At 34.3% G+C, this 58769-nt stretch overlaps 5 protein-coding genes and 1 long non-coding RNA gene across 11 annotated transcripts; all 6 read right to left on the bottom strand.

The window, feature by feature from the left end:
- Window positions 1–1632: 1632 nt before the first annotated feature.
- On the bottom strand, window positions 1633–2130 carry LOC112499534 (uncharacterized). The gene is made up of 2 exons (XR_003067090.2): window positions 2030–2130; window positions 1633–1901 (listed from the first exon to the last, which is right to left on the bottom strand). It is a non-coding gene; the product is annotated as an uncharacterized LOC112499534 (long non-coding RNA).
- Window positions 2131–15343: 13213 nt separating this feature from the next.
- Window positions 15344–19988, bottom strand: LOC102617340 (cyclic nucleotide-gated ion channel 1-like). The gene is made up of 8 exons (XM_006490616.4): window positions 19609–19988; window positions 18964–19513; window positions 18639–18851; window positions 17933–18213; window positions 17614–17725; window positions 17255–17491; window positions 16353–17033; window positions 15344–16125 (listed from the first exon to the last, which is right to left on the bottom strand). Coding segments are annotated over exons 1-8 (2781 nt in total). The 5' UTR covers window positions 19611–19988; the 3' UTR covers window positions 15344–15420.
- A 12354-nt stretch (window positions 19989–32342) lies between these two features.
- Window positions 32343–37782, bottom strand: LOC102607015 (cyclic nucleotide-gated ion channel 1). 2 transcript variants are annotated; one of them, XM_006490492.3, is made up of 9 exons: window positions 37644–37782; window positions 36722–36934; window positions 36145–36643; window positions 35717–35911; window positions 35128–35411; window positions 34264–34375; window positions 33920–34156; window positions 32877–33415; window positions 32343–32781 (listed from the first exon to the last, which is right to left on the bottom strand). In XM_006490492.3, coding segments are annotated over exons 2-8 (1845 nt in total). In that variant the 5' UTR covers window positions 36724–36934; window positions 37644–37782; the 3' UTR covers window positions 32343–32781; window positions 32877–32899. The 2 variants fall into 2 exon arrangements, with proteins under 2 accessions (XP_006490555.1, XP_024958667.1); XM_025102899.2 differs by having other exon boundaries at window positions 36605–36643; window positions 37644–37780.
- Window positions 37783–39401: 1619 nt separating this feature from the next.
- Window positions 39402–44835, bottom strand: LOC102606712 (cyclic nucleotide-gated ion channel 1). 3 transcript variants are annotated; one of them, XM_025102587.2, is made up of 8 exons: window positions 44689–44835; window positions 44038–44509; window positions 43732–43941; window positions 43374–43654; window positions 42353–42469; window positions 41509–41617; window positions 40884–41117; window positions 39402–40047 (listed from the first exon to the last, which is right to left on the bottom strand). In XM_025102587.2, coding segments are annotated over exons 1-8 (1824 nt in total). In that variant the 5' UTR covers window positions 44691–44835; the 3' UTR covers window positions 39402–39648. The 3 variants fall into 3 exon arrangements, with proteins under 3 accessions (XP_024958355.1, XP_024958354.1, XP_052289236.1); XM_025102586.2 differs by having other exon boundaries at window positions 44636–44818; XM_052433276.1 differs by lacking the exon at window positions 39402–40047 and adding an exon at window positions 40251–40451 and having other exon boundaries at window positions 44636–44821.
- Window positions 44836–48176: 3341 nt separating this feature from the next.
- LOC102631311 (cyclic nucleotide-gated ion channel 1-like) lies at window positions 48177–52873 on the bottom strand. Of its 3 annotated transcripts, none has more exons than XR_003067241.2 (8): window positions 52706–52873; window positions 52163–52613; window positions 51859–52053; window positions 51481–51761; window positions 50749–50860; window positions 50405–50641; window positions 49070–49883; window positions 48177–48819 (listed from the first exon to the last, which is right to left on the bottom strand). XR_003067241.2 is itself a non-coding variant. In XM_006490490.4 (8 exons), coding segments are annotated over exons 1-7 (1782 nt in total). In that variant the 5' UTR covers window positions 52708–52873; the 3' UTR covers window positions 48862–49249; window positions 49365–49379. The 3 variants fall into 3 exon arrangements, 2 of the variants coding, with proteins under 2 accessions (XP_006490553.1, XP_015389578.1); XM_006490490.4 differs by lacking the exon at window positions 48177–48819 and having other exon boundaries at window positions 48862–49249; window positions 49365–49883; XM_015534092.3 differs by lacking the exon at window positions 48177–48819 and having other exon boundaries at window positions 48862–49883.
- A 1092-nt stretch (window positions 52874–53965) lies between these two features.
- On the bottom strand, window positions 53966–57984 carry LOC102631007 (cyclic nucleotide-gated ion channel 1-like). Its single transcript, XM_006490489.4, has 7 exons — window positions 57815–57984; window positions 57129–57534; window positions 56827–57033; window positions 56412–56695; window positions 55350–55458; window positions 54975–55220; window positions 53966–54797 (listed from the first exon to the last, which is right to left on the bottom strand). Coding segments are annotated over exons 1-7 (1794 nt in total). The 5' UTR covers window positions 57817–57984; the 3' UTR covers window positions 53966–54257.
- Between the last annotated feature and the right edge of the window lie 785 nt (window positions 57985–58769).

Here is a 58769-nt window from a genome sequence, read left to right as displayed (position 1 = left end):
GATCAGATTTTGCAGATTAGGCATCAATCCATATATGATCTATGATTTTACGAATTATAAATTTTTAATCCAATCTAATCCATGGATTAGTGAAATTCAATCCAAATCCAATATATATGTCTGCGAATCGAATATGGATTTGACTCGATTCATATCTAATCGACTATTTTGCAGATTGGTTTGCAAACTAATTTTTTTTAATTATGTCCTATCCATGAACTAACTAAATAAAATAAATTAATATAAAAATAATTTTACTACCGATCAAATTCAAAATTAATTAAGTTTTACATAAATTAATTATTTAAATAAAGATAGAAAATACATTCAAAATTTCAAAATATAACGCACCAAAAAGAAAAAATCTCATTTTTTAGATTAGTACATGAAAATTAACTGCTTAGGAAGCTATATTTGTTTATTTAATTATTTTTTATTTTATATTATTATCGGATAAGATATAATATGGTGTTAATGTAACTATATTTTAACATATTTATTTACTAGTAAGTACCAATGCCATATTTACAAGTTTAATTTTTTAATTAAATAAATATTTTTTATTTTTCTACAGATTTGCGGATTTTACGATTTACATAAATAAATTCATATCCAATCCACTGACTGTGGATTTTTAAATTTTCAATCCAATCAAATCCACGGATCGGATTTTTACAGATCGAATTTCTACGGATCAGACAGATTGAGCAGATCAAATTGGATTATGAACACCCCTAATCAAATGGGCTATATATAAAAAAAAAAAATATTATTATAATAGGATTTTTTTTGACATCTAATCAATAAACTCGTGTGTAGTCACTATTTGTTTTATTATGTTTAGAGGGCTTGGTTTAGAATTTTTAGATATTCAACTAAAAAAACTAGCCTATAGGGTGAATTAATATATCATACTTATAAACTCAAGTATCTCCCCTTTACTAGTCAGTGTGAGATACAACTAACAATCTTCTTCTCGGACGAAATCATCACCCAACTCCAAACCTTTCACAGCTCAGTTATTGCACCACCACACTCTTGACTACTAGTGTCTAACTCTAATATCAATTATTGGGGAGCTTGACCTAGAATTTCTAAATATCCAACTCAAAAGTCTAGCATATTGGGTGGAGTACCCTATCTTATTTAAACTCAAGTATCTTCTCTTTATTTAAACTCAACAATTATATAAATTAATTAGATTTAATTAATTTTGAGGATTTGTGTTTTTTTTTTCAAGTAATTGTTAGGTTTAGACAAAATCTCGATTCTTGATCCTTCATCGACTTGGCATATATTGGGATCTAAAAGTTCTTATTCAAATTCTATCATAAATTAGATACCTTGCATTTGTGAACCCTTTGAAAACAAAATTAATTAAGATATCAGCAAATTATAAATGTTGTATATATAATGGTCTGAGTATAAAAATTTATTATCCAAAAATCTATCAAAAGTCATTTCATTAGGCCATATTCTTTCGTTACAGTTTTAATGTTAGGAATGTAATCGTTAATTAAAAAGTTAAGGAGTTTAATAAAAGTGAGAAATCATAAAGACCAAAGTGAACGTTTTTTAAGTAAATAAAGATTAAGATTGTGAAAACGTTAACTTGCATTGTACAAATGAAAATTAATAATAAACCATGGTAATACATGGATAATTTATTATTTAATAATTAACTATACGTCTTAACTCTTGATTATTGAAGAATCAACATTTTTCATAGCAAAAGCATCTGTAATTGTAGCAGTGGCTTCCACCGTGGAAACCTTGTGCGTTGCAAAAATTACTACAATTGAAATTGTTCCAAGAATAAAAATTCCCGCACGCGACATTATTAAACTCACGAGGCTCAAACCAGCAATTCCACCAGTTCATTGCTGCCACCGGGCTCATTTCTGCTTCAATTTCAACATGTCCACAAATTTAATTTGTTAATTCATTATTGCGTTGGATGTACAAGATGTAAAATTAATTAATATTAACCAAAGAAATACAAAAAAAAAAAAAGAGTAAGAGAAAGAACCATAGGCAAAGAAGAGCAGCAGCACGAGTAAAATAGTTGAGATTTGCCAGCCAACAGATCGCTCCATCATCATCGTCATATTGGTTGAAGCAAAATAACGATCAAAAGGGCCATATATATATATATATATAAACACACGCATATTACTAGGGTTTGCTTTTCGTCTTTATTTTCTTAATATTTTCTTAATTTTCTTTGACATGTAAATTATTAATGACTCGTGTGTTATGTCTTTCTACTTTTTGCCAATATTTATGACCAATCCACGCTCACCAGTCTTTTCTTGCCGTCGATTTTGTGGTTCCCAAAAGAACCGTAACGTGGCATTTGTTCTATTTTATTTAGCTTTATTAATTTGTTTGGTAGACTTATATCATCTTAAATTAGGAATAAGATCCTCTCTTAATTTGAATTATACTGAGTTTTTAAAGATATTAGACCATGTATCTTTTAGTGGTAATATATTTATTAACTACCAATCAACAATTAAATTATTTACCTAAGACATGATCGACCAGGAGAGAATACTGATCCCTTAAATTAATGGTAAATTCTTAATCCTTCATCAACTTTAATTTTACTTTTATTCAATTCCCTTGTTGAGTTTTTGATACACCGATTTGAACTTTTTCGAACAAATGATTTTTGTAGTGAATATCTAATTACTGTTGAAGCAGTTGCTAGGTGCAAGTAATCATATCTTAAAAATAACTTAAAAATTAAGAAAGAAAAAAAATACTAAATATTTTGTTAATTGAACTCGGAGATTAGAAGAAAAAAATACTCTTTCGTATTTTGATTTCTCGGAAATTAAAGAAAAAACAGATACTATCTTATTGAGAAATGCAAACAGCCTAATGTAGGAAGTTAATTTACGTCATTTTAGGTAATTCAGGATTCTAGAATATTTATTGTCTTAGGATTTTATATTTTAATTTGAGTCAATTATAGTATGCATCTTAGTCTTTTATTTCCATTAAAATTATGATTTAGTTTCTCTTTTTAAGTTAACTTAGGGAAGTGAGTTTACTTTATTATAAATAGAGAGGCCTTGTTATTGTTTCATAGCTCATATTCAATTATTCCCTCTGGGATTATCTATTAAAATTTCTTTTGTACAGTCATTTGGATTAGAGCATCATTTAATCTCACATTACGCAGTATTAAAAATCTTATTGAGTCGTTTGAATTAGAATGAGATCTAATTATACTTCGATTAGAGCGTAATTTAATCGCATTGATTTGGTTCAGTATTAGAACGATATCTAATATTTTCTATCCAATCAATTGCGCTTCTGCTACGCCTCACTCCATCACAGCCGTAATTATTCAAGCTGGATATGGATGGAGAAGAAACAAAAACTCTACGGGCTCTCTTCTCTAAGTTGTACTTCCAAAGTCTCTAAGAGAAAGAACGCCGTGTATATACAAACAAAGTTGTAATGTTCAACTTGTCCCGCAAAAGAAATTTTATAATACCTCTATTGTATTACACCCCCTTAATACATGTCCCTAAAATCTCTCATCTTGGGACATTCCATGTTCAACAAAAGATTTGGCTATGATAAATTAACAAATGTAGATCCACAGCCCAAATTTGAAAAATACAACCCATGACTGCAGCAAACAACTCCATCTACCCAAAAACGTACGTCAGGTCTTGTAACAATATTATTATTATTATTCTTGGGATCTCTTTCATAAACTTGAGTACGAATTATGTATTCTCTGACGCACTCATTTTTTTTTTTTTCCATAATCTTTGAGCACCCATCTCTCCATTTTTTCACCAGATCGGAAGCAGACAATAGCGACAAATCCCTTCAAATCAATCATGTAATTACCCCATAGCCCATCTTGAGACAGGCTACCTGGAAGAGGAGTCTTCTTCAACTCCAAATTCTTTGAAATAAAAAGTCATTATACGTTGTTTCAAGTTTTCAGGATTCCTGGTCTCAAAGTGCATAGCCTGGCATGCATGTAAAGAAAAAGAAACTGATAGATTACTCGCTAGAAGGTGTCCCAGAGGGTAAACTCAACTTCAAATTTCTGTGGCTCTGATAAATTAACTTCTTCACACACCCGAATGATCCTGCAAGAATTGGCTGTACCATCAAATCCAATTCCATGCATTATCCCAGCTTTATTGCTTATGTCCAATAGCCTTGGTTGCGATAGCTCTAAAACTTCTCCTCTGAGAGAGGATATAATTAATAATATTGAGAAAATCTAAATAATATTGAAATAATGAAAAATAAATTATCTAATAACAGCAATTTTATTGTGAAAAGTATGTCTACAATTTGTGATTATGAAATTTAATTAAAATTCTCTTATAATTATATGTCATTTTTTTTTTGTAATTTTCGTAAAAGATCTTAAGAGTTTTAAAAAGGGATTTAGAAACTTTACTCTTTATTTGAAAATAAGAAATGTCACAACTATGTGAGTGATTGACGTAGATTAGTAGATTGTCCCTAAGTTAGTCATTGTGATAACATCGTTGTAGGCTTAGGTCCTATTTGGGATTGAGATACTGCTGTGGAAAAAAAAAATTGTAATTATGAAACAAAAATTAATAATATGTAGTAAATATAAATTTTAAATAATAATTTTGACAAAATTATTAAAGATATAATAAATTTTCTATTATAAAAGTGAAAAATTATATCAACATAACTTTTAAGCGATAGGAGATAGTGTTTATCAAACACTTTAGTACTGTAACTTTTAAGCTACAGCTGCCCAACTTCAATCCCAAACACACCCTTAAACAGATGTCACAACATGTTTTGTGGTCACAACTCTCAAAAGTGATGGAATTGAAACTTGTGTGGGACAGTCTCACCAGCTCAAGTATTGCAGTCTAGAAAGGCATCACATAAATCCTAATTTTTTGCGGCTATATCAGCAGGTTGAGGTAGAACCGATCTGAGTATTATAGAAGTCGTAGGCTTCTTCAGCAAAACGAGCAATATATCGTTAAAACTTAAGCCCTTTGATCTAACTAAAACTGCTTGAATCTTGATCGAAACAAATGGCAAATCAATTAAGTAACAAACAGAGAACAAAATCAAATCAAGAACTCAATCTCGGCTCCGCACGCACAATCAAAGAAAAGATGAAAAACGGAGACACTTAACATGGTTAGGTGACAAACCGGCAATTTCAGAAATGCAAAAGTGATTTTGCCGGCAATTTCAGGAATATTTCACAGATGATATCACCAGAAACTTCCACCTTAACGTCTGGATCCATTCTTTTCTTTTCAATTAATTGAACACTTGGCCGCCTCTTGCATTAATTACTTGGACTAATAATTGTTGTGATTAATCCACCAGAGAGCTTCACAAGAATCTATAATTCTCTCTCTAACTCTCACTCAATTGTTTTCGTCACGCAAAGATTGTAGAGAACCACACTTTATATAGGCTTATTAATCCAAAACTCAACCGGACAGATTCTGGTTGTCATACAAGGCTTTTAGTTCTAAGCCGACATATCGTACGATTACGCAATTATAAAACGACTAGAATAAACTCTTTCTGGTAATCATAAACGATATGCCATGCGATGTGTTTTGAGATCATATTTCAACTAAAATGCATAGCTACATAAGATATATGAGAAAGATACTCACCGCGCCTAAAATTTATGAATTAACCGATCACCTGTCAGGAGTAGGATTTTTTCCTTGTTTAATAATGATTGCTTTTATAACAATAATGTTTTTACTAAATAAACCTCAAAATTCCTATATATACATAAACACCATTATTAAATGTTTAGAAAGTACTAAAATTTCCCCTAAAATGCAAGCAAGCTTTGGCACTCAAGCATTCTTTACATGGTAGAAATATTCGAACAGATTATAATTCCTCAGATCAAGCAACAAATCAAGTGAAATTAAGCTAATCAAAGATCACGTAATTGCTGGCTGATTGTAGTTGTCAATGGTCATCAAATACCATAGTTTAGGCTATTATTCTGTGCTTTCTGTAAATAGCTTTCTCACATTGTATATTAGTGGTGGCAGTGTTAATAAAATTGTTAAGCAGCAAGTATCAGAGATCTTAGAGTTCTCAAATGAAATAAGTGAGCAATATTTCTAGAATTTTGGTTTTGGTTCTTTATGCCTCCAATATAAATATTCTGGGCAACTCGTTTTATACAATGCCCCTATTAGAGAAGAAGCTTTAGAGCAGCCGCCACTACCATATGCTTCAATATTATGCCGCTGTGAGGAGTATGCATATTATCGAATGGGATTTGATAGTACAGCCATGCATATAAGATTGTTCAAATTTGTGGCAGACCATATTGCCAATTACCAATGTGGATTGAAAACCAAAGTTTACTCTTTGGGCACACAATCATGGCGACTGATCTCCTCTCATCGTCAGTTTCCTTTTACTATTTACATCGACCTTTGTGTATCTGCATATGGAGACATGCATTGGATATTACTACATCGGCCTCCATTATTTATTCTTATTAATTGCAAGGATTTTTGTAATTCATCAATCCAACTAATGTCTAGTATTACTTAAAATTAAATGACAGATCAGTTATTACAGAAGTTCACCTGTTATTCTAAATTTACTAGAGAATTCAGCATGCCAGATAATTCTCTAGTTGAACCCGAAATTGAAAGTATTTAAATAAAAAACACAAAAAATAATCTGTTTCTTCGATAGAGAAAAGAGGTTACAAATTACAAAATACAATTAGTAATTTATGGAGACGCATAAACCGTACGTGCTGTCTTTAGAAACCTGTACTTATGAGGGATCTCCGCAATTGGATTGCCAAAGTTTCTAAGAGAAAGAATGCTTCCTGTATAACTGAATGTTCTTCTGTCAGACTCATTATATCCTTCTGGCAGTTTCATGTCCCAAATGCATTTGTTTTGCAGATCAACAACCTTACAATGACCAAAACTCTCTGCAAAGACCAATCCTTGGCTGCAAGCCCCCATATCGGAACTCCCCCAAAAACGAAAATTAGCCACTCTAGGGGGAATATTATACGGTCCTCTTGCCCACTTATACGGTCCTCTTTCCCACACTTGAGTACTAATTTTGTATTCTCTTATCCACTCTTTCTTTTGATAATCTTTCAACATCCATATCTCTAGGTGTGCAGATGAAGGAAAAGAAACAACAGCCAAGAATCCCCTCAGATTAGTTAAGTTAAACTGTCTTATATGTTTACGAGGGCACCCAAAATCTGGAAGAGGAGTCTCTTTAAATTCCTCATCCTTAACGTCAAAGGATATTATGCATGCTTTCTTCCTTCTACCGTCCCACTTCCTCCAGTGTATAACTCCAAACGCAGATAGACCGTCAAATGGATATACAGGTTTTAAAGAAAATGATTCTGGTGGACAGATTACTCGCCATGAGGGTGAGCCTAAAGTGTAAACTTCAATTTGAACTTTCCGCAGCGCAGATAACTCTCGACCGACCCGAACAATCTTGTAAGACCTGATTGTACTATCAAATCCAATTCCATACCGGACAGTAACTTCCGAGGGTACTGGTAATGGCTGTGGTAGCTCTAAAACTTCTCCTCTGAGAGGATTGCATAAAAAGAGATTATCCTGATTTTGAAACAACAATAAGCCACAATCAACAAGTTGAACAGTATACTCGACGTGAACTTCCTCTGAGAACCCCAAGATCGGATGTTGGCTCTGCTTGATCTCATTACCGTCGTATATAAATGAATGTTGGGTCTTTTTGTAACCTCGTGAATAGGATAGAGGTAGTATTTGAGGTTCAGCAGCAGCAGCGGCAGAGACTTGTGTTGACAGATGCATGATAGTTGTGGACTGGAGTGCAATGAATCGAAAACTTAGAGCTCCAAAACGGCTTCGTTTGGATTAAAGTTTTTCAGCCACTTGTCACGTGCAGTCACGAGTCACTTAAAGTTTAAAGCTAAACGGCTCAGCCCCCTATCGTTTTGGAGAAACTTAAGTGGAGCACGTGATTTAGCTTGTGAGGAACAAATCTAATCTGTTATTTGCCGTTACACACGTGTCCTGATTGTGTGCAATCTGGGTTTCAGCATCAGGGGTATAAAGATGGTTGTTGAAGGAGAAAGAAAGAGGTTCTGTGAGAGCTTTAGAGAAAGATTGAGAAGTGAGAGAGGTTATTCTTGTTGCTTGTAATCTCTTGTTTAGAAGCTCTGTAATTGTCTTCTTGAGTCATCAATAAATCTTTTTCTGCGGCTTCTCCCGTGGAAATGCACAATCGAACCACATTAGATTATGTTTCTTGTGTGTATGTGAAGTGCTTCTCAGTTAGGTTTACTATGTGATAATCATCTTAGACCTAGGGCTAATTGGAATCTGTGTTGGTGTCTTGATATCTAAACTTGGTTTGTTCTGCAACTTGTTTTTATCTTGGCTAGAGTTCTTGGGCAGTGGTTTATTGCTTGAGTCTGAGGGCAATTGAATCACTACACGTGGTATCAGAGCTGAGGTCTTGAAGTCCAAGATCCAAGTATGGCTTCCACCAAGATTAATCTAGAGAAGTTCAATGGGAAAAACGATTTCAACATGTAGAAGGTTAAGATGGAGGCAGTGTTAAAACTCAAGGTCTTGGAGATGCCCTACCACCAGTATCCAAGAAGGAGGGGAAAGATATCTCTACATAAAAAACTCAAAAACAGATGGCAGAGATAGATAAGAAGACCAATGGAACTATCATCTTGAGTCTTGCAGATTCTGTGATAAGAGAACTGGCCAAAGAACCCAATGTTGCTGACCTATGGGCAAAACTAGAGAGCATTTACATGAAAAAGTCTCTTGCCAACAGATTGTATATCAAGAAGAGAATGTTCACGTTGAAAATGCCTGAAGGCTCATCCCTTGATGAACATCTTGATGAGTTCAACAAAGTGTGTGACACTCTTGAAACCATAGATGCAGCATTTAGTGATGAGGACAAAGCTTTGCTTCTGATAAGTTCTTTGCCTAAGTCTTACGAGCATTTTGCTGATGCCTTGATGTATAGAAGGCAAACATTGTCTCTGGATGAAGTGAAGTCAACTCTTAGCACTAAAGAATTGCAAGGGAAGCAAGAAAGCCTTGGAAATGACTCTAGTGAGGGGTTAACTGTAAAAGCAAGACCAGAAGGGAAGAAAAAGAAGCAAGGAAAGAATAAAGAAAAACAAAAGAATCTGAGATGTTTCCTATGTCATAAAGAGGGGCATTTCAAGAAGGATTGCCCAGAAAAGAAGTTTAAAAAAAATGGTAAGGATGGTGATGCAACTGTTGTAGAAGAAGAAGGATATAAATATGTTGGTGTTTGTGTAGCAACAGAAAGCAGAGACAGAGGTAAATTGGTACTTGACTTTGGCTGTGCTTTCCATATGTGTCCTTTTAAACATTACTTTATTGAGTATCATGACTTTAATCGGGGTAGAGTAACAATGGGTAACAATGTCATATGTAAGGTCATAGACATTGGTAATATAAGTCTTAAACTCCATGATGGATCCATAAGGGAGCTAAAACATGTGAGGTTTGTACCTAACCTTAAAAGGAATCTGATTTCTTTAGAAATGCTTGACCAAATGGGATATAGTGTTAAAATTGAGTCTGGTGAAATGATGATAATTAAGGGCACTAAAACCATCATGAAAGGTTTAAGGAAAAATGAGTATTTGTCTTAAATGGGGAAGTAGTTACTAGTGAAGCAGGGGTGTCAGTCAATGCCAATACTGACAAGGCCAGGCTATGGCATATGAGGTTGGGGCACATTGGGGTGAGATGACTTAAAGAGTTAGATAAGCAAGGTTTACTAGAAGGTGATAAAATTGGTGATCTGAAATTCTGTGAGAGTTGTGTCTTAGGGAAGGCAACTCGAGCTAGTTTTAACAGGTCAGTTCACAAGTCTAAGGACAAACTGGAATATGTTCATTCTAATTTGTGGGGACCTGCTCAACAAGTATCTCTAAGAGGTAACAGCTACTTCTTGTCCATTTAGATGACTACTCTAAGAGGGTGTAGGTTTATATCCTCAAGAGCAAATACCAAGTTTTTGAGAAGTTCTTGGAATGGAAAAACTTGGTTGAAAATCAATATGGAAAATATGTTAAAAAGCTAAGATCATACAATGGTTTAGAATTTTGTAATCAAAGGTTTGATAGCTTCTGTGCAAAGAAATGAATAGCTAGACATAAAACAGTGAGGTTAACACCTCAGTAGAATGGGTTAGTTGAAAGGATGAACATGACACTCATGGAGAGAGCGAGGAGTATGCTGATTCAATCCAAACTTCCAAAGACTTTGTGGGCAGAAATGCTTTTAACTGCTTGTCATCTGGTTAACCTAAGTCCCTCTACAGCAATTGACTTCAAAACACCTTATGAAAAGTGGATTGGTCAATCAGCAAACTATGGAAACCTGAGAGCATTTGGCTGTCCAGCTTATGCACATACAAGCCAAGGAAAACTAGCTTTTAGGGCTCTGAAATGTTTTTTCATAGGATATCCAGAGGGAGTAAAGGGCTATAAGATCTGGTGCACAGACTTAAGTCCACCAAGATGCATCATAAGTAGGGATGTGACCTTTAATGAAAGAGAATTACTAAATCAGAAGTCACCTCAACAACCAACTGAGGAAGGTATTGGTACTGGTATAAAGCAACAGTTTGAGGTGGAGATCCCTAAGTCTGATGACTCACTAGAAGCTGCAGATTCAGATGGAGTCACTGACAGTTCAGGTGATTCAGAAATTCCTCAACAAAAACAAGAGCCTCAAGAACATGAGGAAGACTACCAACTAACTAGAGATAAAGTCAAGAGACAAATCAAACAGACCAGAAGGTATTGATATGCCGATCTTATCTCATATGCTCTAGCAGCTGCACATCAGATTGATGAAGATGAACCAAAGGCCTACAAAGAAGCAGTTCAAAGCAAGTTCAGTAAAGAGTGGCAGCAAGCCATAGATAAAGAAATTATGTCTCTCTATAAAACTAACACCTGGGAATTGGTTAAGAAACCTAATAAGAGGAGGGTTGTAGACTACAAATGGATTTTTAAGATAAAAGAGGGTTTGACAGGAGATTAACCAAAGAGATTCAAAGCCAGGTTGATGGCTAAAGGGTATATACAAAAGGAAGGGGTTGATTTCAAGGAGGTATTTTCACATGTTGTCAGGCGTGCCTCCATAAGAGTGATTCTAGCTCTTACTGCAGTACAAGATATGGAACTTGATCAACTTAATGTCAAGACTGCATTTTTGCATGGAAGACTCCAAGAAAAAATCTTTATGACTCAACCTGAGGGGTATGTAGACTCCATAAAACCTAGACATGTATGCCTGCTTAAGAAGTCCTTTTATGGTTTAAAACAGTCCCCAAGACAGTGGTATCTCATGTTTGATGAATTCATGATAACAAATGGGTTTATGAGATGCAACTATGACTGTTGTGTGTATTTTAAGCTGCTGGAAGATGATCACTACATCTATCTCCTTCTATATGTAGATGACATGCTGATAGCTTGCAAATGGAGAGAAGAAATAGAAAAATTGAAGGTAATGCTGAACTCAGAATTTGATATGAAGGACTTGGGGACTGCCAATAAGATTTTAGGTGTAGAAATTAAAAGAAACAGAACAAAAGGGGAAATATTCCTCAGTCAAGAGAGATATTTGACCAAGGTTCTGGAAGCCTATAAGATGCTGGATTCCAAGCCTGTACTAACTCCTCTAACAGCTCACTTCAAACTGAGTAATCAGTTATGTCCAAAAACTGATGAAGAGAAGCTTGATATGAAAAATGTTCCTTATGCTAATGTTGTAAGTTGCCTGATGTATGCTATGGTGCTTACTCGACCAGACTTATCCCACTCAGTGAGTGAAGTTAGCAGATATATGGCACAACTAGGGAAAGAACACTAGAGAGCTGTCAGATGGATCATGAGATACTTGAATGGTTCCTTAAGCCATGGTTTAGTATATGGAAGATCCAAAAGGATAAGTGATGGGCTGCTAGGATTCGTAGATTCAGACTATGCATGAGACTTAGATAGGAGGAGGTCATTGACAGGCTTTATGTTATGTATAAAGGATGTCTCATTAACTGGAAGGCAACTCTGCAGCATGTGGTTGCTCTCTCAACCACAGAAGCTGAGTATACAGCTGCCACAGAAGCTGTAAAGGAAACATTATGGCTGCAGGGGCTGTTTGGTGAGTTGGGAGTGAGGCAGAAGTCTGTGACTATACATTGTGACAGTTCCAGTGCCATTCATTTGTGCAAGAATCCTACACACCATGAAAAAACTAAACACATAGATATAAAACTTCATTTCATCATAAACGAAGTATCTAGAGGAGGTACATACAGATGAAAATCCAGCAGATATACTGACTAAAGTGGTTCCATCAACTAAGTTCAATATGTGCTTAAACTTAGCGGATTTGACCAGCCTCTAAGTTGCTCAGAAGAAGGAGGAGGAAGCAGAAGAAGGAGGAGAAAGCAGAAAAAGGAGTTTTGATTCAAGGTGGAGAAATGTGGACTGGAGTGCAATGAATCGAAAACTTAGAGCTCCAAAACGACTTCGTTTGGATTAAAGTTTTTTAGCCACTTGTCACGTGCAGTCACGAGTCACTTAAAGTTTAAATCTAAACGGCTCAGCCCCCTGTCGTTTTGGAGAAACTTAAGTGGAGCACGTGATTTAGCTTGTGAGGAACGAATCTAATATGTTATTTGTCGTTACACACGTGTCCAAATTGTGTGCAATCTGGGTTTCAGCATCAGGGGTATAAAGCTGGTTGTTGAAGGAGAAAGAAAGAGGTTCTGTGAGAGCTTTAGAGAGAGATTGAGAAGTGAGAGAGGTTCTTCATGTTGCTTGTAATCTCTTGTTTAGAAGCTCTGTAATTGTCTTCTTGAGTCATCAATAAATCTTTTTCTATGGCTTCTCCCGTGGACGTAGATTATTTCATGCACAATCGAACCACGTTAGATTCTGTTTCTTGTGTGTATGTGAAGTGCTTCTCAGTTAGGTTTACTCTGTGATAATCATCTTAGACCTAAGGCTAATTAGAATCTATGTTGGTGTCTTGATATCTAAACTTGTTTTGATCTTGGCTAGAGTTCTTGGGCAGTGGTTTATTGCTTGAGTCTTGAGGGCAATTAAATCACTACAATAGCGAAAGGAGGGTGGCTGTCAATTATGTCACGCCATATCTTGGAGATTGATCGGAAGCGTAGAAGCAATTTTGCGGGCAATCTTATATAGATTTCATAGATGATATCGTCAGAAACTTCCACATTGAAGCGGTTACTAACACTCTTCATAACGCCGGCAACAAATCTTTTCTTTAGATTTAAAATCGGCGAGAGCACTGATATATATTGTGTGTTATACGAAGAATATATAGAAAAAAAGGGCAACTACAAATTGACCCCAACAAGAAAATTATATATAGAAAGGACTTTTATAATTTCAAACTCGGAAGTTAACATGAATAACAAGGAACTATCAATAACATAGACCAATGAAGCAGAGGATTATATAAGAAGAAAAAGATTTAAAAAAAAAAGAAAATAAAAACTCAATACTACCACTCACTCCGTAAATTATGGACCAGCAATCACCCACGAGATAAAAAGCAGAGGTAGGCCTTTTGTGTGAAATTAGTGTATTAACTATTAAGCGTCTAAAAAAAAAAATAAAAAAAATTGTTCTAATCCATTAAGTTATTTCGTGCTAAAGATTCTAATGAGCCACCATGTGTTTTTAGGACTAGGTTTTTTCTAAGGTCAGACATTAATAATTGTCAATTATATATATAAAATCGGCAGGCGTAATGTTAGTGTGTGTTTGCTATAAAACGCGCAATTCGAAATTGACTCGAGCAAGAAAATTAATGAAAACTTAGGTATTAATTTCAAACTCAGTAACGTGAATGGAAAGAAATATAAAATAAGAAAGACTAATTTGACTCAAATACTATATATATATTGTTAACTTGATAAAATAAAAGACAAAAAATTCCCTCTTGTACTAGGAAAGAAATTGTTTTAAGGAATAAATGGTGTAAGTTACCTTAGCAACAAGAAACCTACACTTAACAACTGAAGGTATCAATAACATACACTCCTCATAGGCCACAGCGCCTGCAATCACTATTTCTTTTAGCAGTAAAATCAGCAAGAGTACTTCTGTACTTGTTTAATTATTGTATGTATATATTACTGAAGAACAAAACAACCTTATATAGGCCTTATATAGCTATATATATATAAAAAAAAAGGGCAATTTCGGATTGACTCAGAAACTAACTATAGAGAGGAATTAGTTTCAAACTCGGAAACATGAATAATTGGTGGCAATTCCTATTTTGTTAGCTTGGTAAAAAGTTTGACCCAAAAAAAAAAAAAATTATTCCTCTTGAATCAGGCAAGAAATTGTTTAAGGAAGCATCTGAACTTACCAAAGCAAGGAACTTATGCTCGCAACTTGTGGAGTGTCAACCCATTTTCTAAACGACATTACATTCGATGAATCATCATGGAAACGACATGACGGCCACAATTTTTTGGTAAACATACGATGAACATGTCATTCTTTTGGGTTTTGACCAAATTTGGCCATAAAGCGTAATTTTTTTTTCAATTTTAAATTTACTTCTTCATCAGCCCTCAATCATTTAACTAATACAGCCAAGTACCATGTCATCGATGGTAAAAAAATAATTTACACACCAATTAACAATGATTTTCTACTCTAGTGTCGTACAAATTGGCAAAATCTCGTGCTTGGCAAAGTTCGAGTGTGACCCGATCACCCGAGCATATCCATTGTCAGGATGCGTCCAACCCAGCTCGAGATGGGTCTTTTAGGAACAGGACTAAAAGTTTGAATTTATGTGTTAACTTTTTGAAAAAAAAAAAATTCATTATATTTTACAAATTTATAATGCATAAAATTTGATTTTTATTAGATTAAGCTTTAAAAGTTGGGTTGATAGGATTTAAAACTTTAAATATATGTTATGAGTGTGTCAGATAAATATTAAAATGTGTAATTTAATTAAAATAAATTTTTTTTTTTTACTTCTTCATATATTTATCGAGGTTTCAAGCCAGACTCAGGGTCTTTACGTGAAGCCCGAACCCAGTCCTAGTATTTAAAAAATATGGCTGGTTGGGGCAACCGAAAAACCCAGGCTCAGGTCAGGCGTATGTTTTTTGTTTTTTTTTTTTTTTGGCCATCTCTAGTGCAATACAATTTTTTTCATTTGTTTTCCTTCTTGGGAGGTTAAATAATAATTCTACTTTTACAACAACAAAATCAAGCGTAAAGGTTAAATAATAGTTCGACTCAACAAAATCAAGCGTAAAAAGCAAATACTGAGCGTTCACATTCACCTACTGTTCTTCAGCAGTGCTAGGTTCCACTGGCTTCAGATTTGGCACGAACGGCACTTTCTCCAGCAACCTTGTTTTACGAGCGCCGCTGCGCGGTGCATCAGTAGCAAACAGTCGTGATACAAAAAGGGTGGCTTCTGAACTTGGCGAACTTCCACTGGCCTTAGCCAATGTGTCTTGCAATTGCACCCTATTCTCTTTTTCACGTTGAAGCTTCTGTAGCTTATATTGGCTCCAAGCTGCTTGTATGGAACAAGCTGCCCAAGTCCTCCACTGCTGCGAGTAAAACCTATAGGTATGCCGAAGAAGCTTGCTGCGAAGCCTTCTTGATTTGGAAGCAACAGCCTTCAGGTCATCAGTCGTTAGAGCAAACGCTTCAACTTCTGTACGGGCTACTACAGTTCTGGTTGAGTTGGGGGGTCTAAATGAAGACTGAGGATCCAGAGCCCATGTGAGAAGTTCTTCTCCACACAAGTCACCGGTCCCAAGATGTGCCAAGTTAAAGAAACCTCCAAGTGTTCCACCATTAATATTATTGCTAGTCATGGAATCTAACTTGCCTTGCATGATGAAGAGCGTCTTATCAACCGGCCTGCCCTCCCGAAAAATCCAGCTTTTCTTTTCGTACAGGACCGGCTTCAGATAAATGCAAATATCATCCAGAGTTTTCGCGTCCAATGATTGAAACAGTGGCATCTTGAAATCCTAGAAAATACATGAGCAAGGAAAAGTTTAGGAAGAGACTTTTAGTTAATTAATGAACAACACTTCATTTAATCCTAGAGAAAGGGGAAAATTAAAACCGAGTAAATTAGAGGAGACGGATTATAGAAGGCATTGTATATCATCCCCAACTAATTCCTATTTTTTCAGCTTCATAAATTAATAAGTATAGAAGGGCACAAATTCAACAAAAGATAAAATAAACTCACAGTCATGAGCATTTTCCTAAAAGCAAGCCTAAAATCAGGCTCCGCTGGCTTCTGAAGTAGCAAAGAACGGTTGCTCTGAGCAGCAAGAAGTGCATGAGCTGCAAATCGTGATGGGTAAATTGTAGCACCTAAACTTGAAGTAATCCCACCACCTGCAGCCCATTCACCTTGTAACCTATTCTCTTCGGCATTCAGAAACTCTTCCAGGTTTCTTCTTTTATAGCGGCGCCAAGCTGCTTGTATAGAACAAGCTGCCCAAGTCCTCCACTGGTGCGAGTAAACCCTGAAAGCATGGTGAAGCTGCTTATAACAAAGCCTCCTCGATAACTCCGAGGTTACAGCCCTCAAGTTATCAGACATTAAAACAAATGCTTCAACTTCTGTGGCAGCTCTGACAGTTCTACTTGAGATGGGGAGGTAATGAGAGGAGTTAGGATCTAGAGCCCATGAGATTAGTTCTTCCCCATAGTAGTCACCAGCACTGAGATAGAAACCGCTTTGAAAACTCATTCTTCCACCCACCATAGTGGCACTCCATAATTTGCCTCGCATCACAAAGAGCATCCCATCAATTCTATCACCCTCCAGAACAATGTGGCTTTCCTCTGCGTAAAGCACTGGCTTGAGATAGCTGCAGATGTCATCTAGAGTTTTTGCATCCAAGTTTTGAAACAATGGCACCTTATAATCCAAGAAAAAACTTGTGTCAGGAGAAGTTTAAGAAGAAAATTCTAGTTAGTTAAATACAGGGGAAGGAAAACAGAGCAGAGAAGACAGATTATGGAATGCGTTATATATAATTATTAACTAGTTTCAGTTTGTTCAACTTCATAAATTGAGAAAAGAAAGAGTAAACAATAAATAGAAGATTTAAACTCTGTAAGGGGACTAGAGAAACTTACATTCAGGAGCAGTTCTAAGCCTAGTTCACTCTTAATATTCCTTTTGAGGTCACTGGGGAGATTATTAAGCAAATTCTCTACATCAACACCCTTGGTTTCTCGCCATACGTATTGTCGATAATTCCTAAGTTTCTGCTGGAGATCCCTAGAGAGCTTTCTAAAACCCATCCACTGCTCTATCTCTTGCCCCTTGAGTCTCATCTCCTCCGATCTTATAGTTTTTGACTGTAGATATATCTGTTTCCACACAAATCACACAGTTCATATTCATTGAAATAAACAATTTAATCTGTTTCATAAAAATTAAGGGACACGGATAAAATCGGAAATCATATACCGGATACCAATGAGAGAATTACCTGTATATTTCCAATGAGATAGAGAAAGAACACCAACCCAGAAATGGTAATCACAATGGCAAAGAAGTTTTCCCAAAAGTAGGAACTTGTTTGAAGGTTTTGACCAAAACAACTGCAAGAATTTGAATGCAATGATCATATATCAGAAAATATATATGCTCAGATATGGGTTCAGGAAATAAAAAGAAATTTCACCTTTTCAATTAAGAATAAAAGAAATTTTGACCATTATAAAAACATAGTTCAAGCCACTGGCCGTAATTTGCTAATGAGCATCAGGTAAGCTAAAACTTTAATTATAGAAGCCTGAATCACAAACCTGAGATTTTGGAGCCCCCATAGAAAGCAATGAGAGAACTTCTGTGGAAAATCTGTCACCTCTACAATCCCAGACTGAAGAGCATCTTGGAATATTCCGAAATCAAATATAGATGTATTTTGTGGTTTTGTAGGGCAAAAATCCTTTACAAAAGTGTTGTTCCCCGCAGTGTCATGACAGTAGAAGGAAGCATGACTGCATCCAGTATGATTTATACAGGCACTCTTCCAGCACGCTACCTCTCTTACTATGGCAAAAAAATACCACAAGGCTCCAAAAACCTGAAAAACCATCACTGGTTAATCTCCAAGAAATGATATGAATTAAATTGACAATGAAATTACCCTGAGTATGCTATTAGATAATTATTTGGATTTTACGTTCACCAATCACCAGTCATGCACATTGCGAATGTAAACACTTGCTTATTGTATTAAATAGATGGGAACTCTAACTCTCTAAGAGAAGGCAAAGTCTCTACAGCAACAATAAATAAGAACATTTGGTGGTAGCACGAGTATGTCAAAAAAAGAAACATGGCCAGACAAACATATTTAAAAGAGTAGTTAAAACATTGAGCAGTGTACATTAAAACCTGATCAAACATTTAGAAATGAATGAAAGACAAAAGAGGAAGAAAAAATTGATCTTGCAAAAGAAAAAATTAATCTTGGAAATTAATGAGTGAATGATATTTTTTACTTACATGACTTGCAACCATATAAAGAAGAAGATTGAACGCAGCTTTGAAGAATTTAGATTCATCAAGTTTGCATGAAGTCCTTGTAACGTTTGTAAACAATGGGTAGATCCGGATTAACCTTGGCACATACTGGAAAATAACAAAAAACTTTAACAATTTCAATCCACTCAAAACTTTTGAGCCCCTTGTTGTTTGAATGATAACCGAAACCACCACCTGCACAGAATACAGCAAGCTCAAAGTCCATATATAAGTGACATGAAATAATACTTGGAGGATAATATTAATACTTGTAAAATATCAAGAAAATTCTTATATGCAAGTTTACCTGTGGGAGTGGAAGAATGGCCAGAAGATCAATTGGCAAGAAGAACAGCAAATATTTCCTTGTAATTTCCTGGGCATATTCATTTAGACTTCGCTGAGGATATTCCCAACAAGGAGCAAAAGACTTCGTCCGCAATCGGAAAATAACGTAGATTATGTGAAAGAAATCCAAGAACGAACGGAGAAAAATAGCCGCAGTCCCCAACTTGTTGTCTAGTCGAAGGCACTTCTTTTCATCACTGATTACAGGAATGTATAAGAACAGAGGATCCAGTGAAATTGCAATCAAACAGGAAATAAGGAAAATCCAATTCCACAAAGGACCATGTGGGCTAAGGACTATCTTTAGATAAAGCATGCTTTTGCCCACAATGCCATAACGAGATTTTGGAGCTTTTGATACTTGTCTATTGGTCCTGATCCTTTCTATTTCAAGGGCTAAGCGTCGCCGAACTCTTGGCTTCAAAACTCTCCCAGCGCTACTACTTCCATAGTTGATTTCACCAGAGCTCTCCCTTGCGGTACCTCCCTCTAAATCAAAGAACCGGGACCTGAACGAAACAAAACATAAGGAGTTTCAAGATCATCACATCGTTTCAAACTGAACCAAAGAAAATTACTACAAAAATTAGCAGCCTAAACTTACATGATCAATACGTAAAATTAATAGTAGAAGTAGGCTTGTGAGCCTTGAGCACAGTAGCAAACACGTATATGGCCAATAAAAAGGGACAGAAGTTCAGTTGAGAAGGAGCAAGTTCCTTCCTAGCTGTTGCCTACGGAAAATTAAGATGAAGGAGCAAGGAAGCTGCAGCCAGTATTCTTATAAATTATATTAAGGAGCATGGCTCATTCAATATATCATTCAAATCATCCCAAACACATAACATATATACGCGGTTCCCAGCAAGCCTTGGGCAGCCTCAAGCCCTGCAAGAGTTCTTTTTCCTTTTTCCGCCAAATATGAAATAGAGGTACATATATCTCCCTAATATATAAATGGGATTAGATTTCTAAAATAGTATCGGTAGATTAAGCAAGCCGCTTCCTAGGTGTTGCCTAAGCATTTTCACATGTAACCCCATAATAGGAGTGTCTACATATACGTAATCCTTAGTACTAGTCGAATTTTTTGTACCAAATTTCTCGTTGTATTAACAAATTAACTTACATATTCATGCAATATGTATTCTGGAACACTTGCAAATTGTAACCCCAATATTGTTAACAATAATAGAAAAAAAATTGTTATTGATGATAGAAAAAAAATTGTTAGCAATGATTAAAAGTTTGGCTGTTGTTCTCTGCATACCTTACAATGTAATAACGCTTCTTTTATATATGACGTAATTCTCTTGAAAATGATAGGCAGCAGCTTGGAAGGTTCTTCCTTTCTTCTTGACTGAATATATCTTGCTCTTTTTTAACGGCACTACGTGCTTAAAAATACTTTAAAGAGTTGACTATTCAAACCGCGTAATTTATTTCTCCGAATCCAACTTTAACGAAAATTTTAAACTCATCTAATTAGCTTATTCTACTCATTTAATCTTGAAAGCATCTTTATTATTATTTAAACACTGACAATTTCACTTTATTCCATATTTCTATTAGTTTAACAATCTTCAATTTATCCCATAAAGTTATGAAAATATCACTATACTCCTATTTACCATTAAAAAACTATATATATATATATATATATATATATATATATATATATATATATATATATATATATAGGGGACGGATCAGCAGCCCTCTAAAAATACTCTTAATTTTACACTAATTAATATCCATTAGATTTGAATTGAATCAATGGATGAGAGTAATTGAAATTAAATCTTCAAGATCTTTTAATATTCTCTCTCTCCATGTGGTCCCCACCTAAAATTTTTCTCACTCTCTCTCCATGTGCTCTCTCTATCTTCTCTTCTCTTGTTCTTTTTAACCTATGACTTTTTGTTTGCTTTTTTCTTTCTTCCTCAGTCATAAAAAGTCTTAACTCTCTCCAGTAAAAATTCTTTACTCTCTCCAACTTTTAACTCTACAACTCTTCGTGAAGATGCCTGAAAATAATGAATATTTGGTATGTGTCATACTTTTATAATTTTTTTTTTACAATTAATTTTACCTAACTTTTCTAATTCGTAATTTTTTCAATATTTTTATCTTTTTATACATTATTTATTTTTCTTTCAATTGTTTGACACATTACAGGGGAACAATGGCGAAGAGGTTGAAAACAATCTTGAACAATTAGAGGCACCATATGTGGGGATGCTTTTTGAAACATTAGAGCAAGCTAGAAACTACTATGAAGATTACGGTAGACAAGAGGGATTTTGGATTCGAACTCGATCTTCTTCCAAGAGTAGAGTATGCTGCAATGAGGTGACTAGTGGACAATTTACTTATGCCCATCAAGGAAAGCATGTGCAAAGATTAATAAGTCTAATTTTATGGAAGAACACAATGAAAAAGATGCAAGTGAGGTAAATACAAAAAAAAGAAGTAGAAATTGTTCAACAGTCAAATGTGGGTGTGAAGCTAGTATGCGGGTTATGTATGACAAATGGTCAAACAAGTGGAAGATTACGGTTTTCAGGGACTCTCACAATCATAAAGTAGTTACTCCTGCTAGAAGAATAAAGATGAAGTCAAACAAACACATGCCTAAAGCTGCTAAGAATTTGACTGAAGCTTTTCATAAAGAAAATTTGCCTATTGCAAAAGTTCGTTCAATTCTAGGAGGTTCGCAAATGGGCTTTAACGACAGAGATTGCTATAATCACTTAAGGAATGTGCGTCATAGGCAATTGGATGGAGGGGATGCCCAATTAGTCCTTATATATTTCAGGAAAAAGCAAGCTGAGAACCCTCAATTTTTTTATGCAATCCAATGTGATGAAAAAGGGCAAGCAACCAATTTTTTTGGGTAGATGCTCGATCACGGTTGGCATATCACTGTTTTGGGGATGTAGTTTCATTTGACACAACTTATAGAACAAACAAGTACGATATGCCGTTCGCACCATTCACAGGAGTGAACCACCACTTACAGTCAATACAATTCGGTTGTGCACTCCTACAGGATGAAACAGAGGTAACATTTCAGTGGCTTTTTGAGACATGGCTTGAAGCTATGGGAGGACGTCCTCCAGTTTCTATCATTACTGACCAAGACTTGGCAATGAAAAGAGCAATTGTGATGGTTTTTCCAAATACTCACCATCGATTATGCCTTTGGCATATTAAGAAGAAGTTTGCCGAGAAGTTGTCACATGTGTACTTCAAGAAGTCAAGATTCAAGATCGGATTGAAAAAATGTATTATGTCTACTTACAAAGTAGAGGAATTTGAAGAAACTTGGAAGAGTTTGATTATAGAGTATAAATTGGAAGACAATGAATGGCTAAATCATCTATATGAAATACGTGCTTCTTGGGCACCTGTTTATAATCGTAGTATTTTTTTTGCTGGAATGAATACTACAGGACGAAGTGAGGGCATTAATTCATTCTTTGATGGCTTTGTAACATCCTCGACAAATCTTAGAGAGTTTGTTGTGAAATATGAAGAAGCGTTGAAAAGGATTATTGAAAAAGAAAGTGATGAAGATTTTGAATCAGAACACAAATATCGAATTGTCAATGATGGAGAATTTCTTTTGAAACATGCATCCCAATTGTATACCAGAAATGTTTTTAATAAATTTAAGAATGAATGGAGCCAAGTTAATCGATATAAAGTTGAAGAGAATGGATGTGATGCTGAATTTCTCAAGTACCTAGTGAGAACAAAGTTTGGAGAATCTGAAGAGTTTATGGTGAAGTTAAATCCGCAAACTTATGAGGGTACTTGTGATTGTAAAAAATTTGAGTTCGTTGGAATACTTTGCAGACATATGCTGAAAGTGTTTGTTCGTTTAGACATTGATAAGTTGCCGAATCATTTTATTCTTCCAAGATGGAGACAAGAGGCAAATAAATTTAGAAAGATTGATTTGAGAGATTTTTTGAAAAATGATGGTAAAGAAGAATTAGAGGCTTTGAGACTAAGCCATATGTGCCACCAAGCTACTAAATTAGCATGTGCTGCTGCATCTTCAAATGAGGCATACTTGATTTACATGGATGGTATCAACGAGCTAGCAAAAAAGTTGTTAAATATTTCAAACCAACCAGCAACTGTTTGCCAACAGAAAGATGATCCTTGATTTAGCATTAGTTCATCTCAACCATTACTTTTGGATCCAAATGTTTCACAAACCAAGGGTCGGAAGAAAGATGTTAACAACACTGGCAGAATCAAAAGTGGTATTGAGTTGGCTCTTGGCAAGAAGAAGAGGAAGTGCAATTCATGCGGCAAACTTGGACATGATAAGCATATTTGTCCTTTAAATCCAAGTAGAAAAAGCATTGAAATATCAAATCCAGGTAAATTGTAAATAAAATCTTGTGATAATTACCTTTCAATATTAAAGATCTCTCTAAAAAGTTTATTTTTAATTATTTGCAGAAATATTACGGAATGAAGAAATGAGTTAAATTGATATCAATATAATCATAAAGAGGATTGTTGTAAGTATGCTTAGACTTTGATTGATTATGTTCATTGAAATTTATATGTTTAATAGCCAACTTCTTCAATTTTTAGTTCTTCACTTGTATATGTGATTTGAGTTTTATTGTGCATAGTAATTGCCTCAAACTATAGGCTTAAGTTGTATTCTGCAGACCATTGATGCTACTTATTTTTCTTCATTGTTGTTTTCACTCGTTTCCCCTCTTATTTTCTTTTATTGTCAGTTTTGCGTAGCATTGTTGTTGAAATCCTTCCAGGAGGACTCAAAAAGTTGGGCACCAAAATCATTGACGAGGAATATTGAAGCAACCAACTTGTTTCATTGGTTAAAGAAGTCTCTGTAATTTTGTCTTATTCAGTCATTTTAGACTTACTTTATGGACCACTTAAAGCAAATTCTCAAATTAATTATGATGTAATACTAATAATTTTAAATAGCACAAGGCAAGGTTTCTATTTGTTTGCTCAAAATTGCTATTATTTTCTCTTTCTTTATTTTTATTCATAATATAGAGTAGAGATCATATTCCCATTTGCACATTTTTTTTTTCATGTACTTAAGATTATAATATTTTTATTCATAATATGTGGTAAATCTTTGTACCAATCATATCTAGACTTGAGATTTGAAGAAAAACTTCTAATGCCATGTCGTTGTCAATAGACATCCTTTTTCACAAGAATTTTTTGTTAAACTTGAGTTTGATGACTATTTTGATGGGGGACTAGTTCCGCTGGTTAAAATTAATAATTTTGTGCTTTCAAATGGTACGTAGAGAGAGAAAAAAAGTGAAAGAAAGAGTTGTGGAGTTAAAAGTTGGAGAGAGTAAAGAATTTTTGCTGGAGAGAGTTAAGACTTTTTATGACTGAGGAAGAAAGAAAAAAGCAAACGAAAAGTCATAGGTTAAAAAGAACAAGAGAAGAGAAGAGAGAGAGAGAGCACATCACGTGAAGGAAGGGAAAAAATAAAAGAGTGAGAAAAATTTTAGGTGGGGACCACATGAAGAGAGAGAATATTAAAAGATCTTGAAGATTTAATTTCAATTACTCTCATCCATTGATTTAATTCAAATCTAATAGATATTAATTAGTGTAAAATTAAGAGTATTTTTAGGGGGCTGCTGATCCGTCCCCATATATATATATATATATATATATATATATATATATAAGGTGGGGGGTACGTAGGTAAACTGAAACATACCACATACCCTATTGAATTAGAGTTTCTATCAGTTAAAAGTTATGGGTCAAAGGCTTAAAGCATGTTTTAGACAAATCACTTGTAGTAGTAAAATCGACCCCTATAAGGAGAAATTCTTGAGTACATCAGAGTTATTACACCCGATTAATACATGTATGACATATGTAATTCAATTAAATGTAATGATCAATTATATGGTAATTTTTCAAAATAAATGCACACTCCTCTTATTTACTCGAGAATCTTTCTACCATAAGATCCTCTACTCTGTCATTAGGCAAAACTTGGTTGGCTGGCATTGAGGAGATATACCCAAAAGATGGATGAGAAGAGAGCTAATAATACTTTTTGCATATGTATATATAGAATAGGAGAAATTCTTGTGTACATTCAAAATGCCACGACATTAAAGCAACAAACTCTGCCTTTCTAGAGCTATGTAATGAAAATACGAAAGGCCTAAAATCAGGCTTCCCTGGCTTCAGAAGTAGCAAAGGTCCACTTATGAATTATGATTGTCTAGAAGTGCCTGAGTTGCAAATTGTGATGGGTTAATGTAGCACCTAAACTTCGACGTTGACGAAACCTCGCCACCCCTGCAACCCATTAACCTTGTAACCTATTATCTTCCGCATCCACAAACTCTTCAAGCTTTCTTGTTCTTTATCGGCACCAAGTTGCCCAAGTACTCTTCCATAGGTGCGAATCTACTTACCATTTAGCTGCCTCAAAAATAGATTGGCATTTGGCAATAATATATTTCTCGTAAACATGAAGGCAATTGCTGAAAAATTTTAATATATTCGCAAGTGCACGAATATAGAAATAAAATAGTGGCAACGAGGTCGAACCCACAAGGATTGTTATAAATTGAAAAGTCTAATTTAAATCTAAAATTTATATTAATCCTAACCTAGTTGAGTAAATTGAGTTTTTAAGAGAAATAAAATTAATTAAACTAAGAAAACAATTAAAGCAAATGAAAATTCAATAAGACAAAAATTACCAAGATTTCAGAATCCACCAAAATTACCAAGATTTCATAATCCAGCACTATTCAACTAGTAATTATCTAATTATTAATTAATCCTTAATTTTAGAGTGACAACTTAAAATCAATCTATGTCATCTCATGGATATAACAATTAAGCCCAAATAAAGTTAATATTGTGTAAGTTCAAAGTTAATCTTGTGTAAGTTCTTTTTCTACTTAAATAGTATAATATCTAAGCATTCCATGTAAACATATTGAATAACAAAAAGTCAAAGTTTTCTTAAACATCATGTGTAAACAATTTAATGAAATACACAAAATTAAAGATAATTATGTATAAACATTATAGATCCAAGTATAGATTTAGTCAAATATTAATCTTAACAATCAATAATGCTCGGTGAACTTGCTTCCGTCGAACGATTCTTATACATGGTGGGATTGACCACACACTTCGATTAGAAAGAATCTCCTTGAGGAAAACACCCCGGGGGGCCTGGGGGCGGGGGGGCGGGGGGAGGGGGCTCACTGTTAAATTTACAGTCTATAACCAGCTAAACCATTTAACAGATATGACAACTAATAATAAAGAAACATAGCACAAAATATCAAAACGAAGTGTAAAAAGGGTGAAAAATAAAATTAAAAAAAGAGTACCAATGTTAAACACAACCCTTACAAATAATGAAATCAATAGAGACTGTTCATCAATCTAAAACCGACAATTATTTTCTTTGATCTACATTGGAGATAACAAGAGAGTCGTGGAGAATGTTTTGACATGTGCGTGCTTTCTCACTGGCTAGTGTAATTGTTGTGAAATTCAAAACTATTCAAAAAAGCTAGTCGTCGTGTGCAGACAAATTAGAGGTCGTCAAAAATAACTAATTTAAACATATTTAAATTGGGAGCAACAAATAAAATAAAACTAACCATGGAAAGCCGAATTATTGCTGCTCTTCCTTTTCCTCTCTGCCGAATCGCGTCTGCTCTTTTTCCTTCTTCCGGTGGCTGCCCTCTCAAAAGCCAAAGTCAGCTTTATAGTTAGCTAAAATGAGCCACCGACCTTGTCAATTTTAAAGCCGAAGTCCAAGCCTTTTGATTTCTCTTGGTCTTGCACATGCACTCCACTTGAAATTTTCATTCTTTTTTTAATGCCATGCAATTGCTTCTTACATGCTGGCCACTTTTAAAGCTAAAATCACTTTCTCATCTTTGTCCACATGTGAGTGGATGAATGAATTTGTTGAATTCAGTTTCCTTGGCTTGAATTCACATGCATATTTACATAATTCCTCTCAAAATTAGTTAATTAATGCTTTCGAAATTGAGCTCCTTTCTGTTTTTTTTTAATCCACAATCTCCAATTAATTCCCTATCCAACAAATTAATTTAATTAATTAAAAATAACTAATAATTATATAATTAAAGGTAAAATATGTATACATTATATGCTCATCAGCAATATACTAACGAAAAAACCTCTTTAAGAAGCAAATAATCAATCACTGCAACAATGTTTCCAATTCAGTTGCTTTTTCCAAACCTTATGTTGGTTGTCTACTATTAGACGACATACATCATTTTCCTAAAGCCAAAACAGACATGCTTTTGACGACTTCTTGTTTATTTTAAAACAACAATGCATCCTGTATATATTATATAAACGACATGACGTATGACAAACTCTATTAACTAATGACAAACATTAAATTTATTGTCTATTAAAGGTTTGTTTATTCAATAGTGTGCTTCAAATTCAACAGTGACATAGCACAGCCACAAATCCGATGATGACGATAGCTCATTGTTTTAATTTTTCACCAATTTTGGCCATAAAGTGTGAATATTTTTGAAAACTTTTTACTTCTTTATCTTCCCTTGGTCCCGGCTATTTTGGTATTCTCGCATACTCTGTGTTGAGCATAGTCGCAATCATGCTTATAAACTACGAGCGGCAACAGTTTTCTCTTTGAATTTGGGACAGGGGATGAGGGTTGATATCTCAAGTAGTCAAGTTCTGTACATATTACTTTTTTTCTTTTAACATTCAGATACTTGGAAATTTGTTAAATAAGCAATAGAGGTTGAATTATTGGCAACCAACAGTTGCCACATTGAATCTAAAACTCTTCTGGATTCTTTTAAACAAATTATTCCTGATAACTTGAATACAGATTGCATCATAATGTACGCGAGCAATAAACCATGATTCTGTACTTGTCAGGCAAGAGTTTAGTCCTGTAACAAAGCCACACACATAAACCATAAAAATAACCAATATATGTTGTTGGGCCTATAAACAAGATGTGACCAGTCCTTATCAATGATTTTAGGCCCTATTCTCTTGGGCAATCTGCCACCCTGTGAAACATTTGAGTAGTGAAACACCGTGTGGCTATAGTATGTCTATCTACTGTGATGGTCTTTTCGAGTTCCTCTTAGTAAGAAGGTAATCAAGAATGATGTTGAGTTTTGACGTCAGGGTATCTGTTTGACATAAGCTACCTTAGTCATCACATTTTTCAAGTTAGTTCAGGAGACTTTTGGTAGAAGTACATGTTCTTCTGGGAAATATCTTAGTAATGGAGACTTTTGAGGTGAAGAGCTTCCTACATATGTTTTGAATCCTCTACTTTTAAGCCCGCTTCAACTAGTACTGTTCTTACTGTTACGACTGTTGAAGCCTTTACTCTAAAGGCTGATGACTTGAGGGAAGTTGTGCATGAGTTTTGGCGGGTTCATAACATGCAACTTCCCCACATTTATAGGTTTTACTCACCCGAGTGGAGGACTTCGAAAGCTCGTGTCATGCAGGCAGCTTGGCGTCGCTATAAGAAAACGAAGTTGCACGAGACAACTATGTGCGCAGAAGCTGGAGGAAATTTGTCTATGTTTAGTACCGCCATTTATGCCGCACGATTTTCTTCTATTGATGCCCTTGATAGTAAGGGGTGTCAAAAAAGCCCGCCCGGACCGGACCCGGCCCGGACCCGGCCAATCCGGTCCGGACAAAACCCGGACCGCATGCATATAAAAACCGGATCCGGGTTTGAAATTCTCAAACCCGGACATTTCCGGGCCCGGGTCCGGGTTCAACACAAAAAACCCGGAACCCGGACCGGACCCGGTTTTTTAATAAATTTAAAAAATAAATATATTATATATAAATATATAATTATAAATTTATGATATGTTAGATGTTATTTAAATTTATTGTGTTGTTGAATTTAATTTATTTATTTTATATATAGATTGAATGAGTTTAAGTTAGAAATTAGATGAATTTAGGTATTAGAAAGTAGATTGAAATAATTTTTATTTATCATTTGTGCAAAATTTGCATTGTTAATGTGTTATATATTTGTATTTGACTATTTTCTTTTTTAAAGTTTGAGATTGAATGAGTTTATTTGATTATTTTCTTTTTTAAAATTTGCATTGTTAGAGAAATGAAAAAAAAAATTAAAGAAAAAAATTGAAAAAAAATTGAAGTTATCACATGCGGGTTTTAAAAACCCGGATCAAAACCCGGACCCGGAAGGTGCCGGGCTCAAGCCCGGACTGCACCCGAAAAAACCGGGTTTTAACCCGGGTCCGGGCTTGCATTTCTCTCATCCGGTCCGGTCCCGGGCAACACCAAAACCCTGACCGGACCCGGATTTTGCCAAGTCTACTTGATACCACTGCTACACGGCGTAAAGGCGCTCTTAGGATAGGGACCGCTTCAGAGATAGGAATGGCAAAAAGTGGGATCGGGCTCGGGCTTGACCAACCCCGAACCTAACCCAATCAAAAAAATTTGAAGCCCGACTTTAAAAAAGTCCGAACATTTTATAGTTAGGATCGGGTCCAACCCGGCCCGAATCAGGTCAACGTCGGATCAGGCTCAACCCGACCCTACCGAAATAGTTTTCAAATTATTTTAATATTAAACTATTTTTTAATGTTTTGTTTTATATTCATGTTATTTTAATATTTTTCTTCTATACATGCACCTTCATTCAATAATTTAGGCAACTCAAATTTGTCAATATCTTGTAATTTTATGACCACATCCCAAATTCATTCATGTTACTTTTTAATTTTTGTTCTCTTTCTAGTTATAATACCATGAATATAAAACAAAAGAAATAATTTTTCTAATTTAAAATAATTAACAAGACAAAGGCAAAATATACAATATAATTAATCACAAAATAATGCACAAAACAACCAATTAATAGGAATACTTTTTAAAATTCAATTCCATAATCCAACTTTAAAAACACACAATGTGATTAAATTAAAAAAAAAACACATAATTCAATTCCACAACCATTTCAACCCCACACACAAATCAATTCCAAAATCCAACATTAAAAACTCACAATGCAATTAAATTAAAACCACACATGTAATTCCACAACCATTTTAGCCATACACAATTCAATTCAACAACCCAATACAAAAAATAAAAAATAAAAAAATCATGTCTTATACAAATAAAAACACACAATTTAGTTTCACAACCCAACATTAAAAAAAAAAACATGTCTTATACAAATAAAACCTCATAATTCGGGTTGGGTGATGTTGTGATGTGTGTAAAACTTGTGTTAGCTTTTTTTTTTTTTTTTTTCAAATAGGATCAGGTTGGGCTGGGTAAGCTTAAAGTCCGACCCTAACCTAAAATTTGTTAGGGCCTAAAAATTTTGACCCTAACTCGACCTAAGACCGAAAATTCGGGTCAAAGCCCTAAAAATTAGGGTGAGGTCAGTCGGGCCAAATTGCCAAACCTATTCAGAGACCTCCAAATTTTAGAGAAAATGCTTGCACATGTAAATTTTTAGACAAAATTTATCATCCCACCTGGTGTGTTAGCCGGACTATTTACACTAGCCATCAAATGAACCATAAAATGTTAGGAATTTTAATATTTGAATCCGAATTGATATTGCATTTAATTATTAAATGGTAAATATTAATTTACAAATTATGAACTTCACCATACAGGTAAAAATCAAATGTCAAACGCTAACTTAACAATGTGAAAATCAATCAGTTGTCACATATACTTAACTATAAATTAAAAAATTAGATTAGAAGACTTTAATTGAATGCTACCTAGAACTGAGAATTACAAGTAAAATCTCAGTTTCCAGAATGATACGAATAAAATAAATTATTTTTTTGGAAATAAAAAAGACATAGTTATTGTAAGAGAGATTGTAATATTTTGAAGTTTGAAATTCTTGAGAAAGTGGCTAGACGGTTGTGAGAAAGCGGCTAGCCGGTTTTAGTCCAGAGAGCATATTTTTATTTCAACAAAAAACGGCTAGCTGGATTTTAAAACTGGCAAACCATTTGATTCCAGTGAACATTTTGGACTAAAAACAGTTAGCTGAATTTAATAACCGGTAAACCAGTTGCTTATAAAATTCTCTCTGGAAAAGAAATGAAAATCCGGATTTTGTATGCGGCATACCAATTGTGAATAGATGTCAATTTCAAACCAAATAATGTGTCTTTGAAAAAGTACCATTTCAAATGGTTGTAATTTTTCAATGAATAAACGTTTCTTCATTAAATAGACACTCATATTAATTCAAAATATAGATTATTACAGATTTCATACATATTCTTGGAATACAATCTTATTTGCTAGAGATTGTGTTCACGATTTGTTATATCTGAGGAGTAATTTGCTATTAAATTCTATAACAAACCAAGAGTGGTGAGGACAAATAAAAATTTAAAAGAAAATGTACAAATACGTCTCAAAGAAAAGTGTACAAATACGTTTCAAATCCTATCAAAATTTTCTCTGTAAATTAGCTTGAGTTGAAATTATTGTTACTGTTTGCGTCATCACTTCTCTTCTTCGTCCTCCTCTACAACTACAACTTCTCCCTGTTGTACACACTACATCTCTTCTAGTGGTCAATTGCAGCCACGTGTCAAACTTGAACTGACCTTCAGCTTCTTGCTCAGCCCATTCAGCATTCGCAAATTCAACTGACTTCTTATGATTAAGAGAAATATACCGTGATTTATTCTAATTTGAACAAACCTCAGGGGAAGTATATGTTAATAAACCAATGATTGAATGCGCAATAATCGCTCCCGTGCAGCCATTAATCATGTAAGGAAGGCCTAAGATGGAAGTAACTTCAATGAATTTTCCCAATGCACTTAACACAAAAATAACCAGAAAACTTGTCTTCAAAAACATGCTGTGGCAGCTGTTTTAACTTTGGACACTATCCGCACAAACAGATGAAAGCAAACATCAAAGAGCCCTTCTACTGCCAGCTGGCCACTCCTGGCCAGCGGCCAGCTAGCTCTTCAGAGAAAAAAAGGTCGCCGACATTCACTATATAGCAATCTACTATTTACTAAATATCAGTATCAACAGTTTATTTATCCTTGAATTCGAACACCCAACTAAGGGTCGATGATAGCTCAAGCTCTCTAAATATTCTTACATAAGATTCTTGTTTCCCACCTGAGTGTGTTGGCTAAATTGGCACTGTTAAATGAACCGTGAGATGATATGATGACCATACATCAATAGCAAGTCAATTAACACATTATCTGAAATGAACAGTTGAAATACAAGTTGAAAAGTTCAACAGTACTCAAAACGAAATATATATAGTACATACTTTTCCAATTGTTTCTTTCAACATTTCAGTCGGACTTAGTAAATTGCTTGGGAGACTTTCTAATTAATGGGCTTGCTAAGACCACCAGCACTTAAAAAAATCATTATGAATGCACTCTTATAGTTGTTTGAATCTTGTTCTTTACACCCTTTTTATTCTATTTGTTGCCTTCTACACAGCAATTTAATTTAGGCATAGAGCAACAGTGTAATAATGCTTACCAGACATTTCAGCACTAATACATAACCAGGTGCACAAACCACAAGAACTGACAATCTATTAACAGGCAAAAAACCACAAAATCTGAATAACCTATTGATCTTTGAGATTGATCTCGCCTCAACTCTGATAAAATGTTGGTGATATTCTCCCGTGCAACCTGGCACCCTGTCAAACAATAAGTGAAACACCAACGTAAAATGCTTCTATATCCTACTATCTTAAACTTATCTAGTTATTAATGACTAAATGAAACCAAGTACCTGGAGAGTCTCATACTCCATTTTCACAGAACAGACTTTAGTAGATTTCTACTAGAATAACGGCGGCGCCAGGCTAATTGTATTATACGAGCTGCATCTTTCACAGAATAATTTGAGTTGAATTCAGTTGAGCTAGCAACTTGGTGCTCAATGAACACATGTTTCAGGTCATGGGCCATAAGACCAAAGGCTTCAACATTTTTCAGCGCTTGAACACTTCTGGTTGACATAGGGATATTGGATAAAGAGCGGTCACGTAGAACCCAAGCAACAAGTTCTTCTCCCCAAAAGTCGCCATCTGCCAGGTGATCCTTCCTGCTTATAAATTTACTGTTGTCTCTGCTATGACTAGTGTTTGCAGAGCCATTCGTTCTCTCCTTGGAGGTATAGATCCACATTTTGCCTTGGACAATGAAGAGCATCTCATAAATTGGGTCTCCCTCCAAGACAATATGAGTGTGCTTGAAGTAGAAAGCTGGCTTTACACAATCACAAAGTGCATCCAATACTTCTTCGTCTAATGTTTTAAACTCTTTTACCTTTATATACATTCAAGGATACGAATGAGAATATATCAAGTATCCAGCAATAAAAGGGTGAATTGGTGTGAAAGGTTATGAAATACAACTAGTAATCACCAAAATCTGACAGGCTAAATACCAAACCATCTAAATTTCTCTCCATTTACTTAAAGAAATTGACAAGCCTTCCCTTTATTGAACATTTCCCTTAGAATTTATTGCTTAAAACCTTCGCATTGTAATGATTAACTCCTTAATAAGGCAATTAATTGTGCCACTGAAATGTATGTGTCCATAGATGGTTTATTGTGGAAGATAAAACACAAGATATTATCAGTAATCAAATCTTATTTAATATACATAATAGATTTTGCTGCAGTTGAATCAAAATTCTTGACATTGGTAGTTAATAGTTGTTCTTTGTACATAATAAGTTCATAGAAGAAGGTGATAAAATACAAGAAGATTGGAACTCCCTACCAGTTACAAAGGTGAGCAGTGCTAAAAAGACAAAGGACTCACATTCTTTAGCAGGTCTAAGCACAGTTCACGCTTTATATTCCTTCTGAGTTCTTTGGGAAGAATACTAAGTGAACTCTCTACATCAATAGTATCAGGTTTTCGCCATATGTATCGTTGATATATCTTAAGCTGCTGTTGAACAGACCTAGAGAGCTTTTGAATGGGCATGTGCTCATTCATCTCTTGCATCCTCAAGGTCATCTCCTTTGGTCGTGTAGCTTTGGTCTGCAGGTATATCTGTTTCACAGGAAGCGCAGTTCATAAGAGTTAAAAATGAATATCCTCCTTCATCTTCAGCGTATAAAAATGAAGTGAAAGATAACAACCAAATGATATATATCTACCTGTATATTTCCAATGAGAAAGAGCATCAACACCAAACCAGAGATGGTAACCAAGATGACAAAGAAGTTTTCCCAAGCATTGCTACTTGTTTGCAGGTTCTGACCAAAACAACTGCAAAAAATTAAATTAAATTCTAATATATCAGAGATTAATCTTCAAAGCTGTAACTTCCATATATCAGAGAGCAATAAAAATTTTAGGATAAGTATTGCACTTCATCATGCATCATGCATCAGCAAATAGTGACCCAATTTGTAGAGGGACTTGATTATAAAAAGATATGAAGAGTTCTTTCACCATCCAGAGAAAAGAATGAAAGAATTTAACAAGTATAACAGCATGATGCTCTGCAAGCTAGTCACCATAATTAGAGCATCAGATACTTTGTTATTTCATCTAAAAATAGCTTATATGGTAAATAGAATTTCATTGTTTTTGGTTTCCATTTTGTTCCCTGTCTCCAATGGTACCAATGACCTATTGTTAAGACTCCATTCTTTCTAGGAAACTATACGGAAGAATGAGATTACAAATCCAGATAGTGTGCCAAAAATATGGTGATTAGTTGTCCAGTAGCATTGAGAACAACCATAATCACTTGTACAGAGCACTGAGGATGACATTAATGTACTGGCAGAGGGGACAAAGTGGGATGACTGAACCACAATTACCTTTCTCTGTATCAATTCCATCCGGATAATAACAGAAATTAAATTGATATAATCATATAAAACAGGAATGCTAAGGTCAAAATTATACATTCATTGAAGACAAACAGTGATTAATAGCTAGTGTGGCTGTGCAGAAGACCTGATATGTAAGCGCCCTCCCACCCATAAGAAAAGTATCTTATATGCACAAACCTGAGATTTCTCAGGCCCCACCGAAAACAATGTAAGAATTTCTGTGGAAAATCAGGCACCTCCACTATACCAGACTGAAGAGCGTGCTGGAATATTCCAAAGTCAAGGATGGTTGTATTTTGTGGCTTTGTCGGGCAAAATTCATTTAGAAATTCGTAGTTGCCTAGACTGTCATAACAGTCAAAAGAACCACGAGTGCATCCAGTGTTATTAAATAAGCAGGCTTTCTTCCAGCATTCAGTTTGTCTTTCTATGGCCGAAAAATACCATAAGGCTCCAAATACCTAAAAAGTCCAACGAGTACGACTTGATTAAAAAGATGGACAGTCGAGATATAATTACCTATCCAGATAGACAAAATTGACAAGGAAACTGCTCAACTGAAATAAATTGTTGTTGGAACATGCACAATGTGAGATGGAACTATGACACAAATCACTATTTTAGAAAATGAATGGTGAAAATTGAAACACTGTAGGCTCATTTGCTGCCTCAAGTATGACCCTGGTAAAGCAATTAGAAATGAAATGTAAAACAAAAGGTGAAAAAATATATTGTACCACCGAAACATAAGAGTGACTAAACTTACATGACTTGCAAGCACGTAAAGCAGAAGATTGAATGCTGCAATGGCCCATGTAGCTTCACCAAGTTTTCCTAAAGTCCATGGGTAGATTCTAATCATCCTTAGCACAAATTGGATAAGAACGGAGTATTTCAACAACATCATTCCACTCAAAATTTTCAAGCCACTCATTCTTGGGATGATGGACAAAATCACCAGCTGGACAGAGCACAACAAAAGATTAAAGTCTGCAACTTATATCAATTACGTACACAACCAATGTTAATATGAAAAACAATATCATTTGCGTGATGACTACACATATCTATAACTACAGTAGGAATCAAGAATTGTTAAAAAAATTATAAGATAAAAGACATAAGCTTTTCTTTTCCTAATTCTTGTCATTCGACATAAAAATGAACGTTTAACTCTAAAACAGCATGCATCACCTGTGGGAGAGGAAACACGGCTGGAAGGTCAACAAACAAGGAGCCCAACCAAAATTTCATTAGACTTTTGAGTGAATTATTTGCTTCATGTTTAGCATTAACAGAAGCAACAAGATCAGCAAGCAGCTGGGGAGTAATGTAAAATATGTACAAGAAATCAAATAGAGAACGGAGACCAGTAGCTGTAACAGCCAACTTATAGTCCAATCTAATGCACTTTTTATTATCATTCACCACAGGAATGTAAAAAAACAGAGGATCTATTGAGACTGCAGCCATCGATAGAAAAAGCTGAATTGAGCTCCCAGAATTCCCCTGTAAGTGGACTATTATTTTATTCCAGTTAACCAGAGCTTTGAGTAAACAATTTTTATCACTTAGTTCCAGTAATTTTACAATGCCCCCCATTTCATATATTTTTACAGGAGAAGAAATTGAACTTCTCTGGTTTATCTGAGACCTTGACTCTGCTTCATCTCTTCCTGTACCTTCCCCTGACCTGAACAAAAAACATCAGTGGCATTAAAATAATAAGAATAAGAATAACTTTAAATTAGCGGAAATTTAAATCACTTACATGGTTGGGAAATAGGCCAAAATTCTTATATTATCGTGCGATCTGTGTTTGGATAAAATTTCTTCTTGCAGATTCTGGACAGAGGATATTTGGGTTGACTCCAGGTTAGGCAAAGAGCACGGGTTGTCTTTTGGTTTAAAGACAAATCAGTAATCACCATCGAACTTGAAGATTGACCGGAGTTGCATGCGACAGGACGATATTGCCCTTACACTGAAATTGATTACAAAACGGAAAATTGAAAATAAATAAAAAATAAATAAATTACATACTAAACCAATACAAATTCTTCTCCATGCTTTGTCCCGAGGAATCTTCATGAGTGATTTTCATGCAATTTTTTTTTTTACTCAAGTGAATATGACCAAAAAAATTGATTTGAGTTTTATGTATTTTTTTAAAAATTTTTAATCTCTATAATTAAATCAGTTTCTTAATATTCTGAGTAAAAGCAATAGATTAGGGCTATAAATTCTCCTTACATAGACAAGGAGGAAACTAAACTACAATAGGCGATAACTAAAAATTAACATAACCAAAGAATGGAACTAAGATTTTGATTCAATGCTCAATGGGGACTAAACACTTTTTAATTTTAATTTAGAAAATTATTGGAAAATTTTGTACTTTTACCACTTATCTCTTGTATGATTTTCATAAATAATAATAGTAGGATACATATTTCAAAACGATCTATTAGATGATGTGGCATTATTTCACGTGATAAATAAATAAAATCTTATCTCAAATCATCATTCTCATTCCATAAAACCTTTTACATGAAATTTCCCAAAAATATACTACTTTATCACATAGTTACAACAAACCTTACGATTCTCCGGGTTGGTCAACAATTTCTCGGCAATATTTTTTATTTTTTTTCCTGAAAGACTTCAATTAGCACAAATTTCAAGAAACTTACATGGCAAAAGTAAATAAAACTTGCATGATATCAACACGGCAGAAGAAGAAAGCTTCTTTGAAGAAGCAAGATCGCTGCAAATTAACACTTGAATGAAAAGCTGAAATGAGTATTGTTCGGAAAATGCTTGGAAAATGTTCTACGTATATTCGTATTGATTTGGAAAGTTGACTTGAGCAACCCCACCAAACGGAAGAGTTATCAAGGATTCAATGATGAGAAACTTCGTCCAATAGGAGAAAAAACAATCAATGCGTCAAAGGCCCATGATGACGTGAACACCAAACCCGAAGACTAACTCAAGTTAAACATGTAAAGACAACATTACTCATAATATACAAGTGATATCTTTAACACACATTACACGACAACAATTTTTTTTTTAATTATATGAGACTATTACTTAAACTACAATTCATATTACATGAGAGTATAACTGATATTTATAAATCAGACTATTAGTGGGACCAACTTACATCAATGCTAATGGAGCTATACCTAGATTTTAACTCTCACTAATATTCGAGAGAAGTTTACTCCACTCACTACTGGGATCAGCTTACATTAATGCTAATGGAGATTTGCCCAGATTTTAACCCTCACTAATATTTGAGAAATATCTACTCCACTCACTCTTGGGTAAGAAAGAAAAATGTCCTCACTCAATTATACAATATAATTAAGGAAAGAAAGACCCCCACATTACGCTTGTGAGGGTTCAAATTGCTGCCCTCCAACCATAACCACTCGGTCAAGAAATATCTACTCCACTCACTCTTGGGTAAGAAAGAAAATGTCCTCACTCAATTATACAATATAATTAAGGAAAGAAAGACTCCCACATTACGCTTGTGAGGGTTCAAATTGCTGCCCTCCAACCATAACCACTTAGCCTTTTGGCCGAGTGGCTATTACACGTCAATAAGTTGACGTCTCAAAAATTGAATCCTAATTATCGGGAAAAAAGTATTTCATGTAATAAATTGATAATAAAAATCTATCGTCTAACCTACACATGATTCGAGATATATTAAAAAAAATTATCAGCATAACTAGTAAATTATAAGAATATGGCTTTATACTTTATGAAAATAATGTTTATGTGCTGTGCTGAATGATATTTCACAATTTCTGAAAACGATTAACTAAGCATATGGCATATAATGAGAATCATTTTATTTAGGATGAATTTTTTTGTTACTAAAATTAACGTAGGTCATTGCAATGAATTATTTTAAAATATTTTTGAAGCCAAGGTTTAGCTCCAATAACAAAGAGCATCCTTCCTAAAATTTAGGTCTTGGGCTTGAGCTTCAATGAGTGAGTGTGAGTAAGTTATAAATAAAATTAAAAAAAAAAATTGTTATTTAACCAAAAAATTTGCTTTCATAGTTTCGAGTTTGCCTTTACATTAGGTCTTATATAAATTGAGTGTACTTCGGTCTTTTCCTCTTTAACCTTAGTTAGTAGCCTTGTGGTTTATTAGTTTTTTTAATGACAACTAAACCCCACAAGTAAAATAACTGTAAAAAGACAGGCCAGCAGATTACCCTTATGATTCACTAGATAGTTTTTTAATTTCATTTTCAATTATTATTTAGGTCACTTTCTCAGCCAGTTAACCTAACGTAACCCTTGCTTATTACATTACAAACACCTGGAAGCGTATCTTAATTAGAGTTACATATGTATATGCTGGAAGTCGGAAAACTGATCAATAAACGAGTAAAGAGCATTAATAGAAATTATGCATAGACAGAAAAGCAATAATTAGTCTAATATCTGCCATATTTGGCCAAATTTATTGTTTCGGAAAAAGTGTTTCCGATGCCCTTAATTTTGTTGCTCAATAATCAGTAATTTGATGGCCGATAACAAAGACAAGATCATGCAATTCCAACTCAATTAAAATTTCACTGAGTTTCTGAAAATAATTAATGTTCAAAATCTGGTTTCCTTTTAGCCTTGCCCAAGCAGCTCGTTTAGTACTAGCTGCATGCCCTAGTCAAATCTTCTGAGTCAACCTGAAGATGTAAGGAAGCTGATCATCAGGTAGCATGAAGCTATTGACAAGCTGCTTCCAGTCATCTGCTTCAATAACGAAGGCTTCAACTGGAGTATGAGCAATGACCGTTCTAGTTGAGATGGGAAGGCCTCCGAGCTGAAGAACCGAAGCCCTTGGCAAAAGCTCTTCTCCACAGAAGTGGCCATCATTGCTGGCGTTAAAGGAAAAAGTTGTCGTACGTATGGTAGTAGGCTCGCTCCATATCTTGCCTCGAACGATGAAGAACATTTTTTCAACTCCGCTGCCCTCGTGAACAAGGATGCTTCTCTCTGTGTAAGGCACCAGCTTGAGAAGGTCCAGCATTGCATTTAAGAAATGTTCATCAATCCTATCAAACACCTACGACACATCAAGAAAGTAGAGAATCACACAGAATGTTCCTTCAATGAACTTTTAAAACTCTTTCACCTTGACTGCCAAACAAACAAATAAACAAAGAGTACTAGAAAATTAGCAACTGATTTTGGTTAATCAGCTGAAAGCTACTAGGATGCGCAAATATGATAGGTTAGATTCGGACACCACGTCGTTGATGAGCTCACCTGGTGGAGTACAAGAGAGTGGAGTGGAGTAAGAGTGTTTGCGTGAGTAATGATATTCAGTCCACAGGGCAACTTAAAAAGGCAGCCCATGGTGCCATTTTAACGCCTTTGCGTTTTAGTTAAATAAAAAGCAAAGGAATGAAACTGGGGTGTCAAAACAGAACCATGATATGGTGCGTTTATGTCGCACTCCTGTTTGTCCTAAAAAAAAAAAAAAAGAAAGAACGAAATGGTCAGAAATATCTTAGTAACCTCTATCAAAGCTCACCAACACCGCCGGCCTCCACCATCAAATCCATAAATTGGGACCACGGCCTAACTCTCTTCACATGCCGAAAATCCCAATCCGACCGTCATTGTACTCAGCAACTCCAAAATCACGCAGAGATTCTTCCCTCAAGCAGTACCATTATGTGTTGAAATTAAGACTACCATGCATGACAAGCTAAATTGACAAGAATCATACATACTGTAGAATGCAAATATGGTAAAAGAATCTCAGAAAGTAAATATAATGAGAAATCAATTCGATCATCCCAAGGAGGGTTAAAAAGAATAAAATCAATCAATTAATCACTGCAAATGCATTTATCTAAATGCTACTATATGCATAATTAAGCAGAGGGAACTCACTTTCTCGAGCACCGGTGAGCAGAGTTGTAGCTTAAATTTCCTGTTGGTGCCCCTTGGAAGTTCATTAAAGAATTGGTATACATTGAAATCTTCAGTTGCCTGCCTAACTGTTTGATGGTAGTTCCTTACTTCCTGTTGAAGATCGTCACAAAGCATCTGAAATAGCCTGCATTTCTCTATCTCTTGCATCTGCATCTTCGCTGATATCTCTTTATAATAATACTGCAATAATTTCTGATCCGCAAAAACAAAAAGCATGATCTTTGACAAACTTAATACGGCGTCAAATTTATGTTACATTTTATATAAAATGCAGATGTTTGCACTGAGTAAGAAATATTTATACATTTATAAGTTGTTTGTCTAATTTGTGTTAGTTATAGGCACGGTTTATGACTAACACTTTTTTATTTTTATGCCAAATCTCGGCCAAAGAGGGAGGATTTACAGCCAAAATATCTATAATCAGGAGAGACGTAATGCCTATACATGGCTTAACTAAAAAATTACACAATATGTAAAGATATAATATACACACATCGACAAATATATGGTGCAGTGGTGCTTCATCTCAAGCATATAATAACATCTGAGGTCAAAGTAGTAAAACGAAAATTGTACCAACCTTCACATTTTCAAAAAGAGAGGAAATCAAAGCCACTCCAGTGATGGTCATAACAAGAGAAAAGAGGCTTTCCGAGAGATAGACACTTGTTCCGCAATTTTTAGCAGAACTACAAAAAATAAATAAACAAATAAATATAACTATTAATCTCGAAAGTTAACTTCAACACGCTTGAATAAATGAAAGATTTTAGCGCATATCAAAGGATCTATTCATCGGTTGGTTCTTTAGTAGGATCAGGATTTTAATTCAATTTTTAAAATGTAAAAATTACAAACTTTAAAGGGTCAAATAAATGAGAGATCTTATAAAGACACTTATAGGAGCTATTCATGAGTTGATTCTGGATTTTGGTTCAATTTAGTCTAAAATAAGAAAAGAATACAAACTTCAAAATTTAAGAATAAATAAAATAAAACTAAAAGGAGCCAATTCGTACAATTTTCAAATAAATTGGCCAAATTTAATTAGGACCCTCATCTTTTCTTAAACTTTGTTTTAGCCTGGAGTAGTCCCCAAGACGACAATATAGGTCCGCCTTTGGTTGGGTGGTAACTGGTAAATATGGCACTACGACAGTAATCAAAATTACGGGCAAACATTTATTTATCTATGCTGTTTGTTACTTCCTTCCTAACTCAATTTCTTTTTGCTGACAAGTTGGACGGAGATCAAGTTCCGTTAGCATAAGAGGGAAAATTTTTCTGTCTGAATATTTGGAAGCAAATTCGGTTGTATAGACTATGACAGAAGAAAATTTGAACTCTATTAATTTACATGTGAAATAACTTCCAAATTACTCGAGTTCAAACAACCAAAATCCAGCAACCAAATTTGCACAAACCTGGCATCTATACAATTGCGTATCGAAATCATCATAAACATCATCCTGAGGAGCTGCCTTGTACGCTCACTGCAAAGATTTTCGACAATGAAGATGATCCAAACGATTTCGGAGCCACTGTGAACATGATAAAAGAACCCGGTAAGTTCCCTAAGCCGAGTGCGGGTGCCCTCATTTTTTTAATTTTTTCCTACAGACACATTGTTAAACTGTGTGGTTTAATTAATAAAGTTAGTGCTGACATGCTATTAAACTACATAGTGGATTGAAAAATAATTTTATTAAACCATACAATTTAATAGAGTGTTCGCATTGAAAAAAATGAGGGCGCCTACACCATATATATATATGTTCAAGTCTGGAATTTTAAAGTACGGAAAAGTTTTAAAACCTCATAGTTTTAAAGGCTTAAAAATGTAAGCATTTAAAGTCGTGCGATTTTAAAGCTATCCCGGACTTTCCCGCACTTTAAAATCCCTAACCAGTAAACTACTATATATATATATGTTTTCTGATCCAAGATAATAAAGTAAAGGAAATGTCTGGGAAAACTTTAAAACTACGGGGTTTTAAAGACTTAAAACTTAAAGAACTTAAACCGCATGGTTTATTCATTTTTCACGACGTTTCCACACTTTAAAATTCCGGATTGGACATTTCTAATATATAACAACCAAAGACTTTCATTTATTAGTCAATATTATAGAACACAACAATTCCTTCCCCTATCTCCCTCAAACCATTTTATTCAACACTATATTCTGACTATCAGGCTTTGGGTCTAATACTATTTATTGGAGACTTAGCCTAAGATTTTAAGTATTGAACTTAAAAGATTAGCCTACTAGATGGAAGAACATGTCTACTTATAAGCTCAAGTGACTCTCATTTGTTAGTCAATATTAATTGAAAAAACTCAAATTTCTTTCTCAATGCAACTATTGATAGATCATTAGTGATAAAAATTAACAATATAAAGATATGGTCTTTGATAACAAATAGTGACAATCAATACACATACCAGAGACTCCTTATGCCCCACTGGAAACAGTACAAGAACTTTTGATGAAAATTTGTTGTGACCTCCACAATGCCAGTCTGAAGAGCATCGTGGAACATCCCAAAATTAAAAACAGTTGGATCTCTTATCTTTATAGGGCATAAGGTATTTAGAATCCTTCGGTCCCCGAGATATTGGTCACAGAGAAAGGAATCATGAATGCATCCAGAACTTTTGCAGGCTTGCCTCCAGCAAACAGTCACTCTTTCTATGGCAATAAAATACCGCAAGGCTCCAAAGCCCTAAAGGACCAACATAATAGAAAACTTACTATTCATCGAAAAAAAAAATGCGTGGAAGAAAAGGGGATTTAACTTACGTGACTAACAATTAAGAAAACAAGAAAACTGAAAGCTGCATTGGCCAATGTAACAGCATATACGCCTGCTCCGTTTGTAGCTCTTTTAAATAGTTGATAGGTACGAATAGTCCTAGGCACATATTGGGCAAGAACAAGATATTTCAACCAGCTCATTGCAACTTCAAATTCCAAGCCTCTCATTTTGGGAACAACAACGAAAAGCAACCCCTGTGTTAATAACATGTATAATAATCATTAATTATGGCTACTTAAATATATAGCAAAATTAACGGGACTAATTTGATCATTCCATGTATTATTTACCAGAGGAATCGGCAAAATGGAGAGGATGGCGTTAATGCAATGCAAATATTTCCTTGCATTGATTGCCCAACTATTATTGCCCGGAACATCAACATCAGCATTATCTGATTCGAAAATAACATAAATAACATGAAAAATATCAAAGAGGGAGCGAAAAACAACCAACGCAAAGGCCAGATTCTTGACCAAAGCAAGGCACTCGCTGCAACCATCGATGGAAAGGATGTAGAAGAATGATGAGTCCAATGAGATTGATAGCACATAGACTCCCAGAAAAAACCAATTCCAGTGAGGCCCCCCTGGATTCAGAATTTTCTTCAACTTTTGGCAATAATTTTGATTATTGATGAGCTGGTGGCCTCGTGCAGAAAATGAATTTCTCGGAGGGTTTCTTGGGACTGACGACACACAAGCAGTCCCATTACCCACTGTCGTTGAAGATTCTTCCAGTTCAACTATCTGTACATGAGACCTGAAACCAAAGACAAGGAAATATAGTTTAAAGAACAACTGATCAAGATTCTATATATGCTGCCCATGCGCATCGATACATTAAAAAAAGTAATGAATAAAGTGCGACTTGAATATTAGAGACTACATTAAAAAGAGCTCCAAAAGTTTTTAATATCCCAAATTGGATTTGATTATTACATGACTGCATGACCATATCACGGATGAAACTATCCAGGTTTTGGAAGGAAACTGTAATTATTAAAGAAATTTTGATCTGTTAGTTTTTGCAGAAATTTAGTTTAAGAGATAACCGAGAAGATATTTGCTTGTAATTTTTTATTCTTTTAATTTTCTGGTTTTGTCACGTTATGTACATATTTGGACTTTTATGTAACAACGTTGTGATAATGAGGTTATTGGTCATTTTGACCATTGATTCCCTATTCGGTAAAGAGAGAGGGGAAAAAAATGAATAATTTAAAACAAGTTTCTTAATTTTACCAAGTGCATGTAAAGTCAATCAACAGTTTTGGACCTTTGGATTGACGCGCTCCACATCCAACGGTTCTGCCCACAAAACAACGAAAATAAGGATCAGGCTACGGTGCAATTGTGGTATTATGCCACAGTTGCATCCAGCCGTTGGTTGCATTTGGATTGATGGGTCTATTGGCATCTAACGGCTGGATGCAACTGTGGCACGGTACCACAGTTGCACCACAGGTTTCCCCTGAAAATAAAGGTAACTTCCCCAAATTGTAAGCGTGTAAGTTGATTAAATTGGGGTCTTAGTCGTCTTGCGTCTCTTTACATTATTTGTCCTTACACCTAGCAATGACAAGAGTTCAATAAAATAAAGAGCAATGCTAAATAGAGAGAAAAATGGGAGAAAGACGAGAGAAATAATTTTATTTTCTCTCTACCCAGCTTACTTTCTCTCTCTTCTTTTTTAATACATTTTCTTTCGTCTTTTTCTCGTCTTTCTCTTTCTTTAGCATTTTTCTAAAATAAAACTGATGCTCACACAATGAAACTATATTTTATTTAATAAATTATTTAATTGTTAGTGTTCAATCTTTTTTATTAAGACTCTCTCACTATTTAATCCTATAATCAGCAAAAATTCAGGTTATGGTTAGTTAACTAAAAAAATTATATCTTCCCCACATCCTATCATTAGTTAAAAGGCACATGACAGCTGATTTGTAAAAATTGAAAAGAGTTCAAATTAAGAGAAATTCCTAATCCTATCTTTCTTTAAAAAAATTTTAACTTAGCAGTGAAATCTTCGTTATTGAAAATTGAACGAGTTATTTTTTAATTATTTGATGAACACAACCCCACTAAAAGAAATTATAAGAAAATATTCACATTATTTAAAAAAATAAAAATAGAGAATATTTTTGGAGATTTTAAAAAAAAGAAGACATGAAAGAGTTTTAAATATTTTTATTTTTTTTAAGGTGAATTAAATATTGGTATTCTTACCTTGAATCTATGATTTTAGAATTGAGTACTGGGCTCCGACGATGGTGCACGGAGCACCAACCCCCCCCCCCCCCCCCCCCTTTTTTTTTATTTTTTTTGGCCTTTTGTCTTTTACTAAATCCCTAATTTTGTCTTTTATTAATTAAACCGGGTTCCAATTACTATGAGTGGGACCTTATTAAATAATTTTATTCTTTTGTCTTGTCTATTAAACGATTGATGTCAATATTCGTTATGTGCGCCAAAGCAAAATTGCAGCCACCCGTCCACGAAAGTTCAGCGGACATGTTCATAAATTTATGAGTCAAAAATAAGTAGGATAAATGTGTTCATAAATGTATCATTATAAATATAGATTAGGATTCTCTTCTATTTTTTTATTCTTTTAAATTTGGTAAAAAAAAAATTTACTGAGTTATAAATAAAATAAAAAATAATTGTCAATATTAAAATTTAAAATTTAATCTTAACTAATTCTTTCACTAAGAAAGATCAAGGGTTTATTTGTTAAATGTCTTTTTTTGTCTATTTTTTAATTTATGTATAATTTTCAAAAATTTATATCGGAATAAAAAAGTAAATTTTTGTAACTTTTATCATAATGGAAAAAGGTCTAATTAAGAAATAAATATTATATTCTAAAATATACTTATCTCCCAGCCTATGAAATCTAATTCTCTTCTTTTTTTTATTTACAAGCATATAAATGTCAATTAACTATATTTAAGATAATTTTTATTTATTAAAACAAACAAAATACCACTTATATTTAGAAATTAAAAAAACAAAAACAAATGTCGTTCATATATTCATATTCAAATCCATTCATACTTCAAAAAAAATAAAACTCATTAAAATTTCAGATAAAAAGACAAATATGACCTAAGTGAAGTGAAAAAGAAATAAAGAAAATGTGACGTTTGTTTTTTTATCTGAAATTTGAATAAACATGAATTTGTTTGAATTCTGAATAAAGTTGAATGTCTAAATTTGAATGGTGTGTTTGTTTGTTTGTTTTTTTTTTGTCTGAATCGTTAAAAGTAAATAAATTTAAAAAATCTGAAAACTAATATTTTTATATTTATGCCCTTACAAATTATAAACGTTAAATAAATAATAAACATCTCAAAGAATATAAATAAGATAATAAATTATCATAACATAAATCATATTCAATTGAACACAACTCTTTAATATTCTATGTTATATATGTTAACTAATTTTATTATGGTTTTTGATGTTTTTATATGAAAATTTTTGTAAAAAAATATGAAGATAAATATGCCAATTTGAAGAAAATAAAAAGATAAAATAATAATAGTCTACCACTATATATTATCACAAATTATATAGAGATGGATAATAATGCTAATTATTAAGTTTTATTTAGGTAATGATGAAAATTAATTAATTAGATAGAGATATTTTAGAGAATTTTTTTAATGATATCATTAAGACTTTTTAGATTAAGTAAAAAGTTAAAAAAAATTAACTTATTAACTTAATGATTTAATGATTGAAAATTTTCATTAATTTGAAAAAATAAATAAATTTAATGACTTAATTGATTAAAATTAAGTTATTAAGTAAAAAAAAACAAACGGCCCCCAAGAGTATACCGTCATCATGAGTTATTTAAAACAAAATATATTCAGTAAACACAATAAACCCTAGATAAAATAAAATTTTAATTAAATAATAAGCTCCTTGAAGTCAGCCTGCTAAATTATAATTCAATATATTAGTATTTGATTAATTAATAAGTTTCCCCTCAAAACCATTTCAAACTGACGAAGTTTATTAGTCCGAAACACATCATCCGAGATTCCAAATTCATTTTTAAGTTTTTAACAAAAGGAGATGACTCCTTCAATAAATCCCGTCACCCTTTGGTCCAAATTAGATCGGAGACTTCAGAAAAAAAAATTCAGATTTCTTCATCTGCTCGCAATCATATAAGCAATACAACCAACATCTCTTTCATCGTATGCAATATATAAATTTGCATATACAAATTAATTTACAGACCTCTTATGCTCAATAAACTCTTGACCACTACTTGCGTCGGTTTCTTTTCACCTTTCACCTATCATTCTTCGGATTCAGATTTCTGCTCATCTTGTCTTTAGCTTGGTTTTTTTTTCTTACAATCCCTTTGATAAGGAAAAAAAAATACATCTAAACCATACATATATGAATGATAATAATAAAATGATACACTCAAACCATAAATAAATAATAATGTACATGTACTAAAAGATCCTTAAACGACAGGTAACAACAAGCCAGAGTAAAAAATCCATAAAACTTGGCTGCCTTGTAAACAATATAAAACTTGGCGGCTGTATAATTTTCTGGAAAAGAACTCATGCGGCTAATGGTCAATGTAATGCAGGGATTGCTAACATAAGAAGATAATTGGGATTTATTTCTAAAGATATGATTGTTAAGGACCCATAAATTTACATTTCCAAAGACTGCTAAGATAAGTCTTAAAAACCTCCACCTAGCGAAAAGCAGAGAATAAGATGGTACCAAACCATTAGCAGCATGGATTCTTTTCCAGAAAATTATACGGCCGCTGCTATCTTTCTTATTGGCAGGCAGATATGTTAGGTACCATCTTCTGGAGGAATGCCCCATAGATGAAAGCTGCAAGTTAGATTATTACATGAAGGTCTTCCACGGCCTGGCCAATTCCTCAGGGTAAAACTATTGGCTCCTCTTTAGTGGAAAACCATCCTCGAAACATCAGCAGCGACGACTTTATCCTTGAATTCTGACACCATGGGTTGGTATCTCAGGCTCACTAAATATTCTTAGAAAGAAGCTGGTTCAAAACTGTCAAATGAATCTCAATAGTTAATCAACAAACACAGCATCTGAGATGAAAAAGTAGAAATACAGGTTTTATATATATATAAAAATAAATATAAATTGTGAAGTAGGATATGCATGTCAAAATCATGTTCTAGAAGAAAATGAAGCACAAAAATTACATGGAGATTGTTGAATGACCTTCGTAAAATACAACAAATAACAGCAGCTAGCGCTTGCAAAAACAAATTTGAGTGCACTCCTATGAATTTACCTTGCTTACGCAATATAATTTGTACATAGAACAACCATAATATGTACCAGACATATGGGCTCTATTACAAAACCAGGTAGCCGACGAAACCCACAAGATCTAAACAATCATTTTCCTTCAGCCAAGGGTATAGGCTATCCTTGCTGCTTAGAAGTTGTTGGTGATGTCTTCTCAGGCAACCTGACACCCCGTAAAACATTCGGTAGTAAAACACCACAATTTAATGCTTCAATTCAATCTAAAACTATCTAAACACAATCTAGTTATTAATAACTGAATGAAGCAAAGAATTTACAAGCCAGAATCAATTTCACAGGGAAGACTTTCTTCTAGTACGATGGCGACGCCAAGCTAATTGTATGACACAAGCTGCCTGTATATTTGAGTGTTTCAAATTCAATTTAGTTGAGCCAGAAATCTCATGCTCAGTGAATACACTTTTCAAGTCTTCGGCAGTGAGAACAAAGCCTTCAACATCTGTAAGCGTTTGAACAGTTCTAGTTGACACAGGGATATTGGACAAAGAGCGGTTGTACAGAGCCCAAGCAACAAGTTCTTCTCCCCAAAAGTCACCATCTGCCAGATGATCCATTTTGGTCATATTATTGTTATCTCTAAAATAATCAGTGTTTGCAGAGCCATTGATTCTCTCCTTGGAACTGTAGATCCATATTTTGCCTCGCACCAGAAAGAGCATTTCATAAATTGGATCTCCATCCAAGCTAATATGAGTGTGCTTAAAGTAGAAAGTCATCTTTACACAATCACAGAGTGCATCCAATATTGCTTCATTTAACTTCTTAAACTCTTCTACCTGGAGAAACATTAAAAAGGCGAGATAAGTATATATAAAAAAATACAAGAGTGGATTGATATGAAAGATTATAATTAGTCGTAGTTACCACTAATCTGGCTGGCTAAATAGTAAAAATGAAGTTCAATTTTTAAAACCATCTAAAGTCCATCCAGAGTTATTTATAGAAAGCGAAGGGGCAAGCCTTTCCTGTATTGAAGATTTCCCTTATCATTTATGGCTCAATCCAATTAACATTATCAGGTTTAACTGCTGCATTAGAAGGAAACCAATCGTACCATTAAAATGTATGTCCAAATCCTTTTTGAGGGAGATGAAACACAAGATATCAAATGCAATAGTATCTTATTACCACACATTACAAATTCCTTGCAGTGGCATCAAAGTTCGCCTATATGTTGGTAGTTTATTAGTTTGTTTTTACTACATAAATTGATAACAAAATGTAATAAAATAACAGGAAGATTGAACTTTCTACCAGGTACTTAAGTGAGCAGTTATAAAAAAGACAAAGGACTCACACTCTTCAGCAGCTCTAAGCAAAGTTCGTGCTTTATATTTCTTATGAGTTCTTTAGGAAGACTACTGAGTGTGCTCTCTACATCAATATTATTGGGTTTTCGCCATACGTATCGCTGGTATATCTTAAGCTGTTGTTGAACAGACTGGGAGAGCTTTTCAATGGGCATCCACTCATTAATCTCTTGCATCCTCACACTCATCTCCTTTGATTTCAAAGCTTTGGATTCCAGATACATCTGATTAAAAGGAAGCACAATTCATAGGAGTTACAAATTTGGATCCTTCTTCAGTTTAAGCATATAAATATTAATGTAAAAATCAGAAACAAATATCCTATACCAACCTGCATATTTCCAAAGAGAAAAAGCAATAACAACAAACCGCAGATGGTAACCAAAATAACAAAGAAGTTTTCCCACGAATTGCTACTTGTTTGCAGGTTCTGACCAATACAACTGCAAAAAAAAAAAAATATTCAATTCAATTCCAGTACATCAGAAATTTATCTCAGAAGTTGGAACTTCCATATGATAGTAGACACTTAACACTTTCAGTATAAATAATGCGTGTCAGCTAATGCATCAATTAACAATGACTCAATTTGCAGGAACCAGAAATAATACTAAGAAGATCCTAACAGCTATTTCATCTATCCCAAGATAGGTAGCAAGGAATTTGACAATTGTAACCATATGAACCTTTGCAAGTCATTTACCATATTTCGCTACAGAGCGCCAGATAAGCTAAACTAACAAAACAGATAAAACCTCCACTCTCTCTAGGAAACAATACGGACATAAGAGATTACAACTGTAGTGGGATGGCCAAAAATAGGGTGATTAGTCATCTGTAAAGAAGCATTGAAAAACAACCACAAGCCACTTCAAGAGTGCACTGAGGATGACACTAATGTATGCACAGTAGACATAAAATGGGACGACAACCCTGATTTTTTTTTTTAATTTAAAAAAAAGTTATAAGATATAGCTTCGTATGTCAAAATGTCGAAGACCTCATATAATACGCATCCAAAAAATAATCCCAGGAACAAGAGACGTATCTTCTATACACAAACCTCAGGTTTCTCAGGCCCCATCGAAAACAATGTAAGAACTTCTGTGGAAAATCTGTCACCTCCACTATACCAGACTGAAGCGCATCCTGGAATATTCCAAAATCATGGATCGAAGTATTTCGTATCTTCGTTGGGCAGACTCCATCTAGAAATTTGTAGTCCCCTATACAGTCATCACAGTCAAAAGAACCACGATTGCAACCGGTATCATTCATGCAAGCTTTCTTCCAACATTCAGTTTCTCTTTCTATGGCCGAAAAATACCATAAGGCTCCAAATACCTAAAAGTCCATCTAGTCATTAGTTGATCCAAAGGATGAATCATTAAAAAAGAAAAACCTATGCGTTGATCAACTCATAAACAAGGACTTAACTTACATGACCTGCAAACATGTAAAGAAGAAGATTGAATGCAGCAATGACCCATGTAGCTTCAGCAAGTTTGGCTACACTCCATGGGTAAATTCTAACAATCCTTGGCACAAATTGGATAAAGACAGAATATTTCAACAAGTCCATTGCATCCAAAATTTTCGAGCCTCTCATTTGCGGAATGATGAATAAAATCACCAGCTGGAAAGAGAACAACAAACTTAAGAGTCCATGAGTTTGTACTAATTATATACGTACATACAGGCATACCCAATCCTTTTAAATTAGATTTAAAAAGAATTCCCATTACCTGTGGGAGGGGAAAAATGGCGAGAAGGTCCACTAGAAGGGAGGGGGACAAATATTCGCACACCCTTATGTGAGAAATATTTCGTCGCGAATTATTTCCCCCGACAAGATCAACAATCATCCGAAGAGTGTGGGTTACATACGAATCATTTTCTCCATACGATACATAGTCAGTAGAGACAAGATCAGTAAGCATTTGCAGAGCAATGGGGATTGAATACAAGAAATCAAATAGGAAACGGAGAAGACAAGCTGTAATTGCCAACTTAGTGTCTAAGCTAATGCACTTTCTATCATCATTTACAACAGGAATGTAAAAGAACCAAAAATCTAATGACACTGCAGTAGCACACAGCATAAACCAAATGAATTTCCAGGGATGAGGCTGCTGTGGGTCCACTATTTCCCTCCTCACTTCTAATTCACCAGCACTTAAAGAAGAGTACCGAGACCTGAATAAAGGATATAAATCACTGGCGTTAGTTCAGCAGAAAATAGTTCAAGAAAATTAGACGGCAAAGCAAAAACTAAATTAGCTACTTACATGAATGGTTGTGGTAATATGGCCAAAGAAAAGTTGGTCCAAAGGCAACGTCCAAGATCAGTATCGTTCGAAATATGATCGGAAAATTAATTATTTGGAGAGCAGGTATCGGGGTTGACTTCACACAGTTCAGTTAGGTAACCTGACTGCGAATGAGTTATTTTGTTATTTACTTATTTATCTGCTGCATATAACCATGGGCCATGGGAAGGCGAGCAACAGCCAACAGTGAGTGCTAAACCGAGGGCTTAAGGAAAATACGATAGTACCCTTTACAAGTTGACAATTCATTCTCTTATTTTGACACAAATTTTATCGACGGAATTAGTTGATATCTAAAAATTCTCTTATTAATTGTAAAATTATTCGTGATTGTCTCAAGTGTATGGAGGCAATTATGTAAATACTCTTACCTACAAAACATAGCTTAATTAGTTGGCCTCCTCTGCCTAAAGGATACAATAAATTCAGGTAGAAAACTATGGGGTGCATGTAACATGCTATTGCTAAGTTATTCAAAAATTAAAATAGAATAATGATAAAGGCATAAAATTATTTTATATAAATTAATGTGTTGTATATTATAGTATTAATTGAATAAAAACATAAAATAATAAAAATAAATAACGTGGATCTGTGTATACAGAATTTATATTTTTTAGGGTGATTAATCAGAATAATTTTTTTAATTAAGGATGTTGTAGTCTTTTCCATGTATAATACTAACTTTTCCCCCTTGTTTTTAATATTACCCACATTACAACCTAGTCATTATTATATTTCTTAATTATTTGTATTTTAGTGGTCTTATTTTTTTTATAGTCAGATTAAGGGATAGACATGAAACTACTCATCCAAACAAATATTTTAAATTAATCAATATGATCAATAGAGTCTCTGTTAGAAAGTCTTGATTGCGGTAGGTAATGTGTCCTTGCTCTTGTCTCTTTTGTTCAATTGTTACCAGTTGTAGCCTTGCACCTTTTAATTAAAAAGTGATGATAGAGCCATAATTTTTTATATAAATTTATTTTGTACAAACTGACGTGGGTATTAATTTATTAATTAAATAAAAATATAAAATAATAAAAATAAATCATGTGGATTAAGTGATATTCAATTCAATCAATTTTATCATGCTACGTGAATTTGTATAAAAATTTTGTAACTCTATCATTACTCTTTAATTAATTTTGTCAAAAATAAATAAATGTGTATTTAAAATTTAACCAATAAAAGAATAGACATTGAGAACGAAAGAGCACAAAAACTTTTATTTTCATTTTTTCAATATCTGAAGTCTCTATTTGTTGTTCTTTATTATTAATAAATTTGACAGCAAATAAACTAGAGACGTATGATTGTGAAGTTTCAAGTCAATAGGTCTAAACCCGACCAAAGGACCCTCTAAGACTCGATACCAGGAAAGAGGATGAGAAAACCTGGTTTTAACACTACTTAAATTAAGACTCTAACTAAAACTCTGTTATTACAGTCCACCATGCTCTGGTAGCTTGTCATCTCCTTTATTCTTGCTTGATTATGGGTACCCTCAGGTAGCCTCTGGCCTTATGGGACGAAGTGAACTAACCGCGAACCGTGAGGGAGTTACAGCAAGCAAAGATGTTTGAAACTTTTTCTTCCTCTGGCGGCACCAGGCTTGCTGTATGATCACAGCAGCCCAATTCCTCCACTTTTCTGAGCCATACCTGAAACACTTAGGAAGCTGACCATCGGGTTGTCGGCACTGATTTACAAATTCCTTCAGGTCACCAGCCTCAATGGAAAAGGCATCCACTTGAGTAACAGCTTCAACAGTTCTAGTTGATCTGGGGAAAACAGTACTGCTGTCTGACTGCTGATCCACAGCCCATGACACAAGCTCTTCTCCGCAAAATTCACCGTCTTTGCGCGGGGTAAAGACACTAGTCGAGCTCCAGCTCAATGTGTCGCCTCCAACGACAATGAGTTGCAGCTTGTTAACTGGGTTACCTTCCTGAACAAGGAACATTCCTTGCGTGTATGGCACTAGATTGAAATGGTACAATATTGCATTCATTCGTTGTTCATCCATCCTTTGAAGCATTGGTACCTAATTAAACACATCAAGATATAAAATGAGTAAGAAAATCAAGATTTTTTCAATGTATTCCTTTTTACTTGATTAGACCTTCGAGAATGCCCCAAATATTTTCCTAAATTAAACCTTCGACATGTCAAATTAAATATGCCAGATAACCATCAAAGAAACAATGGAACAGATGATCACCTCCTTGAGTACCGGTAAGCAGAGTTCATGCTTCATAGCAAAGCTGAGTTCCGGCGGGAGGTCATTGAAGAATTGATGTAAATTAAAACCCTCGGTTCCCTGGAACACAGATTGACAATATTTCCGGATTTTCTGTTTGAGATTGTCAGAGAGCACGTGAAAGAGCCTCCACATCTCTACCTCTTGCATCTGCGATGATTTTCGAATTTTCCTCTCCGAGTTTCCGTTAATGTGCTGCAAGAATTTCTGTTCACCAGAAAACAAGAAGCATAGTGAGTCATTGATACACAGTTAAAATTAATTAAGTTATTCATTGTGCTTCATCTTAAGCATACAATAAAAACTGATAGAATTGAAAGAGAAAAATGTACCAACCATGACATTCCAAAGATGGAAGGGAATGAACACTGCACCAGTGATGGTCATTGCACTCGAAAAGATGTTTTCCCAGGCGTCGGTACTTGTTTGAAAGTTTTGAGCAAAACTACAGCAAAAGTTTCAATTCAGTATTATTACATTCTTATTTAGTATTAATTAGTTAATTATAATATGAAAGAATTTGACATAATATTCCAAAATTGTTTTTGAAAAAGGGGCACACCAAGCGGGAAATTTTCAAACCTCACGACTCTGCGTCTCCAATGGAGGATAACCCATTTAGCTAGTTTGGTGTCTTGCAGTTAAGAAAAAGGTCAAAGGATCGATCCCACTCACACTTTCTTGAAAAGGTACTTATTTAATTATGAGGTCAAGTAAAGCTTGGGGGGGTGTGATAAACCTAAAAACAATGATAAAATAATGCACCATTGATTATGATTTCAAGAATAATCAGTTATGTTCAAATAATATCACATAGATAATATCATAAATTTTGATGCATATACATATATATGAACACTTTTACAATATTGTAAAATGTTTTATCCGCACATTACCATATATATCGACACACACATACACGCGCATATACATACATATACATAAACATACATGTATTTCTATGTGCTCGCATCCATCCATCAATCCACACATGCATACATGCATGCAAACCCCATGTACCTATATGTCCATTAGTTTATAAACTATATTTGCACAAGTTAAATACATTCTTGGTAATTCAAAAAGTGTTTATCTAAGTCCCAACATATTCGGAGAAAAACAAATGTTCCAACAATCTATAATTATATAATAAATTTTAACTTCTTTCAGTTTCTTTCAGTTGAAGAATTAATACAAAGCAAAACAAACATGCATAGTTACATGCAAACTAATGCAGGTCTAAATGCATGACCTATATAATATTCTTAATTAATATTTTGTTTCTTTCAGAATGCAATATTAAGAGGGAATATAAATGTCCCCGCAGACGCCACAAATCAAGAGTATGTTGATATTAGAACTAGCTAGATATGCCGGAAAGAGTGATAAGAAAATTACCTGAGACTCCTGATTCCCCACTGGAAACAATACAAGAATTTCTGAAGAAAATTTGTCACTTCCACAATACCGCTCTGGAGAGCATCGTAGAACATTCCGAAATCAAAGCTTGTTGGATCTCTTAGCTTTGCAGGGCAGAAAGCATTTAGACTCCTGCGGTCTCTAAACTTGTCATCATCACAGTAAAAAGAATCATGACTACTGCATCCAGCGTGTAAGCAGGCTTGCCTCCAGCATACACTCACTCTCACTATGGCTAGAAAGTACCACAGTGCTCCAAAGCTCTTGAAGAAATTAAAACAAAGATATACACATGCATAGCTAATTAGTTAAACAGAAATAATAATGAACATTATTTAGTTTGTGTCCTGTGAATCATCAATAATAATACATTTGTAATAGTAATTTAACTTACGTGACTGACAAGCAAGTAAACAAGAAAATGGAAAATTCCGCTGGCTAATCCGTGAACAGCGCCAGATGAGCTTGCTGCTTTTGTAAATAATTGATACATACGAACAAACCTTGGCAGAAATTGAGCAACAAGAACGAATTTTAACAAGCTCATTGCACTCAAAAATTTGTGTCCTCTCATTTTGGGAACTACAAGGTAAATCACCGCCTGTGTATAAATATAAACAGGAATTTCACTGTGTACGAATTGGTAAAATTAGCTATGAATGAAAAAGGGGAATAAATTATATAAAATATATATACCTGGGGGAGAGGGAGAACGGAGACTATGCCATTTATTAAACATAAAAAATTCTTTGCAAATGTCCATTTACTAGCGTGGAAACCTCTTCCGTTGACAAAGTCAGGAACAGGAACATGAGTATGTACTCTTAAGTAAAGATAAGCTATCTGAAAGCTATCCAAGACGGTGCGGAGAACAACTAAAGTAAAAGTCAAATCTTTGGCCAAAACGAGGCATTTCCTGTAATCGTCGATATAAAGGATATAAAAGAATGAGCCATCCAATGAAATCGATAACAAAAAAGCTGCAACAAAGATCAAATTCCAGTTATCGAAGCTCCGAGAAGAAGGAGGTGAATTTCTTGGTGCTGAGATGATCCGGTTTCTCAATCTCCTGGAAGAATTTTGAACAAGCTCTGTCTCAGGCCTGAAAGTGCAAGACATGGAAAGTTAAATTAAAAATAATAATGAAAAAAATAAACAAATTGCTGTTGAAGGTTAAAGAACATATTTAAAGAGCTCGAGAAAAGGCAAAGCTACGAGGTTTTAAAAATATTATTGATTGATCCACACTTCTTGGCATGAAAGGGAAAAATAATAATAATAAGAGAATTGATTCCAGGATCAGAATACACGGATTATCAAGGAAAATTAGTGACTAATATCATAGACCAAAATAGCGAATTAATTAAATTACTGTGACTAACATGATTAACGATGAGGTGATTATCGTAGAAGAAGAAAACGGATTATCACCAGAGATCGAAGAGATACGAAGAAGAAATGATTGCTTGCAATAATCAAAGAGTGGGGATCAGTTGTGGGTGTATGAAACTGTGAGTTAATACGTGCATTGACTTGGTATTACACGTATAATATCTTGAATTAGTTAGGGAATTAACTTAGGGCCACTTTGTTTAATATTCCCCTTCACCATTATATTTTTTTTGTATTTTATATGCCATTTTTATGCTAAGAGCATACGGATTATTAAAAAAAAGGAAAAAAGAAAGCAAGGGACTAACAAGGATTAAATTAAGTTTTCAACCTTTGATTTTTATTTTTTTTTTTAAGATTCAAACTCCAGTGATTGATTAATTAAATAAAGTACTTGAAAACCACTTAACTAAACCTTTAGAGATAAATATCCACACCCACTAATCAAATATGAGTTCAATCTAGATGAAATTAACATAAAATTAGTCCCACACAAATTTAGAATCCAAGAAAATAGAGAATGTTTTAAGTCAATGTGAAGTTGAAATAATTATGAAAAAAGAAATTAAATGTTAAGGCCAAAACGACATATTCCAGTTATTTTTGTTTGTTTGTTAAATTAAATATCAACTCACGATTCAAAATTTTATTTTTTTTTCCCAATTTTGAGAAGTTGTTAGTTTTATATCCATCCTACTATGTCAAGCACAACAAGCAGTGATGCCTAAATCTTTGCATGCATTTATTTACGGAAATTTTGCATTATGTAAAAGCGTGGCAGATGCTGAAGGAGATTGCGTAACGATAATTTTATTTTATTTTATTTTTGGAAATTAGAGAAATTAATCATTAGTGCCGGCAGCATCTGAGAAAATCCAAACATAAAATATGTCGCGTACTCACCGATTGGGGAGCTAAACTTTATGTTCGATATAGACTTATAAT

This window comes from Citrus sinensis, chromosome 9 (genome assembly GCF_022201045.2).
Source record: "Citrus sinensis cultivar Valencia sweet orange chromosome 9, DVS_A1.0, whole genome shotgun sequence".
Taxonomy (NCBI): Eukaryota; Viridiplantae; Streptophyta; class Magnoliopsida; order Sapindales; family Rutaceae; genus Citrus; species Citrus sinensis.
This window is presented reverse-complemented; position numbering and strand designations above follow the sequence as displayed.

Bases quoted from the DNA above. Each gene is read 5' to 3' on its own strand.
- LOC102617340 (XM_006490616.4), bottom strand. The intron at 18,852-18,963 runs GTAAACTTGCAT...TATTCTGTGCAG, and splicing joins CCATTCTTCCACTCCCACAG to GTGGTGGTTTCGGTTATCAT. The intron at 16,126-16,352 runs GTGAGTTTATTT...TGTATTTTCTAG, and splicing joins TTAGGAAAATGCTCATGACT to GATTTCAAGATGCCACTGTT.
- LOC102607015 (XM_006490492.3), bottom strand. The intron at 34,376-35,127 runs GTTTGTGCATAT...AATTTTTTGCAG, and splicing joins TGGGGCCTGAGAAATCTCAG to TTGTTTTGGTCAGAACCTGC. The intron at 33,416-33,919 runs GTGAGTCCTTTG...ATGTATATAAAG, and splicing joins GCTTAGACCTGCTAAAGAAT to GTAAAAGAGTTTAAAACATT.
- LOC102606712 (XM_025102587.2), bottom strand. The intron at 43,655-43,731 runs GTAAGTTAAATC...TTGGTCCTTTAG, and splicing joins TTTTCTTAATTGTTAGTCAC to GGCTTTGGAGCCTTGCGGTA. The intron at 42,470-43,373 runs GTATGTGTATTG...TCATGTTCACAG, and splicing joins TGGGGCATAAGGAGTCTCTG to TGGCTCCGAAATCGTTTGGA.
- LOC102631311 (XM_015534092.3), bottom strand. The intron at 52,054-52,162 runs GTAATGGGAATT...TTCTCTTTCCAG, and splicing joins CCATTTTTCCCCTCCCACAG to CTGGTGATTTTATTCATCAT. The intron at 49,884-50,404 runs GTGAGTCCTTTG...ATGTTTCTCCAG, and splicing joins GCTTAGAGCTGCTGAAGAGT to GTAGAAGAGTTTAAGAAGTT.
- LOC102631007 (XM_006490489.4), bottom strand. The intron at 55,459-56,411 runs GTAATTTTCTTA...CTTTTGCTGTAG, and splicing joins TGGGGAATCAGGAGTCTCAG to TTTTGCTCAAAACTTTCAAA. The intron at 55,221-55,349 runs GTTGGTACATTT...TCTGGTGAACAG, and splicing joins TCCATCTTTGGAATGTCATG to AAATTCTTGCAGCACATTAA.